The sequence below is a fragment of the Mangifera indica genome, chromosome 16 (assembly GCF_011075055.1).
Source record: "Mangifera indica cultivar Alphonso chromosome 16, CATAS_Mindica_2.1, whole genome shotgun sequence".
Taxonomy (NCBI): Eukaryota; Viridiplantae; Streptophyta; class Magnoliopsida; order Sapindales; family Anacardiaceae; genus Mangifera; species Mangifera indica.
In genome coordinates, this window is record NC_058152.1 from 6,149,618 (window position 1) to 6,221,706 (window position 72,089).

At 31.5% G+C, this 72,089-nt stretch overlaps 3 protein-coding genes, 2 long non-coding RNA genes and 1 other non-coding gene across 6 annotated transcripts; 3 read left to right on the forward strand and 3 right to left on the reverse strand.

The window, feature by feature from the left end:
• Positions 1-358: 358 nt before the first annotated feature.
• LOC123199288 (protein PSK SIMULATOR 1-like) lies at positions 359-15,161 on the forward strand. The gene is made up of 12 exons (XM_044614194.1): positions 359-834; positions 3,643-3,968; positions 4,094-4,186; positions 4,293-4,383; positions 10,787-10,865; positions 11,881-11,978; positions 12,587-12,656; positions 12,998-13,104; positions 13,620-13,736; positions 13,935-14,011; positions 14,143-14,187; positions 14,278-15,161. Exons 1-12 carry the CDS (start codon positions 607-609, stop codon positions 14,786-14,788), a joined length of 1,842 nt encoding a protein of 613 aa, XP_044470129.1. The 5' UTR covers positions 359-606; the 3' UTR covers positions 14,789-15,161.
• LOC123199289 lies at positions 7,883-10,333 on the reverse strand. Its single transcript, XR_006498316.1, has 2 exons — positions 9,816-10,333; positions 7,883-8,474 (listed from the first exon to the last, which is right to left on the reverse strand). It is a non-coding gene; the product is annotated as an uncharacterized LOC123199289 (long non-coding RNA).
• Positions 15,162-23,654: 8,493 nt separating the features above from the next.
• Positions 23,655-25,436, reverse strand: LOC123199614. The gene has a single exon (XM_044614642.1). The coding sequence runs from the start codon at positions 25,434-25,436 to the stop codon at positions 23,655-23,657; it is 1,782 nt and encodes a 593-aa protein (XP_044470577.1).
• A 703-nt stretch (positions 25,437-26,139) lies between these two features.
• On the forward strand, positions 26,140-26,246 carry LOC123199835. The gene has a single exon (XR_006498441.1). It is a non-coding gene; the product is annotated as a small nucleolar RNA R71 (small nucleolar RNA).
• Positions 26,247-44,488: 18,242 nt separating this feature from the next.
• On the reverse strand, positions 44,489-46,216 carry LOC123198763. Its single transcript, XR_006498127.1, has 2 exons — positions 45,860-46,216; positions 44,489-44,991 (listed from the first exon to the last, which is right to left on the reverse strand). It is a non-coding gene; the product is annotated as an uncharacterized LOC123198763 (long non-coding RNA).
• Positions 46,217-64,731: 18,515 nt separating this feature from the next.
• LOC123198638 (NAC domain-containing protein 2-like) lies at positions 64,732-66,239 on the forward strand. Its single transcript, XM_044613368.1, has 3 exons — positions 64,732-65,026; positions 65,154-65,428; positions 65,529-66,239. The coding sequence occupies exons 1-3, from the start codon at positions 64,861-64,863 to the stop codon at positions 65,970-65,972; spliced, it is 885 nt and encodes a 294-aa protein (XP_044469303.1). The 5' UTR covers positions 64,732-64,860; the 3' UTR covers positions 65,973-66,239.
• Positions 66,240-72,089: the final 5,850 nt, after the last annotated feature.

The window sequence follows — 72,089 nt, forward strand, 5'->3', positions numbered from 1 at the left end:
AAGAAGAACATTGAAAAAAAAATGATGGTAAAAATAAGATAAAAATTATAAAAGTAAATTAATTAAGCAAAGTGAGAAAAAGGGTATTATTAGAATAAAAATATTAGTTTGCTTATAAAGATAAAAAGTACGATGGTTAGCCTAAAAACGTATAAATGAAAATATTTTTACTTATTTTAATTAATTTTCCAAATTTATATATCTAAATATGCATAATATAATTCAGAGTCAAATACCACTTAAAAACAATAATGGAGTCAGAAAGAGCGGTTGAAAATTTGACTCGTTCCCTTCTAAAAGTCTAAGACGTTAGTCTTATGATAAAGCCTTTTCCTACCACTCTGCGCGTCGTCGTTGAGGAAAATATGCACTTGTTTTTTAAATTTATTATTTATTATCAAAATTAATGTTAATACTGTTTCAGTCGGGGGCTGCCAATGCCATTTCTGTAGACTTTTACTTCTCTTTCTTTCTTGCCTCTTCATTGAGAATCCTTTGCAAGTCTTCTTCTTACTATTAGTTTCTGATTTTCTTTAAATTTCTTTGTTTCCACTCTTTTTTCCATTTTTCTTAGCATGATTGCCTGAAAACCCAAATCGAATAACAATGGGAGGTCTTTGTTCTAAGAATAATAGACTTCCGGACCTAAAGGTTCATGGTCAGGTTCAGGTTAGTGTTAATCCTTACAAATCAAGTTCGCCACTGGAAGAACCTGTTTTGCAGAGGATGGAGAAGCCTGAATCGGAGCTCAATCCTGATGATTTTTATGACGGAATTCCGCGGTTTACTCTGAAATCTAGATCGGTCAGGTCCACTCAGGCAGCTGTCGCTAAGGTTTTCCCGTTCATTTCTATTTTACCGCTCAGTCTGAACACAATCATGAATTCTTTTTTAATAGTATTTGCACTTTATCTGCAAGTAAAGAAAGCTTTGGTTTTAAATTTCCTTTTTAGCCTTGGTTTATAGAGTCTTCTATAAGCTGGTCGTCTAGTTTAAGCTTAACTATTTTATAAACTACCAATCAGGTTGCTTGTTGGGATTGATGTAAAAAAAATGATGCATTAACACATTTATTGAGTTCAGGGGTGGATGACTTAATGTATCTATTTATGGTAGACTTATTACCTTTGTCTTTTTGGAAGTAATGGTTGGGTTCTCTATGTGTTTGTGATTCACAGCAGTTGTAATTAATACTATTTTTGTGTGTTCATGACAAAAATCTGTTGGTGTTACGAGAAAATAATTTGGAATTTGTTGTATAGAATGTGGGGTAGAGTCTAAAAGAAAATGTTCTAGCGAGTATATGATTGGTATGACATGGTAGGAAGTGTTTTTAGGTGTGGTTTATGGCAAGTGGTAGTTATAAATTAATAATTTTAGCTTTGGAATTTATAGAGCAATGCTATGTGTTCACACTTTGAGTATACAATTTAAATACACAAATAATACGTCATTATGTGATTGAGTGTTGCTTTATTTTTAATTAGAAAACATCCAATTATATAATAGCATATTATCTGTATGTCTAAATTATGTACCAAAAGTATGTACACATAGATTTCTTGGAATTGATATACTTGTATACAATTAGTTTGTAGTTTTGTGCATATGTTATCATAAAGATACAAGATCTACAACATTCTGGCTGGGTTGTTATAAGGTAAACTTTCCGTAGAACAAAAGTAATACAAGTTAAGCATTACAAAGAATGGATTTTAACATAAGGTTTTGATATGAAAAGATGTTTAATCAGTTTATTTTAAAATTCCATTTGGAGATAGCATGAGACCTTCAATGATGGTTCCACATGGGGAGGTTGATACTTGATAGGTACTTGGGTTTTTCCCCAACAATCTTCTCAACTCCTTTGTTAATAAACTTCTTAACGATAGCATATACTCCCTCAACACACAACCAAGACTATATTGCAAACAATAAACGTCAGGATTTGACAGCCAATGCAATGTCTATATCAATATTCAACATCCATTATAAGTAACAGTGTATTACAATATCAATCTATTAGTTTGCATTCGAGAGGGCAGACCTATCCTTGCACCCGCTTACTGTCTAAATTCTCCTTAATTCCTCTGATTCTTCTCCATCCTTTATTCTCTCCATAACCTTCAGACCTATTTCTGCTTGCCACATTCTTCCCCGCTGCTTGTGGTCCTACCCTTCTTCTTGTGTGATTTCCACTTGTATTCTCCAACATTCTTCCACTTGTGCTCTTCATTCCTTCACCTTGCATTTGTTTTTCCCTTTTTCTGGGAACATAAACATGAGACCTAACAGAGGTACATTGCATGTAAGACAAAATGGATTACATCTAGTTAGAGGCACTAAGATTATCCTTTTGGTTTGTCCAAAATTTTGAATTTAAAAGGGTTTTAAGATTTGAGAACTTGCATGGCATATGTTTTAAAGACTTAGAATATAGATTCCACTCGTTTTGTCTTGTTGATGATTGCAAAATATGATGTTGTATACTTACCAAAATATGACATTGTAATTTGTTAGAGAAATTGTTAAAATAGTTCTAGTAAAATTAGCATACGTCATAAGTAGTCTAATATGGCATAGGCAGAGTGGACACAACGGTGTTGAAGGTAAGCCAGTTGTGCAGACCTTCTTCCCTTATTAAAGGTGTTTCTATTGATTAAATGAGTGAACATAGATTATATTGGATCCTTGAGAATTTTATTCACTGCTTTACTAAATCTCCTTAACAGTTTAGTAGAAGATCCTAAGATTCCCCTTCTTGAAATACCTTATAGGAAGCTAGTACCAATGATTTGATTAGATAAAAAAGAAGACCAAACATGTGCCTATTTCCTAAACGATGCATCATCAAGGACTCAAAGAGTTTGAATCACCCTGTTTTATATTGTCCTGTCGCTTGGAATTTGTGAATGAATATATGTTTTACTTTTAACACTGCTAGATAGAAACCTTTTTCATGTTGTTCTTTCCTTTTGGAAGGACCTCAAGCCCTTAGGAAAGCTAATTTCCTCTTGGTATATTCATAGAATTACTACTTAGTTGATCGTACGAAATAAAAGAATTTTTGAAAACAACAAAGTGGAGGATGGTTAATCATTATGGGACAAAGTTAAGTTTTGGGATTCTATGTATTGCAAAATGTTACTCTATATTTTTTATTTTTTCCTGCTTTGCAACTTGAGGGTAGCCTTAAACTAATTAAGGTCGTTTAGTGCTTTTGTTGATATACGGACTTATATAATGTTAGATTTTCTCTCTTTTTTTTTTTTTGAGCTCAACATTTAGAGTTCTTGATTCATTGAGTTGTTCTGCCTGATCCTTGTACAGTTTCACTTTGGATAGCCTGTTCATTACTTTACAAATCCTTCTTCATTTATCAGATATAGCCACACACACACAGAGATTTGCTTGTACAATGTCATGCATGCTTGGGTTTCAGAAGAAAGTCAAAATGAGAAATACTATAATTTCAGTGAAAGCTCCAAGTAATGAGAAGAAACTAGAACTTAAGAAATTGCTCATTATTTATATATATTTGGATAGGAAATTTATTTTTTGAGCATAATCATAGTTAAAACTTTGTTTCTTCACCTGTTTATAACATATATAAAGAAGTGACAAACTTCTACAATGCTGCAGGTTTCAGAGGTGAGTTCACGTTTAGGAAGAGCTAGTACTGTTGGACTAGGAAAGGCAATGGATGTCCTAGATACGCTTGGGAGCAGCATGACCAATTTGAACCCTAGCAGTGGATTTCTTTCTGGAGTGGGAACCAAAAGCAATGAACTTAAGATAGTAGCTTTTGAGGTTGCAAATACAATTGTTAAAGGATCCAATCTTATGCAGTCCCTTTCAAAAAGCAGTATAAGGGAGTTGAAAGAAGTTGTGCTTCTTTCAAAAGGTGTACAGAATCTAGTATCAAAAGATATGGATGAACTCTTGAACATTGTTGCTGCTGACAAGAGGTAAAAATTGTATAACAGAGGCATGACAATACTTTATTCTAATGATTAACTTGTTTTGATTGCTTATTACCATCATTTTTCTTTCTGAGACATTATCTTAAGACTTTATTGACTTGTGTACATAGGGAAGAGTTGAAAATTTTTACTGGAGAAGTGGTTCGTTTTGGAAATCGTACTAAAGATCCCCAGTGGCACAACTTGAACCGTTATTTTCAGAAGTAATATTAGGAAAACTCTTGGGTTTGGACTTTTAGTTGAATGTATATATTAAGTCATGTGCTTGTATCATGCTTCTTTTTAAATGTCTTCTCTTTTGTTTTCCAGAATTAGCCAAGAGCCAATCCAGCAATCCCAAGTACAGAAAGAAGCAGAGTTGGTGATGGAGCAATTGATGACTTTGGTTCAAAATACAGCTGTGAGTATCACTAATTGTTTACTTAGATATTGAACATTTTTAATTGCTTGATGGAAGGAACCTTTTGTACTCCCTAGTGATTGGGGGATTGGTTGGGATGGGCAAATAAAATAAGTTTAAACTGTCACTTTTAATACATACATGGCCAACACCACTTACTCTGAGAAAAATATGAATCATAGGCTTGTGATTTGGAGTGCTATGAAGAAAATTGGAAGTTTGGAACCTTTTGTATCGAAAATCCCGATAAATTTTGTTTCTAAATATCTCTACATTTCATGTTCCACTAAAATTTTGTTGAATCAAACTAGTTCATTTTTATTCTAATTAGGAAGTAATGATTATAATTTGTTTTAAATTATTTTTGCTAAGGAAATGTCTTCTCCTTAATTGTGAATTTTGGCTTTATATTTGATTATTTTTCTATCTTTACAAGAATTCAAAATAGATGGTATAATGTTTGTTGTTGGTTTTGAATATGGAATCATGCGAAGGGTCAACTGTTAACTTGTTTAAGAACTTGGACCATTGCTTGAGAACTACTAGGTGTTGAGTGACAAATAGAGAAAGCTTCTTTTTTACTTACATTGTTTTTGAGTAAATGATACAAAATAGATCATAAAGGGTAAGCAAAAACCAAGAACTTTGATGAGTTCTAACTACCAGCGACACACATAAATGCTAGTCGTATATAGTATAAGTAAACTACTCTAGAAAAAAAAAAGGCATGCCTATACTTTCCTTTTACCATACATAACAGTCAATACTTCTCCTCAAGATGGAGCATATGTGTTTCTCAAGCCCATCTTGAAAATATAGTTACGGAAACACTTTAGTACCTTAGTAAGAACATTGGCTAATTGCCCCTTAGATTCTACGAGTGGAAGGCAAAGTTCCATTATAGAGCTTCTCATTGATAAAGTGTCTATCAATATAGATATGTTAACCCTATCATGCTAAATTAGATTATTAGCTATGTTAATTGTTGCTTTGTTGTCACAGTAAAGTGTAAAAAGCCTTCTTCTAGTCCCAATTCCTCCAATAGTTTTCCGAGACATGACAATTCACAAATGTCCAATGTCATGAGCCTTTACACAACGTCAGCACTAGATCCTACAACATATTGTTTTTTATTTTTCTGTGACAAGATTGCCTTAGATAATGGTGTAATACCTAGAATTTGACATTCTATCATCAATTGAGGTTGTCCAATCAACATTAGATTATACTTCTATCCTTATGTGTCCATTCTTAGAGAATAATTCTCTTTTTCTAGGTGCTACTTTGAGAAACCTCAACATGTTGGTAATTTCCCTTATCCACTTTTTAACCTTTAGATTTCTTAAGTTGATGGCTTGCTTCAATAAGAGTTTCAACTAGTTAGGACTTTTAATAAAACTAGTTTCTTTAAGAAAATTTATAACATACTTTGGGATATGAAAATCCCTCTTTCTGATCGTGCAACTTTAATTCCAAGAAATTATTTTAACTACTCCTCTCTAATCTCAAATTTCTCATCAAGATTCTTCTTTATTTGTGATATCTCACATAGGTTATTACCTATCACCATAATATCATCAACATACAATAAGACAACAACTTTCCTTCTTACATCCTTGATAAATAATGTGGTTGGTATTGCGTTGCTTTGAAACAAGTCGAATCAAGTATTTACTAAATTTATCAAACCATATCTTAGGTGATTGCTTCAATCCTTTTTTGTAGTCTGCACACTTTCACAATTGTTTTCTAACACTTAAAACCAGAAGTTATTTCCATATGTAGTTCCATGAGGTCTTAATGTAAGAAGGCGTTTTTTGCATCAGGTTGATACATTTCCTAGCCAAGGTTAGCAGCATATGAGAAGACTTTGATCGAGTTCATCTTTGCAACTCTAAGGGTTTGAGTGAATCCTTTGGCAAAAATGGGGGGTTGAATTATTGACATATGGGCTAGAGTGTTTAAGTGGGGTTAGGACTTGGGAAATTCAAATGGATAGTGTTTTGGGTTTAATGAAGATGGGTTTGGGCTTAGGTGGGTAATAGAGTGTGGGCTAGAGTTGGGGTTATCTGTAAAATTGGGTTGGATTGGGCTAAATCTTTTAATTAGGGTTTGAGAGAAGCACACCAGCTTGACATAATCTATTAAATATTGGGCCGAGTCCCTCTCTTTAATGCCCAATTGAGGCCCCTATGCATTGGGCCAATTTCATCATGCCTTCTATTTCTTTTGGCTCAAACTACCTCATATCAGCTTAGGTGTCTTCTCTCAATCCTCCTATGAACACTCCCATTAGCTAGTCTTTTGATATGCCTTAAATAATTGCTGCAAGGCATTCAAATTGTCCCGGATCGTTTGCCATTGAACCGATTTGTTTGAGTAAAATTAGTTCTTGTTGAGAATATCTCATTTGGCCCAATTTGAAACAAGGAAACAACTTATCTCGCAATTCCCCCAATTGCTAAAAGATTGGTGTGGTTCACAAAATTGCAACTAGCTGAGAACATTTCTTTCAAAGCTTAACAAAACTAAAACCAATCTCTACATTTCATTTATTGTATTAGTCTAAAAGTATCCTTCCATTTTGGCGAACCGTTTATAAGGGTCGTTGCCTAAAAACATAGGGAGCTCGAGTTGGAAAGATAACTGGTTCTTGATGTTGAAAACAACAAGAAAGATGATTGAACAATCAATAAGAATAGTTGCTATGAAAACCACACACTTGTGTCAACATTTGATGCTAGATGAATAGTTGATACAGAATAATCTCGTTTTGACTTGTGACATTGGGAATGATTGTTACTATCTTAAGAATGACCTCATTTTGATTTACAACATCTAGAATGTCTATTCCTATCTCGTGGAATACTTGTTTCACTATTCTTGCATCATCCTTTCTTGCTAGAAAAAGATTTGTCCTTGAATTTAAAATTTGCCTTGGAATCACTTGTCATGTTATACTCTCACCATCATCATACTATGGTGATAAATTAACCACATTGAAGGTGGTAAGAACATTTTACTCACTGGGTAATACAATTTTATATGCATTATCAATGATGCGCACTAAAACCTTGAATGAACCATAAACTCTCAACACGAATATCCCAAATCTGTTTAGCGGAAAATGCTCTTTCCGAAGGTGAATCCACTCTATGTCACCTGGCTTGAATATAAACCTTTTGCGATGTTTGTTAGTTTGCTCTTTGTAGCGTTCATTTTGCTTGTTGATGTGTTTGTGGACTTGAGTATGTAGGTCCTTAATCAACTCAACTTCCTCATTCTTTTCAGTATCATTAAAACTTTCAAGCTATTCTTTAGTATCTTCAATTATGATATAATCTTTAGCTAGCATGTTACTAATTTCTATCATCGGTTCGAGGACTGCATTGTCTATGCTTTCACTAGCATCAAATATTTCAATGACCATTTGAAGATCCTCTCTTATTCTATTTTGTTGCCCTTGGTGTCACTATTGTCATCAATTTCCTCCTTAATATCATAAAAAATGGGGACTTTTGCTTCAATTAAATTAAAATCATTCAATCTGTTTGCATAAGATATGGGAACTTCTACGTTAGTCAACTGAACATCAAGAAGTTCATCATTTGAACCAAATTCGTTGTCTATCCCATCATGATTGTCATCCTTTGCACCAACAACTGAAAAATTATCCGTATTGCCAGAATTTTGAATGCCCACATTACAATTTTCCTCTACATGCTCTTTTCTCTTCTCTATGTGAACTTTTTTCGATTCGCTTTCATTTCCAATGACTTGAGAAAACTTACACTTGAAGAAACTTTGGTCACAACAACATCTAACAATCTACAAACAAGTAGGATCTCACCTTGATCTCCATAAATGGTCTTGTCTTCTCTTAATTCTTCGTGTTCTTCCTCCATGTCATCATGTGTCAACTCTTTATCTTCCCAATTTGGCACCTGTTGATTGTCACCCACAAAAGGATTAGTGTTTATCCCCTCTTCAACAGTTGTTGTCAATCTTTATATCTTGTTGGTTGTGTTGGAGATTAGTACGGTCTCCCACAAGTGTACCGCCATGCCCTCTTTCGCCATGATCTCTTATACCTTGACACGATTCAGTTGCTCAACCATTAATAAAGAAGTCGACTCTAATACCAAATGATGTCGAAGACAACAAGAAAATGACTGAACAATCAATAAAAACAATTGATACGAAAACCATCACCAAATTGTATTAAGATTTGTATAGTGAATGAATGCAATAGCCCTTAGGTTAATTGAATTGCAATTAATCAATCTCAATAATCAATAATAATCAAAATGAGATGTTTTTGAAGCTAAGCAACCCTTTAAACCCTAGTTTGAAAATAAACAATAAAGGAAAAAACAATTAAGATAAAACCTTAAAACTGAAAAGTTCCAAAACAACTAAAACTTTGTAGACTTGATGGAACAGTCGTTAGTTTGACGAAATGCTTGTTCTACACTTGGCTCTTTGTTGGTTAGTAAGGAATGACTCTGTTTGCTTGCCGGTCAACTTTCTGTGCTACAAATGTTGGTGGAATGACCTGTGGAACAACCCCTTCTGGTGGGGAATGACTAAGGGGCTGCTAGAACGATTAAAAACATTTTTTTGGAACAACCTTGTTCAGATTCATGCCATCTAGAACACTCTTTCCTATCTCGGGAATGACCTCATGGTGATTTATGGCGTATAGAACGCTCATTCCTATCTTGTGGAATGCCTGTTTCATTATTCCTGCATTAGTCACACCATTGGATTCCTTGGGAACACAATTGATTGCAGTGGGTGCTCAATATGAGATGATTTGCCTGCAAGTGGCCTAGCTTTGTGGTGCAACTAAATCAACTCAATGGATTTTCCTTTCATCTCCTTAGCTGTGTATTTTTAGGTTTCATGCATGAACCCGTCTGAAATTGAGTTTCGCTCTTTTCCATCTTCACAGTTAACTCATCCAACAGTGAACCCATGGATATCATTTGTTCAACCAGTCCACGATACCCATGCCCTAGTTCATTGACACGACCTTCCATCCTTGTGGAAACCATACCCCAAATTTGAGGCTTCGATACCAATTTTGTAACATACCTGCTCAATATTCCTCAAATCACCACCTGAAACAGATGCAAGCCACTATCCAACAACATTCCAATGCACCCTTCAGCTGATAATCAACAAATGAACTGAGTTTCCACACCTCGGCATCGCAAACATAAGTAAATCTCAACAATTCAGAATAAAGCAGAAAGCTAGAAGGCAAAATTTAGAACAGAAGCAAATAAAATCAAAGAAAAAAACTGTAAAACTATGAACTGCTGAAAAAATGTAGAATCTGGAGAATATTTTTATTAATGGAATTCAATATTTAATACTACAATCTACCACAAAATAATCTAGATTTTCTTTATTCGCACCATTCTCACCTGCTCCTTTTTATTTCCTTGTACTAACAGTTTTTACTCAAGTCCCCAATTACATTCTGCCACGCAGCCACTCCAATTGATTGGGAAAGCTTTCAGACTCTCCTCTCCTGCAGTGGTCTCCTTCTGCTATGATTTTCTGTCCTTTTCCATAGGCTTCCCGTAGTGGACCTTCATGGTTGTGGTGCTAACTGTTAGGAACCCAGCTCTTATTCAATCAAAACACAAAAAACATAATAACTAAAATATTTCATTACTAACATAAACCGAACAATTCGAGGAGTTCGGGACCTCCCATTTTCCGGTCATTCGAGACGCCGGAGATCTCCCATTTTCCGGCCATTCGAGGCGCCGGAGACCTCCCTAAATCAGCCAAAGGTGGCTGCCCTCAAACCCAAACCCTAATATTTTTCTTCCCTTCTCTCTTTTAAAACTCAAACATATATTTATAAAAGAAATGAGCCATTGGATTGGGGACAAGTGTCCCAATCCTAACACTAACACAATATGCAAGGTATAGATTATGGATCCATAGATAGTGAGCCATCTAAGAATTTTTTGATCTTTCGAATGTAAAAGGAGACAGATAAGTTGAATTTGAGTTCAACTGTCATAATCTGGGGATAAAAGAGAAATCGCCTTTTTGTTACTTATTGGAGAAGAAAGTAAAAGATCTTAAAAATTTCTGGTATTATATATTTATTTGCATATTACATGGTTATGGACATATTACTTTATGTGGGATCCTACACTTTTGCTTTCATTTTCCTATAATATTCAAAGACCATATAATCAAGTTCCAATTCAAGGTATCTGCTTTACATCTTCTGGAGTCTATAGTTTTTGCTTGTAAAACAAGTGTTATAATCAACCATAAATTTAAGCTATCTTGTGTTTTGAATTTTCAATGCTATTGTTATTCATATCACTTTTGTCCAGTGGAATAAAGAGTGTACTTTTTTTTGGGCTTTCAGGAACTGTACCATGAATTACAAGTTCTGGATAGATTTGAACAAGACTATCAGCGTAAACGTCAGGAGGAGGATAATTCAGGTGGCACCCAAAAAGCTATTTTATTATTCATTTTTACATGCTTGTTTAAACAAGTCTTTCAGTACTGTTGATTAGAAACTTGGAACATCCAGAAGGATTACAAAAGTGATTTAGACAGTTATTGTACTGAAGAACCTTTAAACTTTGACTAAATAATTAAATCATATCAAACAGTTAACAAATTGAGATTATAGAATGTTATTCCAAGGCCCTTCCAATCAAGATGATTGGAAAGCATGAAGTATCTCTGTATCACAGGGTATTGATATCCTGTATGATCTTTTTGATATATTTGCTGCCAATCCACCCAAAAAGGGCTAGCACACCTTCTGCATAACTTCCACCTTTTCACCCCTACCAAATGTGTAAATTCCCACATTTTTTAAAAATAAAATAAAAAACTAAAGAAAAAAGTTGCATGAGGATGGAAACAGACTATATTTGTTTGCCATAATCTTATAGCACTGATTTGCACCTTCCTGATTCCTTTTTAATTTGACACATCTAGAAAGGGGCAAGTAGATATTAGAAATGTGTCTTTGTACACATTCCCAGCATTTATTCTATCTTGGGCAAAGGATCAAGGTAAAAAAAAAAAAAAGAGAAAACCAATAATTTGAATTAAGAATGTACTATGATGTACAATAATGGGTTTACATTGGAAGTGAACCCATGTAGAAGAGGAAAGTTTTATTTACATTAGTCTTAATTAGCCTAGAATTGATGGGTGATTGGTCATATCCTTAAAATTAATGGATTTTTACTGTATTTTATTTGGTGTTTACCGTGGGGGAGGAAGAACAAAAATATCCCTTTGTTTAACTCATTTTATCATATTTTACATGGGTTAAGATGTTAAAAGTAGTCTGTAATTAATAAAATAATATTATATAATTCATTTACCATTTCTTAGAAGATAGTTGAACATTTTTTTTCAATGGTTGCTTAATTTAAATTGAGACATAATTTTTTCTCTTGAATACATTTATCTTAGGGCTTGTTTGCATGCATGCAGGTGACAACTTTGCAATATGGGGGGCAGAATTAAAGAGCCAAAGAAAGCTGGTGAAAAGTTTAAAGAAAAAGTCTCTTTGGTCCAAAAGTCTGGAAGAGGTAGGTGTAAAAACTGCTCAACTCCAGAATTATTTATGTGATATATGTATTGTTCATAACCTCATCCTTGGCCTACATCCTTTTTATGGCTACATCAGTGTATCATCTCTTCAAACTTTTCATGTGCACGTGTGTGCTTCTATTTATAATCAGTTGATCTTTAATCTTTTTCCAGTCATGGTGGTGACCTTTGAAGGTCCAGAAATGTCACTATGAATTAAATAAAATGGGTTTGAGGAGTGATAAGGCTTTGAAAAAATTTAACACGATGATGTTTTGACAAATGAAAACTTTCACATTGAAGCATATAACAATTTCCTCCTTTAGGGAATTACAATAACTCCTAGAATACACATATCACTATTTACTTTATCTATAAAATCTTCTAGCTAAGAATAGGAAACACACCATCTCTGAAAATTAGGAAGTTGAGATTAGGAGAATCAGGAAACCCAATTCAGATTTTCCCCTTTTCCACATGATCAACAAGGTCGTACCATAATTTTGTGTACGATGTCCATGTGTTATTAATGAATACCAAACTTTCAATGCAAACATAAAAAGAATTAAATGATTTTAATTGTTCAACATGTCATTTTGGATTTCAGGTGATGGAGAAGCTTGTAGATATCGTCCATTTCTTACTTCTTGAGATGCACGATGCCTTTGGCAGTTCTGGTATGTAAGATATAACTAATGGATACTGGCAGTTATATTATTTAGACCGAGTATTCATTGTTTCTGCTCAAGGTTTTTGTGTCAATTTTTCTTTTTTTTTTTTTTTTTTGGGCCATTGGCTGGGGAAGGCATGGATTTAATTTCATTTTGTGGTCATATTCCCCTTGATACTTTCTTGTCTTACCTTTCGCAATCACAATAAACATTTTATGGTACTTCTTGGTCAGGTTTGTTTTTCTAAATACTAGACTTTTTATTATCTTCCCTCAGTTTATTCAAAACATAATGATCCTTGATTAACTGTAAGTTCAAAGATGTTGATTTCCAATGGCATCCTGCAGATGCTGATCATATTCCATTCAAAGGATCTATGAGCAATCATCAAAGACTGGGACCTGCGGGCCTTGCCTTGCATTATGCAAATCTCGTCATGCAAATTGATACTCTTGTAAGTTATTACTCCCGTTCATTAGCATTTTTTTATTGGCTATTTTACTGAATCTTCATTATGTATGACATTTTATAGTATCTGTTAGTATGTTGTAAGGTGTTTTTTACATTTAAACTGATGATATGCAATACGTTTTCCTAACAGAAAAATTTTGGCACAAGTGAAGCCACAAGATAATAAAATCTATTAGAAAAAGATAAACAATATTTATTTTTTGGTCGATCTCCAAAACAGCCAGAAGTAAAAGCTCTCCTATTTGTTGACAAACGAATTTTTTTCATCGTAAACACATACTATAACATCATTCGTGGAATGATTCCTTTCAGCTGTATATTTACAAAAAGTTAGTTGAAGTGACAGATTTATTCTGAAACAGACTTAAAGAAATTGTATAAAGATATTTGATTGCAATCATGAAATAGTTACTTTAATATGTAAATTATATTTTCTTTTTTTAAGAATAAAAAATTATGTCTTCAGGATGTCTTTATTCAATGAGTTTTCTCTGTCAGGTTGCCCGCTCAAGCTCTATGCCACCAAATACAAGAGATGCTTTATACCAGAGCTTGCCACCAACTATAAAATCAGGTCTACGCTTCAAAGTACAATCTTTATCATTCAAAGATGAGGTATGATATGTTTTGATAAAGTAACCTATTTCGTTTCAGAGGTGCACATTTTTTTTCACTGCATAAAATAAAGATAAAGAGGATTTTAGAAGAGCTCTTCTTTGAATGATTTCTTCAGCTGCCAAATAAATATTTGAGGAGAAGTTCTTGGTCATCCTTGTATTTAGTGATGATTCTGGCTTTCTTCTTTTCCTGCAGCTCACTGTTACAGAAATCAAAGATGAGATGGAGAAGACTCTGCAGTGGCTTGTTCCAACTGCCACTAACACAGCCAAGTAAGTTGGCCGACTTTTCTGTAACTAGCCAATCCATGCTCCCATATGTTGTATTCATATTCTTTGTTCAATTGATTGTTTCTTTATCATATCATCATTTTGACTTTTTTGATTGCAAATAATTAATCCAGAGCCCATCATGGATTTGGCTGGGTTGGTGAATGGGCTAATACCGGGTAAGTGACAGTTTTCATCTTGATTCTTTTCCAAATGGGGTTTGAGTAAAACATAACTGAAAAATGACTTCTGTTTTATTGATGTGCAAGATCTGATGGCAACCGGAAGTCTGCTGCAGGGACTACTGATGTTATTCGCATTGAGACACTCCACCATGCTGACAAGGAGAAAACAGAAGCCTATATTCTTGATTTAGTATTGTGGCTTCACCATTTAGTCAACCAGGTCAAGATGGGGGCAGCTGGTGGTGGCATAAAACCACCGATCACTTATTCAGTTTCGACATACCTGCAAAATACAAATAGGCAGACCAAAGATGAGCCTGCCAGTTCCCTGTTACTGACCCCCCAAGACCGGGAGATCTTAGAGAATGTATATAAAAGACGAAGAATGCAGAGAATAAGTAAAAGCCATGACTTTGACCGGATAAAGTTGACAAAATATGATAGGCTGAGCAAGAGCACAGGCCACTCCCTGCAAAGTGGAAATAAGGAAAAAATGACCATTAAGAGGCATCTTTCTCATCTGCCCATAATTTCATTTGGTAAAGAGAAGGAAAAAGTGCTGGACGTTATTGACAGAGTTGATGAGCTTAGATGATCTACAGAATTGAAATATACAGAGACAAGACAAAAAGTGCCAGAGTAATATAACAATATTCTGGGGGAAAAAAGTATTGGTTGCACTATTTGTGATGCTCTTATCTGACACATATAAAAGACATAATAAGTTGGGAATATATTATTCTTTTTTATTTGTATCATAGAGAAGGTGAGAAAATTGATTGTTTTTGGTGTTTCTTTGGAGCAGTTGATGATGCTGCAGCCTCCAGCCTCCAGGACTTGTTGACTTGGAAATGGGGTGAATGCTGTGTAAATTGTAAGATAATATTCTTTTCATTTTTTAAAAGTTGTTTTGAGATTGTTGTTTGGTTATAATAATCCATTCTATAATTATGAGAAAATTTTCTATATTTCTTCATTTCATTTAATTAAACATTAAGAAAAAGGGAGTAATTAGCATTTTTTTTCACCCATGGTTGGTTTAAAAGCATTTTTTTTTTTTAAATTTGATTAACCTCAATTAACCTCATTTAATTTTCATCATCAAAATTTAATTAATTCAATTTTCATTAACATACCATGCATGCATACATGAAAATTTAATAATTGTATTATTAGATGTATAAACATAATATAAGTGGAAGAGATTCAAGTGTATCTTGTTTAGATCTCTAAAATTCGAGAAAACACAAGTTTTAGAAAAATCGTCTTAAATTGTATACTCTTGTAAAATTAACAACTCTTCTCTTCATATAAAACAAAATTTCATATTCTAAAACTTATTGAATCTGTTTGACAATTATTACATTTTAATAATTTTACAAAATGGGTTATCACTTGATGCAAATTGACAATCACTTTACAATTTTTTCTAATTGACATTGGGGTTTATGTCTCCCATGTGTCTAACGTATTTGTTATACATTTTACAAAATTAAATATTAGTGGAAGTGGTTGGCAACATCTCATTCATCGATCTTGAGGTGTTGGCAGCATTTCGTCCTTCAATCTTAAGATGTTGACAACATCTTGTTCTTCCACTTATCTTTCGCATCTTGGGTGCTCGTTGCATTCCACGTATTAATAATTTATTTTGAGTTGGTCAAATCTCCTTCTTTCTTAGGCTACACTTGTGTTGGGTTTTCAATTAGGTCCATGAAGTTTTCAAAAAAGTCTTCTTCCTCAGTTTGGGCTTTTGCTTGAGCTTTTACCTCTTGAGCTAGAATTAAACGAAGAACATCTTTTGTGTTTTCCATCAAAGCCTGTTTTGAAATGTTTTAGATTTTGAATCCATAAACCATTTCTTGAATCCAGGCTTTGTTGTCCTTAAATAGAGAGTTTTAAACTTTTGCGTACTTGTTAGGCAAGGTAACTACTATTCCTTTGTCTATATTTTGTCTATATGAACATTAGTATTTTTCCTCAAAAGTTCATCTAATTTGGCTTGAACTTGTAGTAGTTTTCTTATATGGATTCTTCTCCAATACCAATCCTCTTTATTAAGCCTCTTTCATCTGCATATCGTCCTATAGAGATGTTTTCTCGAACCATTATGTCATATCATGGTTCTCCTATAATAAATTCTCATATCTATATACGTTTGATGTTATCATCTTCTTGGATTGAAAAAGTAATAATACAAGTGAATGTATAAATCCATCTATGTAAAACGCAAAGTGCTTATTTTATAGTGTCTAGTATTTTCAAGTCCACTATTACTTCTTGTATGTTAATTTCCATTACATAAATCCATCATCTTTTTAAGAGTTGTCTAAACTTTCCTCTTCTAAAGAGTTTCCATGGAACATGTAATTCCATAGCTCTATCTAAAAATTCAAATAATCCTACAAGAAGATCATTTGTATCTTCTTCATTTAGAGGTGTTATTAAAGTTTCTAAAGTTACTAGTTCAAGATAAGGCATAGTAGATCCTGCTATATCTCTTGTCATCCTAGTTTTTACAAACAATTGAGACCGAATAATGGATCTTCCACTAAGTTCCTCTTTGTCATAATACACCTTATCGGCTTTAAGCCACACTTGTCTAACTGTTGGCTTTTGCATTAGTCAACCAAGCTCTACTAGCCCTAAGCCTATTGCAATGGCTACTCAGCACTAAGTCTTCAAGTCCTCCTTATTGCCAATGGCTCGCAAGTATACGAATTAATCAAGTAATATAGAAAGATGTCGGTCTCATAGAGATTGGTTGTTGAATACTAGCTTGTTTTGTAGTTTAAATTAGCTAGAGAAATAAAAATGCTATGGATTAGGATTGAATTAAAGATAATAAAATAAAGCAACTAACTAAATCGAAATTAACAAAGGAAAATAATTACCTAGCAAATTTAAAAGTGAAATACCAATTATAGAGAAGCCTGGGGTTTATGATTTCACTATTAATTACTCAAAAATCAGTAACGAATCCAATTAAAATCGATGATAAGATGAATTGTTGATGGTTGATTATCCTATTTTACCCAATTTCTCTCTCAAGGTTAATTAGGAGTGTTAAGATTAAAAGCTTACTTACTTTCGTGGTATGTTGTTAATCAAAACCCATTAATTTTTATGACAATCAATTTGCCCACGAAAGATTTATATTTATCTCTAAATAAAACCCTAAGTTTAGCAAATACATGAACTAATTAGGTATGTATTTCTCAATATCACACTCCAATCTATAAACAAGCATGACATTGGGCCCTAACACCAAGCAAGAAGTTAAAATTACAATTATTAAATCAAACATTCATCATCATTAATTAAAAATCAAAACCCATTACATAATCCTTGAGAATTTATAGATTCATCATAAACCCTAGCAAAAGAAATTAGCTATTCATGGTTATAAAGTTCAAATTATAAGATAAAGTTGGAGAGATAGACATTTTGAATCATTAAAAGAAGATAATAAGAGAGATAAGAAAAACTCTAAGGTCTTCAAATCTTAATTCTCTTGGGTCTTTTATCTTTAATCTTAGATCTTTCCTCTTCTACTTGTTTCTTGAAGTTTTCTCTCTCTAAAAATCCTTTGAGCTGCTGTATATTTGGTCCCCTCTTTAGAGAAGACGTAATTTTCTTTTTATACCTGTCACTTAACCTTATTTTCTGTTTTTTTTTTTCATTTACGCCTAGTAATTATGGGCGTCAATTATGACCATAAGACTGCCCATAATTACTCTCTGCCTTCTGATGTAAGCCCTTCTCATTTGCTTCTTTAAGCTTCTATTTTCACTCTAAAAGGGGCTTGAATAACTTCATATCATCTAAAAATATAATTCAAAGAACAAAATAAGATCAAGCCATCAAGATTAAATAAAACTTAAAGAATTTGACAAAATGAACCAAAATTCACTTTAAAACTATACTATTATAACCCTATTTGTGTGTATTTCATACACACATCAAACTCCCCCAAACTTAAGAACTTGCTTGTCCTCAAGCAAAAAGGAACAGAAGTGAAATCAAAGGGAAAATTGAAAGGATCAACAGGTTTAGGTAATTGAATTCTTAAAGTGACCTTAATGCAATCGAAAGCCAAAACTTGCTCTTCAAAAGCCCTAAGTGCAAAAGACACTCTATCTCGGATCCAAAGAAAACAAGAGTCACAAAAATCAAACGGAAAATGTATGCAATGATCAACCTCACCAAAACTGTTGCACTTCAGATAGACATATACGTACTTAGCAATCTTCATAATCTCTAAATAAAGTCAACCAAGTCCCATAGGCAAAATCAAACAACCTATCTCCACTAATGAAGGTGCAATGCATTTCAAAAGGATCAATAGGTCTTTATTTAGGTTGTAACGTGGCCAGGGGTATGGGTTCAAGAATAAAGGGAAAAATAAGTTAACAAATAAACATGAGTATACTATTAATGAGGAAGTAAAGATTTATATGATTACAAAACAAAGAATAAGGAAGAAATATGAATATAAATTGCACTAATAATATGTGAAGAGATTTTTTTTCTTTTTTTTTTCATATGTTTTTTTTTTCAGATATCTTTTTTTTTTTTTTTTAAATCACATGTATGAATATATATAATTCTCTCAAAATCCCCCAAACTTGTTTCTTTGTACATGGGGTATATAGAATGATAATGCCATGACTTTCTCATTTTTCTTCATTCTTCCTTTTCAATTGATCTAAAAAAATCACATGCAAATCCATTCATCTCATCAATAATATAACTCATGTAAAGGGTATGTTTAATATATTTATTAGCTAGGTGGGTGATTAAGGGTTAAAACAAAGAAAATGCAAAAGGTTGTAAATAAAACACAAAAGAAAATGGCTCAAAGGGCTAACAAGAGATTAAACATTTATAAAGGTTGGCTAAGAGAATAAGGCAATTTGAGGTACACAAAGAATCAAAGAAATACCTATATCATATCCCTTTATCAATGCATGCAACTTTTATTTCGCCTCGAAAGATTGAGTAACAAGTTCTAGGACTCGTGAGACACTAAAAAAATATGTCTAAGCATGGATAAACCCTCTCTAAGTAAGCATAAACAATTTCAAAAAAAATGACCACATGCACAACAAACTCTGAACGACAAATGCAACAATCGTAACTCTATCACCAATCATGAATGTTTCAACACTCTTTGCCTTTTACGAACAAAAAGTGGGTTCGATTGCCAAAGGCGTTCTAATCATTCAAATCACTTAAAAATATTTTCACAAATGTGTCTTTTAAGGTACTAAAAGTGAATTTGTAAAATTTAGTCCAAAATCAAAGAAGGGATAAATAAATGTGGGCTTAATTTAAAACTGAAAATAAATTCTGCATAAAAAATAAACCTAATTTAAGAATTGAAAATAAAATTGCAAAATTAACATTAAAGACTCCCCCCACACTAAAGACAAACATTGTCCTCAATGTTTATTCAACATGTAATAAAGAAAACATAACTAAGCATGGATAAAAGAAGAAGAAAAAGATGAAAACTCCCTGGCTCAATATAAGCTCATGTGATGAAATTGGATGAAAATGCAAACATTGTCCCTGAAATTAGAATGAGTAAATTATGAACAAAATTGTACTATCTAGCAAAAGAGGTCTCAAAGAATCACATCCAACTAATGAAAAGAGAAAGATAACAACATTATCAACAATTATGGATCCATGTATAAAACAATCTCCATCAGCGAAAAAAAAATCAAATGATGAATAAATCAACAACACTTTTCCAATAAGCTTGACATTGCAATTATAACAACTTGTATATCAAAATTTTCAGCAAATCTCCACATTAATAAACCATATGCAACCCAACAAATTGAACACTAAATCATTATTAAACTAGGAAAGCATCACATTAAATCAACATAAATTGCTCACATGCATCCATTCTGGAATTTGATCCACATCAAGAAAAATCAATTGTGAAAAACTGGAATTTGATGTGTGGCCTTAGCATGACTGGGTTGTGGAGGTAAAATTGAAAATTTTAGGAAACAAGTGACGTGTTCTGTAGGGTAGGAAATGTAAGGTTGTTGTTGCAGCTGAGAAGAAATTGGAGGGCTGACGCGTGGTTGAAATATGTGAAATGGTGGGGCTGACAAGGAAGAAACGAATTGCGTTGTGAAGCTGGAACAACATAAAAACAGAGAAGAAATACAGTGTTGCACAAAGCAGGCTGACGCGTCAATTTGTGGTTGAAATAAGTGAAATGGTGGGGTTGTATAGAGAAGAGACAAGTTGCGTTTTTTGAAGCTGGAAGTGACAAACTGCAGTGTGGAAAAAGTGGGGCTGACGCGTCAACTTGAAATTAGTAAGAAAAGGAGGCTATATGGTGAAAATTGGAAGAGAAGATAAGAGCAGAAAAATGTTGTTGTCGGGAGAACGGAGAAGAAAAGTACGGCGTTGAAATGAGAGAAATAAAATAAAAATTAGGGTTTCAAATATATGTATATATACGAAAAGAAATAAAATAATATATATATATATATATATATATATATATATATATATATATATATAAATATGCATAGAAGGAAAAAAATAATGAAATAATAAAATAAAATAAAATAAAGTAAAAGGTAAAATAAAACTAAAATAAAATATAAATATAAATAAGTAAAAAAATAATGAAAGATGAATAACCTAACACACTTTTCCTCATTTTTTTCCAGAGGCCAATTATGGGCACTCTTATGCCCATATTTGCTGCCCATAAACACTCTCTCTTCAACTCAAAATAGAATTTATGAGGAAATTCAAATTTCACATTCTTCATCAACCAATTCAACACCATAAAGAAATTACAAAATCCAATTAATGCAATCAATGGTAAGAACACAATTAATCAAACAAATCACAACCAATGAAAACATCAAATTGAGCAAATTTAATTGTACCCCCTTTTAACTTGAAAATACTCTTCATGTCCATACTTATACTCCAATTGCTAGACATTCCAAAATCAACCTGAAATAAACAAAAAGAACAATTTTAAACTAAATGTAGGGAAAATTATTTATCAATAAAGTAAAAGAAAATTCTTTAAGAGAAGAAAAACTTGGGTTGCCTCCCAAGAGCGCTAATTTATGGTCCTTAGCTTGATCGATTATGAGACTTAAGTTAGGAGATTAGACAGTGGTTGAGACGCCTCCACTTTCACTTGGTCACTAACAAAATACGGCTTCAGCCTCTGCCCGTTGACCTTAAATGTTCCAGAATTTTCACTCCACATCTCAACAGCTCCATGAGGAAATACGTTTAAGATTTTAAAAGGACAGAACCACCTTGACTTAAGTTTTCCTGGAAAAAGCTTCAATCTTAAGTTGAAAAGCAACACTTGATCACCTTCTTTGAAGTCTTTCTTTAAAATATGCATATCATACCACCTTTTGGTTCTTTCCTTGTATATTTTGTCATTCTCATAAGCGTCCAATCTAAACTCTTTTAACTCATCTAGTTGGAGGAGACGTTTTTCACTGGTTTTCTTTAAATCAAAGTTCAGAAACTTAATAACCCAATAAGCTTGATGCTCTAGCTCCACTGGAAGATGACAAGACTTACCGTAGACAAGGCGAAAAGGGGATGTACCATTGAGAGTTTTAAAGGTTGTGCGGTATGCCTAAAGAGCATCATCCAATCTCAAACTCCAATCTTTCCTTGAAGCACTTACGATTTTCTCAAGTATGCTCTTGATTTCCTTATTAGAAATCTCAACTTGCCTGCTAGTTTGAGGGTGGTATGGTGTTGCAACCTTATGGGTAACTTCGTATTTCTTTAATAATTTCTCAAATAGGTGGTTACAAAAGTGAGAACCACCATCACTAACAATAGCTCTTGGAGTCCTAAATCTTGCGAAGATATATTTCTTTAAGAACTTCACCACAACCCTAGCATCATTGGATGGACTTGCTAGTGTCTCAACCCATTTAGAAACATAATCTACAACAACTAAGATATATTTTTTCCCATAAGACGTAGGAAATGGCCCCATGAAGTCAATGCCCCACACATCAAAAATTTCAATCTCAAGTATACTATTTAAAGGCATTTCATTCCTCCTTGAAATGTTTCCAGTTCTTTGGCACCTATCACATGTTAAAACAAATTTCCTCGCATCTTGAAAAAGAGTTGGCCAATAGAACCCACTTTGGAGCACCTTAGCTGTTGTCTTGGTGGCGCTAAAATGACCTTCACATTCAAGAGAATGACAATGGGTTAAAACACTTTCTATCTCATCTTGTGGTAAGTATCGTCGCACAATCCCATCAAAACATCTTTTGTAAAGCAGTGGCTCTTCCCAATAATAGTTTTTCACCTCCCACAAGAACTTTTTCTTTTGTTGGTGATTCATCTCTGGAGGTAATACACCACACACAAGATAATTCACATAATCTGCATACCATGGTACTACCCAATGAGATATCTCTAAAAGTTGCTCATGTGGAAAAGAATTATCAATAGGTAGACTTTTGTCAAAACCTCCACACTTATCTTGCTCCAAACGAGACAAATGATCAGCAACAACATTTTTTGTCCCTTTTTTATCCTTTATTTCTAAGTCAAACTCTTGAAGAAGCAATATCCACCTAATCAACCTCGGTTTTGCATCCTTCTTATTTAGGAGATATTTAATGGTTGAATGATCTGTGTAGACTATGACCTTGGACCCCACTAAATAAGACCTGAACTTATCAAAAGCAAACACAACTGCAAGAAGTTCTTTCTCAGTGGTGGCATAATTGACTTGTGCTTCATCCAAAGTGTGATTGGAATAGTAAATTGCATAAACCTTTTTGTCTTTCCTTTGCCCTAAAACTGCCCCTACAGTAAAGTCACTAGCATCACACATTACTTCAAAAGGTAAACTCCAATCTAGTGGTTACATAATGGGAGCTGAAATCAATGCATCCTTTAACCTACAAAAAGAATCAAGACAATATTGGTCAAAATTAAAAGGAACATCTTTAGCGAGTAAATTAGACAAAGGTTTAGCAATTTTTGAAAAAATTCTTAATAAAACGCCTATAGAACCCATCATGGCCAAGAAAACTTTGGACTTCTTTTACTGATGTTGGTGGAGGCATCTTTTCGATTACTTCTACTTTTGCTTTATCTACCTCAATCCCCCTTTGTGAGACTCTATGTCCAAGAACTATCCCTTTTTTCACCATAAAATGGCATTTCTCCCAATTAAGCACTAAATTGACTTCTTCGCATATCTACAAAACCTTAGATAAGTTAAGCAAACAATCATCAAAGGATGTTCCATACACAGAAAAATCATCCATAAACTCTTCCATAATTCGCTCAACAAAATCAGAAAATATAGACATCATACATCTTTGAAAGGTAGCAGGTGCATTGCAAAGACCAAAAGACATACGCCTATAGGCAAATGTGCCATAAGGGCATGTGAAGGTGGTTTTTTCCTAGTCTTCTGGGTGAATGGGGATTTGAAAGAATCTCGAATACCCATCTAGATAGCAAAAATAAGAATAGTTTGCTAGTCTCTCCAAAACTTGATTAATGAAAGGAAGGGGAAAGTGATCCTTACGGGTGGCTCTATTAAGCTTTCTATAATCAATACACATCCTCCACCCTGTGACTGTCCTAGTTGGTATTAAATCATTATTCTCATTCTTGACAATAGTCATACCCCCTTTCTTTGGTACCACATATACTGGACTTACCCATGAGCTATCAGAAATGGGATAGATAATCCTTGCATCCAATAATTTAATGACTTCATTTCTCACTACCTCTTTCATGATAGGATTTAATTTTCTTTGATGTTCAATGGTAGGTTTGAAATCATCAAGCATATGGATGCGATGCATGCAAATGGTAAGGCTTATTCCTTTGATATCATGAATGTTATAACCAATGGTTTTTCTATACGCTCTAAGTTCCCAAAGAAACTTATCTTCTTGTCCATCATTTAATTTAGCATTTATAATCACAGGATAAGTAGAATTAGGGCCAAGAAAAGCATACCTCAAATTAGCAGGAAGTGGTTTAAGATCTACCTTAGGTGCATCTTCCGCTTTAAGAGAAGAAAGAGAATGGTTACCTGTCTTGAGTTCTTCATACTTGAAATTCAAAATGGGAGCAACCTTAGGATTTGCTTCCATAAGCTGAGCATAGGCTGTAATTTCCATATTTTCATCTTTGACTGAAGCTCTGTGAATAATGCACGACTCGAATGGATCTTCAGGGTATTTCTTGATAAAGACTTCTTTCACGCAATCATCAATAATGTCAACCCTACAACAAGAATTCACAATATTAGGTTGCTTTGACATTCGAAAAACATTAAACTCTACTTTCTCATCTCCAATCTCAAAAGTGAGTTTTCCATTTTTAATGTCAATGATTGCTCTTGTTGTGGCTAAGAATGGTCTTCCCAGAATAAGAGGAACTTGAATATCCTCTTTCATTTCCAAAAACACAAAGTCTACAGGGATATAAAATTTTTCAACTTTAATTGGCATATTTTCCATTATCCCTATAGGATACTTTATAGATCTATCCACTAATTGTAGGGTCACTGTTGTAAGTTTTAATTCTCCACGCTCCAATCTCCTGCAAATAGATAAAGGCATTAGACTTACACTTGCACCAAGATCACATAAAGCTTTTTCAAAGGATTCTTTACCAACTACACAAGGAATAGAAAAACTCTCTGGATCCTTAAGCTTTGGTGGCAACTTATTTTGTAAAATGGCACTGCATTCCTTTGAGAGAGCCACCGTTTCAAATTCTTCAAGTTTCCTTTTATTTGAGAGGATATCTTTGAGAAACTTGGCATACGCCGACATTTGAGTTATAGCCTCCATAAAAGAAACATTGAGATGTATCTGCTTGAAAACATCTAAAAACTTTCCAAACTGTTGATCAAGTTTTGCCTTTTGGAACCTTTGAGGAAAAGGCAAAGGTGTTGAATATGTTTTGGATAGAACTTGCTTTTCAGGGGCTTCTTGGATATTTCCCTCAACCTTTTTCTCCAATGTATCTTCTTTACTAGACTTTTCAACGTCCTTTTGCTCATCAAGCTCATTTTCAACCTTGCTTATAGGTCCACCTAATTGTTTACCACTCATGGTGACAATTGCCTTACAATGCTCCCTTAGATTTTGAGGTTGGCTCGGTAGCTTTCCCATTTCCCTAGAATTGGAAGTACTTGCTTGTTGGTCAAATTGTACTTCAAGCATCTTATTATGCGTGGCCAATTAATCCACCTTAGTAGTAAGTTTTCTAATTGCTTCATCTTAAGTATCAGCCTTTTGTTTTTGGGCAAGAATGAAATTCTCCATCATCAATTCTAGATTTGATTTTTGCTCTTGATGAGGCTGAGGGTGATGTAAAAGTTGGGGGTTAGCGTTTCTAGCTTGGAACCCTGGAGGTGGCTGTTTAAAATTCTGGTTTGGGTTAGAAGTATTAGCTTAGTTTGACCATGCAAAGTTTGGGTGGTTCCTCCAACCTGGGTTATATGTATTTGAGTAAGGATTACCCTATCCCCTTTGGTTGTAATTGAGAAAATTCACTTGCTCATTTGTAGGCTCATGTGCATAGTGGGTACCCATTTGACATTCAAAGCTCACATGATCTCCTCCACAATTCTCACAACTAGAAGTTCTTACAACCTTCATATCTAATCTCTCCAATTTCTTTGTCAATGCATCCAACTTAGCATTCACCATAGTAATTCCATCCACTTCATACACTCCTAAATGTCTTCTTTGACTAGCTCTATCATTAAGCCATCGACAACTGTTGGAAGCCATTTCTTCAATCAAGTGCAAAGCCACATCGGATGTTTTACCTATTAATGACCCATTAGCAGCTGCATCCAAAATACTTTTCAACGAGTGGGAAATACCATTATAGAAAGTTTGAACAACTAGCTAGTCAGGCAAACTATGATGGGGACATTGTCTCTGTAGATCTTTGAACCTTTCCCAAGCTTCATATAAAGACTCATCATCCCTTTAGTAAAAAGTGGCAATCTCATTTCTCAATTTAACTGTTTTACCAAGTGGAAAATATTTTGCAAGGAAAGCTTCAAAAAGTGCTTACCAAGTAGTGAATGCACCAGGTGCCCTAAAATCTAACCAAGATGTTGCCCTATCCTTCAAAGCGTGACAGGTGGACAGGTGGATCTTCATTTTCTAACCCTCCAAATTGGTTTTGTTGCACCATCTGAACAATAGAAGGTTTAATCTCAAAATTGTTAGCAACCACAGTGGGCCTCACTACACTAGAATAACCGTCATGTGCAGTAGGTACAACATAATCACGAAGAGCTCGCTGATTGTTGATGTTATCTTCCATGACAACTTTTTGTCTCACTCGTCTCTCTCTTCTACATCTTCTAAAGGTTCTCTCAATTTCTGGGTCAAAATCCAATAATTCTGGATTTTGAGATTTGGTTATAAACTAATAGAGTACCTACAAGGAAAGAACAAAGACAACCAGAAATCAAATAAAACAAAAATAAAATAAAATAAAACTCTAGTCTAGCCAAATTACAAATTCTACTAATATCAACAAAGTACCAATCCCCGACAATGACGCCAAAAACTTATTGCCAATGGCTCGCAAGTATGCGAGTCAATCAAGTAATATAGAAAGATGTCGATCCCACAGAGATTGGTTGTCGAATACTAGTTTGTTTTGTAGTTTAAATTAGCTAGAGAAATAAAAATGCTATGGATTGGGATTGAATTAAAGATAATAAAATAAAACAACTAACTAAATCGAAATTAATAAAGGAAAATAGTTACCTAGCAAATTTAAAAGTGAAATACCAATTATCGAGAAACCTAGGGTTTATGATTTCACTATTAATTACTCAAAAATCAGTAAAGAATCCAATTAAAATCGATAATAAGATGAATTGTTGATGGTTGATTATCCTATTTTACCCAATTTCTCTCTTAAGGTTAATTAGAAGTGTTAAGATTAAAAGCTTACCTACTTTCGTGGTATGTTGTTAATCAAAACCTATTAATTTCTATGACAATCAATTTGCCCACAAAAGATTTATATTTATCTGTAAATAAAACCCTAGGTTTAGCAAATGCATGAACTAATTAGGTATGTATTTCTCAATATCACACTCCAATCTACAAACAAGCATGACATTAGGCCCTAACACCAAACAAGAAGTTAAAATTACAATTACTAAATCAAACATTCATCATCATTAATTAAAAATCAAAACCCATTACATAATCCTTGAGAATTTATAGATTCATCATAAACCCTAGCAAAGGAAATTAGCTATTCATGGCTATAAAGTTCAAACTACAAGATAAAGTTGGAGAGAGAGACATTTTGAATCAATAAAAGAAGATAATAAGAGAGATAAGAAAAACTCTAAGGTCTTCAAATCTTGATTCTTTTGGGTCTTTTATCTTTAATCTTGGATCTTCCCTCTTCTATTTGTTTCTTGAAGTTTTCTCTCTCTAAAAATCCCTTGAGCTGCTGTATATTTGGTTCCCTTTTTGGAGAAGACGTAATTTTTTTTTTATACCTGTCACTTAACCCTATTTTCTGTTTCTTTTTTTTTTATTTATGCCCAGTAATTATGGGCACCAATTATGACCATAAGACTGCCCATAATTACTCTTTGCCTCTTGATGTAAACCCTTCTCATTTGCTTTTTTAAGCTTCCATTTTTACTCTAAAAGGGGCTTGAATAACTCCATATCATCTAAAAGTATAATTCAAAGAACAAAATAAGATCAAGCCATCAAGATTAAATAAAACTTAAAGAATTTGACAAAATGAACCAAAATTCACTTTAAAACTATACTATTATAACCCTATTTGTGTGTATTTCATACACACATCACTCATATAATGCCTTACTAGCCTTTGTTAGCTGTAGGTGTTCAGGGATTTCAAATTGGTCTACAGTACTTATAATTTCTTGTAATCTTCTCTTTTCCCTTTCTTGCCTTTTGAAAGTTTTATCTTGTCTTTCAATAATTTCATTCAATTTTGGCTTTCCTCCATTTTTTTTAGAGTCTTCCTTTTCATCATTTTTTTTAATGGCAATTATCTGGTTTTTATCATATTTTGAGCTCCTACTACTAGTTTCTTCGATTTCAAAGTTTCTTTGGGCAGTTAGTCTTGTTTCAAAGTTATTCCATTGATTTCCAATGTCCTCATTAACAAGTTTTCTTGTTTTAGAGTTAATTTGTTGTTGCACTACTAGCTATTTATTATCCACCACACTGGTTGTGCTAGCCTTATGATATTTGGGATTTCGTTGATTAGAATTATTCGTATCCAGTGAATGTTACGACCTGGAACGTATTATTCCTTCAAGTGTTTCAAGTTTGACCTGTGTACCAATAGTAGAGTTATCTTGTTTAAAACAGAATTTCCTCATAAAGCAATATTACCTATTTTATCATAGTATTAATTTTTTTTTGTTTCTTAGAGATTATCCTACTTTGTGAGTTTCCTGGTTGAATAGTTTCTCCTCAAATGAGATGTAGATTTGCATTTAAAGTAAGAGAAGCATCTTTCAGTTTATTTTTGATTCATTTTCCTATATAAGTCTAGATAAAAAGTCAATGATGAAATTAGACTAATTAGATATATATTCAATCTTCATCTATATTCAGCAAACCAGATTTGTCATCTAATTAATCTAGTTTTATTATCCTTTAAAGGCAATTTCATAAAAGAAGTTAAATGCTTCGAATCTATCCTTAAAGTAAATTCTTGACTGATTACGAATAGTTGAAATCGATCAATACATTTTTTGGTTACTAAAACTTCCTTTTCATGAGTTGGATAGTTTGTTTCTGGTGTAGAGAATTTTCCTGAAGCATATTGAACTATTTGTTCAATACTATCAATTCCTTTGGCCTTTAGAACTCCTCCCCAATATTGATCAGAAGCATCACTCTCTATAATCATAAAGTCTGAATCTTTTGGTAGAGTTAAAAACTTTAGGTTCCTAGTCAAATTCGTAGTTTGAATCACATAATTGGTATCCTCATTAGTCTATTCCCATGGTACTTTTGAGCTAACTTTATATATATATATATATATATATATATATATATATATATATATATATATATATATGCATGTATAAGTGCCTAAATCTGAGAATGTTAGGATGTATCTCATGTAATGATTTTTATATTAGTTGTTTGGATGTTGTTGATTGTTATGGAGCAAGGAAAAAAGATTAAATTGATTTTATACGAGTTAAGCATGTTATGCTCAACTGGTTATGATAATCACATGCTTAAAAGGTAGTTTACATCATGATGTGTATTCGACTCAACGAAGTTCATTGGAAAGATTAGTTTTCTTGATATGTGTTATGTAATGGGTGATTATATAGGAGATCTTTGTTGCTTAAGGGGTGAACCGTGTTAGACCAGGTATGTGAATGCATGAAACCAGGCTTGGAACAACTAAATTAGGGTTCTAGGTTGGCATTCTAGGTATGTCACATAGTTGTGTGATATGTGACATATATCTATGTGCACGAGTCCCAAATTTCCAATTAGGTTTCCTTGACATTTCGATGACCACCAGACGTTGTCCATTAAGTAGTAGTCATCTATTACATTTGAGCATTATGTACATAGCCTTAGCACGATTAAATAAAATAGGAATTTATCGAATTACCCTAGTGAAGAGTCATAGTTGAGATGAAATTACACAAGAGCAGTAACCAAACAACTGAAGGATACACGATGATGTCCCTAAAGGATACATGACCATATGTTTATAAATAGTAAAGTCTGAATAAAAGTCATGTGTGAATAGTAACCAAACATACACTCATGTGTAAGCTATGCACATGCTCATGTGTATAGGGTATAAAGAGAATTTGACTAAGAAAATAGACAAAAGGGATAAAGGACATCCCAAGAGATAGATTAAGCTTTTAGAGTATGTAGTAGTACTTATTGTGCCAACCAGTTAAAGTATATAAACGCATAAGCTATTTGTTAGGTGGAAGCTGAAGAGATGTAAGCATGCTAATTATTTTAGGATCGTTACGGAGAGGCACTGTAAGTAATCCTTCAAAACATTAAACCCATAATAAGGTACTGCTCACAGTAGAGCTAGTTAAAGTATAGCTTAGTTGGGAACCTAAGAAATAACTTACATGGCTAAGGTGTCAAAACTCTGTATTTGATCTAGACTGATTGGCTGAATATATAGTCTTAGATTAGCTTCCAAATGTATATGCTTCCACTAAGTTTAGTAATGTCACACCAGATAGAAATCTGAGAGAGTAGTTTCTTAGTGACCAAACAACAATACAATTTAACCCAAAAGAAAGTTATATAGCCTAGTAAACTCTAAAGTAAAGTATGAACACTAATTTAGTAACCAGGACCTATCATCGTTCAATAAGGAGTTTGATGCCAACTCCAGAAGACAAAGTTTGGGGTCAAAGGCATTTTAGAGAATTCAAAAAATATACTAGTTAGAGTCTCTTACTTATTGAGTATTTTACCACTCATCCATTTACTTTCATGCGTACAAGTATAAATGATCGTGATAACTATGAAATTAGTGGCAGTTAAAGGGCATAAAGTTGAAGGGCAGTTACGTCATTTATAATATCTTTATTTAGTTTATTTTTAGTTTATGCTAGACTTCATGTTTTTAATTGTTTTGGTTTTATGAACATTTTTTGACGTTTTCCAACATTAGTTATTATTTTAAAAGGTGTTTTGGTTCTTTTTCAACCATATTAATAAAGAAGTTTATTCAAAAACTAATTGTATTTTATGTTTTTTTTAAAATAAAATGCTCAAGTAGTCAATTTAAGTAGCACTTTTCTTTAGAGGACAATACTTCTAAAGAGGCGTGTTACAAGTAAACCACAACAAAACTAGATAAAAATGGTCTTAATACCTAATTCATCAACCTCATACAAGTGTTTGATGCATTTAAGAGTCCAAATGGCATGACTAACCATTCATACAAACCATAATTCATTTTGAATGTAGTTTTTCATTAATCCCTTGGTCGAACTCTAATTTGATGTTACCCAATCTTCAAATCTACTTTTGAAAATACCTTGGCACCATGCATTTAGTCTAGCAAATCATTAAGTCTAAGGATAGGAAATCTATACCTTACAATTATTTTGTTGATGGCATGACTATCCATATATTCTCCAACTTTTATCCATCTTTGGTCTCAATAAGGCGAGTTCAATGCATGAACTAATGCTCTCTTGAATATGCCTTTTCTTTAATAATTCCTCCACTTGTTCTTTTAAGATCTTATTCTCCTTTGAACTCATATGATAACATGACAAATTTGGTGAACTAGCATAAAAAATAAGGTCAATTTGATGTTAAATATCTTTTAATGAAGGTAGCCCAATAGGTTTAGCTGTTATATCTTAAAACTTATCAAGTAACCCTTACACGTCCTTAAGGATCGATTTCTCCTCTTGTTCTTATTGTTTAACTACGAGGGCTATTAGAGTCTTTGTCTCTTTTATGGTGTCAAGGAATTCCTCTTTCTGTAAAGGTATTAAGAGTAAGGCCTTCTCATCTTTCTTTGGACCACTCATGTCTCCCTTTCTAGGAAACATAATAATTTTCTTTTGTTTCCACTTAAAAGAATGCATATTATTGTGACCCTTATGAGTTGCATCTGCATCATATTGCCACAATCTCTCTTGAAGCAGATAACAAGCATTCATCTCTATAACATCACACAAGATTTCAACTTTATAAGTTTTTCCCAAGGAGAAAGGTAGTCTACATTACTCTACTACTCTCACATTAGGTCTTTTTTTAATCCAACCAACATCACTAGTTTGCATACTTATGAATTAACAAAACACTACCTTTCTAATATGTTTTTATATTGTGAATCACTACCTTTCAAAGATTCTAGACGATTTAATATGGGAAACTACAAACCCATTGATACTTCCGTGTCAAATGGCAAATTATTAAGCCGAGAGACCATGTCTCGAAACTCAAGATAAAAGAAGAAAAATATCAAAAGTACCATATTCAAATGTCATTAGATGTTTTATGTATACTGTGATGTGTACATACCCAAACATTTACTTTTGTTGTCAGACTAGTTAGTTGATATTAGTCAAATCCTAGAAAAGAGCATTGAAAGGTTGACAATAGGATATTAAAATATCTAAAGGCACTATGAATTATTGTTCATGTTATTAAGGATCAAATTTGCATTTAATTGAATATTTAGATGTTAGCTAGAGAGGTAATTTAGACCAACATAAACCCATTTTTAGCTATGCTTTTTTACTATAAAAGGCCCATATCATAGAATAGTAAGAAATAGACAAACATAGTCTTATCAACAATAAAGGTCGAGTATATAGCATATTTAGTGATTGTGCCAGAGCCTGTTTGGTTAAGAAGATTCTTAGCATGTCGATATTGTTAGAGTAATAGTTATCCATTTTTATAATTAAGCTGAGATAGGTTTCATAACAGATCCCAAATTTTATAGTAAAGTCATCAATACTAGACATAATTTTGTAAGAGACATCACTTCCAAGAGGGAAGTGAGCATACAAAATGTTTCTATTCATTGAGTGGTCACTAATCCCTTGACTAATCTTATTTCAAGATATGTATATCTTACATATGTTAAATCTCTTAATTACGTAGATTGTGATTGATAAGTTATTAAGTTTATATATTGTAATCGTGACACAATGGCAAAAACAATGAATTCAAGTTTATTTTGTTTTTGAACTTGCATCCCAAAATTCTTGGTATTTCATTGTATATATATCATTTTTGTTTAAAAACTCAAAAAGATTATAATGTCACACAACTTAGAAATTGGCTTACTCACATGATTAAGTGTCTTTGTTGTTGAGAAAGAGAGCAACTATGAGACATAATTCTTGAGAAAGATGACATTGAGAGTGCGTGAAAATAGGAAACAAATTTCTTAAGAAAATAATTATTAAAGTCAAAATGTCGCCTTGATGATCAATCAAGATAAGTTCATAGATAGATAAATTTGAAAATGACTGGTTTAGAGTCCCTATGTCCAAATAGCCTGTGAATAAATATAAATACCTATAAGTTCGAAGAGATGATTAAGAATTCAAATTAGGCAATGAGTGCAATGACTAAATTAAGATATGTACAATGTTAATATAATAACATTTATGAAGAATACACACTGTAACACATGATTCATATAATATATACATAAGTAAGACGACCAATTAAAATAGTGAGAAGATGAATTTATGCTCCCTCACTGTGTAAAACTTTATGAGGTTTACCTTATTTCTGTACCCTTAGACTCTTTGTTGTTATTTGATATTTATTCTTAGTATTTGTTATCTTAGTTTGATATCTATGACCATGCATGATTCGATCTATGAAACATAACTAGAAAAGTAATTAAGTTTAAAATGAGAATTCTAGTAGAAAATGAAGACTTATATATTACGTGTATCCATTGGCTAGTTGATATTTTCACTAATATTAGAGAATGAACTTGATAATAGATACATAAGAAAATAACAAAATAATAATTGAAAGATTAAATGGAGTTGATGTTATCAAGTAAGTCTGGGATATAACGAGACTAACACTTTATTATATTTTACTCTAATTGAAGCAACTATATTATTCATGATAGATGCATAGTAATAAGCTCTTAAGTGTAGATTATTCACAAAGTCGTACGACACATTTGCAAGTATAAAATTACTATTGTATAGGATTTTTATGTCTAAATATTCAGTTCAAGTCTTTCATCATGTATAAGTAAGAGATATTAGATTTAGATCCACCTATAATAGGTCGACCTGACTCTATTTGATCCATTTTGCATTAACTATCTTATAGCAGTTAGAGGAGGTTATTGTCAATTGGCCATATATATACAAACCCTACAAAATGCAAAAAAAAAATACACAAAAGGTGTCTCCACTGCTAGAATCCAGAAACATAGAGCAAATTGTGTCGTGGAAATGATGCATTATCGAACCTTAGATCAAACTCAATTGCAAATTATCATCAACATGTACAGATTCAAATCGAGTAAGCAAATGATTTTATTGATTTTAGAATTTACAAAATTGGCATATTTAAATTCCAACAGTATTTAAATCATTCTTCTTCTTTAAGTCGATTAAACCTAAAGATTCTCTTATTTTTGCATTGATTTCAATGCAATGTTTGTTGGGTTCATTGTTTTATTAAGTGTAACTTTGTTTTGTCATTTCTTGATGTGTATGTTTCTTTCATTCATCTTGCAAGTTTGTTTGCTCAAATCGTAAGATATGCATTTATTAGTGAAGCTTGAAGGTATTTTTAGTCAGGGTTTGAATAGATTTCAATCACAAAGTTCAAAGAGAGCTTGAACAACCAAGTGGATGCTTGGAGTGTTTCATATATGAGAATAAACAGTTGTTTGTAAAAGAGTGTTGGAAATTAATTGAGTGAATAGAGAGTGTTTGCTTAAGAGTTAGTTTTAGTTTATATTTGACAATTGTTTTATTGTTTCATTAATTTTTGTTGGATTTGATCTTATAAATGTAAGCTATGTTGAGTTTAATCAAACTATGTAAAAATTGTTGTATCCACTTAATTATCTCGTACTTATTTTTGGTTATGCTATGATTGGTGGTTATGTGTAAAGTGTAATGATATTTCAACCAATTTCCAATGTTTCAAATGCTCAATCCCTAGTTGTTACTACCAAATCATGTTTTTTGCTTCCAAGATGGTGTTATACTGTAAGACACATTTTCGTTTTAAATATTCTAAAAACAAAGAGAGAAATATATGTTATGTCCTTTGAAAGTTGAAAGTGTTTATTTTTGTTTATCGATTTCATATGTGCTTAAACATCTAGATGAAGGTTTTTTTATTTTTAAGAAATATCATTTTCATAATTTGTATTTTGATATTGAATGCGCATCATGTAAATAAATAAGTAGTCTTGGGATAGTTGGTTATGTTGGTTAGATTCAATTGGAATTTGATGTAGAGATTAAAGATAACTATTGATAGACACTTTTATATCAATCATTGTTTGTCATATTAGGGTTTTTAACTAATAGTTAACCAATACGGGGATATTGATTCTTGTATATCAACATAGTTGCTACCCAAATAAGGACACCCTAAATAATCAATATATATCATTGTCAATTGTTTCATTGAATCTAGTGTACTTGCATTTCTTCATCTAGATTTGTGTTTTCGGTAAACGTGACATTTTTTCTTATGACCAACACAAAGTTGTCAGTTAGAGATGGCAAACAAGCTAGGTTGAAGCACGCCAAAATGGCCTGATTCGAAAGGGCATAACCTACCACTATAATAAGTTGTGCTAAGCCCATAGGCCTACAAGGTTGGGCCCTAGTCCTAGGCATCAGGTCCACAGGTTGACCCGACTAGGCCTATGTATTGTGCTTTAAAATAAAAAATAAATAAATTTTTTTGAAACTGGCAGAAGCCATTCTAGTTTCTACCAAAACCAGTAGTAACGACTATTAGCAGTAGTAATTTATTATATAATTTTTTTTTCATTTTTCATTTCTTATATAAACAACCCTCCTCTCTCTTTTCCAAATTTCATATACACTTACTCTCACTCGCATTCTCAATCTCTCTCAATCTTTCATTATTCTCAATCTCATATTCTCTTGTTACATGACTCAAGTCTCATTCTAAAACTCTCTGAATTCACAAATAATAATTTTTTATGTTTATAATTTTATTTTCATTTCAATTTTGTCAATCAATTATAATTTTTTCGCTATAATATAATTTATAAAAAAAATATTTTACGAATGGATTTAAGGTCTTATGATTTTGATCCATTTGAATATTATTATGTTGACACTGATGATATTATTAATGATCAACGTGGAATAGATGAAGCACTAACAGGTGAAAATGGGACAACGACATGTTCAACAATGACAAAAAGAAAACAAAAGTCTATGATATGAGATCACTTTAATCAAATAACAAAAACGATCAAAGGAAAACAAATTCGCCAAGCAGTATGCAAATATTGTGGTTCATGTTTAACATGTGCAAGTTCAGGTGGTACAAGGCATCTTCATCCACCTATTACTACTTATTGTAAAAAAAAAAAATTCCACATAAAGTTAGAGGACATAAACAAATTGCATTCGTCTAATCACAGTCCGTTGGTCATGGTGCTAGCGTAACAAGCGATTCAAGCAATTTCGAACACATAAGAGAAATGTCCACTTTCATGTACAATCAAATAAAAATGCGAGACTACATGACCAAGTATATTGTTGCTTCTAACCAACTTTTTTCTTACGTTGAATATGAAATATTATAACGGATGATGCAAAATAATATTCAACCCAAATTTAAAAGAATTCCTAGATCAACTCTTGAGGTAGACATGGTTAGAAATTATGAGTTAATGAAATTAAAAGTTATTGAAAAACTTAGTAATTTTAATGGTGTAATTTTAATTATTTTAGATTTATGGACAACTACAAATCAAAACGTAACTACCCATTACATTAATTCTGATCATTAATTATGCAAAAATGTTATTGCATTTAGAAATTTAAAATATCTACATAGTGGTCATACAATTTATCTAGTATTAGCAAATATTTTTTATGAATATAAATTAATAATTCTATTTTTATAATGACTTTTGATAATAAAAAAATAATAACATGGTTATTGAATTAATATTTAATCATATCAATATTCCATTTAACAGAAAATTATTTTATATTAGATGTACATATCATATTATTAATTTAATAGCTCAAAATGGTTTGAACATAATTAAAACTTATATATCAACAATTAAACATATCGTCGTACACATTTCATCATCCCCATCATGAATACAAGTGTATCGTGAATTATGTAAATCAATGGGGTTAAAATGAAAAATTTAAAGACAGATGTTACAACTAGATAAAATTCAACATACCTCATGTTGAAAGCATGCGAAAAGTATGAAACACCTATAACACAGTTCTTTAAAACCCAACCAAAAGATTCAGAACATCTTTTTTTTTTGACAAATCATGATTGAGAGATTGTTATGCTTCTAATGAACATGTTAGAGTCATTGATGACAACCGTAGACTAATGCTCAAATATATATTATCCAACTACTTGTTTAATTTGTATTATATGATAGAAATCAGTGATAATTTTAAAAAATATAGGTATCATAATACTTTCCAAAATATATCTAGGTATTATAAATATTATAGTATAATGAAAGATGATGAAGCTTTGAGAGAGATTTTTAATGGAGCAAGGAAGAAATAAAAGTAAAGAAACTAAGAGATTGATTTTCTGGATACAAAGAGAATATGCATTCAAAGTGAGAGATGAGGGGGGGTATTTATACAAAAAATTTTACCAACTCCCTTGACAATTTGGTTTACTCATATAAAAGGCATTTAATGTCTTCCTTCAATTTTCCAATTTCACCATCATATAGCCACCATTTCATAAATGCATTCCCATAGATTTCCTTAACTTCCTTAGGTGGAAAGCCACCTGCATATGTAACACTCCCCCTTGGATTTCCACCATTTACAGATAATTATATTAACCTTGCTAAAGAAAAACCTAGCGGGATAAAAACTAAAGCAAAAAAACATAATTAGTTACTATCTTGTAAATTGGTGTTAGACGTGCTTAAACTGCCTCATTAAAAACCTTACTAGAAAAAACCAGTGGGACAAAACTTAGTCAAAGAAAAAAGAATACAATGCACATTTTGTCCATAATATTATATACTTAAAAAATTGCTCTGATAAATTCTCCCCCTGATGAATACTCTCCCTCTTTATAGTGGGATTAATTTGATTGCTCATTGAGCCGTTGCATACCAATGTTATACACTAACTTCTCAAATGTTGATGTTGGTAGTGTCTTGGTGAACAAATCTATCAGATTCTCATTGGATCTGATTTGTTTGACATCAATCTTCCTGCTCTGCTTGAGCTCATGAGTGTAGAAGAACTTTGGTGGGATATATTTGGTTTTGTCTCATTTGATGTATCCTTCTTTAATTTGGGCAATATATGTTATATTGTCTTCATATAATATGGAAGGAGTATCTGTTGTAGAAGGAAGACTACATGCATTCCGGATATGATGGATGACAGACCGTAACCATATGCATTCTCGGCTGGCTTCATAGAGAGCTAGAATTTTTGAATGATTTGAGGACACTGCAACCAAGGTATGTTTGGTGGAACGTTATGATATTGCTATGTCATTATAAGCAAAAACATATTATGTCTGTGAACGAGCCTTATGGAGGTCAGAAAGATAACCAGCATCTGTATATCCAATCAAACTAGGATTTTTAAGGGATTTGATAGAATAAAATAATCTCAAATCTTTAGTTCCATCTAGATAATAGAGTATGTGTTTAATTTCGTTCTAGTGGCGACGGGTTAGTGCAGAGCTACATCAGGCCAACAAATTAATTGCGAATGATATGTCTAGTCTAGTGCATCAGGCCAAATATAATAAGGCTTTAATTGCATTCAAATACAGTACTTCAAGACTGAGTATTTTTTCATCGTCTTCCTTAGGACGAAGTGGATCCTTTTACGGATTAAGAAACTAAACAATCATTGAGGTGCTCAAAGGATGAGCCTTATCCATATTAAAACGTTTTAATAATTTTTCAATATACGCTGATTGATGGATAAGTATTCCATTTGAATTATGTTTGATCTACAGGCTGAGACAATAATTTGTTTTCCCCAAATCCTTCATTTCAAATTTTTTTTTAAGATATTCATTAGTTTTTTAGAGCTCTTTAGAAGTTTCAATTAAGTTCATGTCATCAACATAAACTGTTATAATGACAAATCCGATTTTGACATTTTGATAAAGACATAAAGACATATAAGATCATTTATATAGTTGTTGTTTTTCAAATATTCACTGAGACGATTGTACCACATTCGTCTAGATTGTTTTAATCATATAATGATCTTTGTAATTTGATAGAGTACATACCTCTTGGATTGTCCCCTTTCATTTCAGGCAATTTATATCCTTCAGGGAGTTTTATATAAATTTTAGTATCTAAATTTCCATACAAATAAGCAGTAACTACGTCCATTAAAAGCATATCCAGTCCTTCAGAGACTATTAAATTGATTAAATATCTTAATGTGATTATATCTATCACAGGTACATATGTTTCATCAAAGTCTATATCGGACCTTTGGGAAAAGCCTTGGGCTACAAGCTTGGCTTTATATCTAGCAATTTTATTTTTCTCATATCTTTTTCTCACAAATACTCATTTATATCCAACGGGTTGTATGTCTTAAGGTGTTGAAACTACAGGCCCAAACACTTAACATTTTGCTAGAGAAGCTAATTCTGTTTGAATTGTTTCTTCCCATTTAGGCCAATCATGTCTTTGTTTGCACTCAACCACAGTACGTGGTTCAAAATCATCATCATTCAGAATTTTAGTAGCTACTACAAATGAGAATATATCATCAATTATAAGTTTATACCTAACTTCATGAAGCATTTTCTTTTTCCCTAAAGATGGGAAAATTGTCTCGTCAAAGTGAATCTATAAATCATACAGTAAAAAGATCCCTGTTAATGGTTCTAGATACTTGATATGGATAGTGAATTATATCCAATATATATTTCCAAATGTTGTTGGGGTCCCATTTTTATGCGTTGAGGAGATGCAATAGGGACATATACAACATAACCAAGTATTCTTAAATGAGATATATCAGGTTGATGATCAAAAACCAATTGTAAAGGAGAATATTGATGATAAGAAAATGTCGCAAGCGAATTAACGCTACAACATGTAATATAACATGTCCCCATATAGAAGTTAGTAATTGAGTTCTTATTAACAAGGTACGTGCAATTACTTGGAGTCATTTGATAAGAGACTCAGTTAATCCATTTTGTGTGTGGACATGCGGGATTGGATGTTCAACCTCAATCCCCATAGACGTCCAATAATTATCAAATGTTTTGAATGTAAATTCACCAGTATTACCAAACCGTATTGACTTGATCAAATAATATATGAAATGTGTCTTTAATTTAATAATTTATGCTAACAGTTTAGCAAATACAACATTTCGAGTAGGCAATAAACAAACATGATATCATCAAGCAGATGCATCAATTAAGACCATAAAATAACGAAATGGCCCACTTGCTAGATAAATGGGTCCACATATATCCCCTTGAATTCTTTGTATGAATGATGGGGATTCAACTCCAATTTTGGAGAGAGATAGTCTTATTACTAATTTACTTTAAGAACAGATAGTACATAATTTTTTACTGAATAATAAAATTTTATGATTCTTTAATGCATGCCCATGTGAATTTTCAATAATCCTACGCATCATTATAGATCCTGGGTGGCCTAAGCGATCATGTCAAAGCATAAATATTTTTGGATCATAGAACATCTAGTTCAATATCGCGTAGGTTTCAATTACTTTTATGATTGTATAATACAATCTAGATGATAAAACGGGCAATTTTTCTATTACATGCCTTCTTTCGGAGGCATTATTAGTTATACATAGATATTCTGCACCATTTTCATTCATGGTTTCAATATGATAACCATTGTTTCTTATATCTTTAAAACTCGGTAGATTTCTTCTGGATCTATTTGAATATAATGCATCATTGATGCTTAATTTGGTCCCATTTTTTAACACAATTGTAGCTCTTTTGGAGCCTTCAATCAGATTTATTGATTTTGATATAGTATTTACTTTAGCCTCTATCGGTGATAAAGTTAAGAAAAATTTCTTTTTTTTTAACATTGTATGGGTGGTTGCACTATCGACCAAATACATGTTTTCATCACCAGCTTTTGGAGTTAATGCTTTCATTTTGGAGTCCATTTTCTTTCATTTTTAAATTTACATTAGTTATTACAAAATTTGAAAGGAAGAAATATATAGTACTAATTACACACTATAATATACATAATTTCTTAATCTTGAAGAAATTCTAAAAGATCAAAATTTCCCAAATCGATAGGGTCCGGATTATCAACACAATTTGATTCGATCTTCTTGTCTGCATTTTTAATAGATGTTTGGTATAAATCTACCAAATGTCTCGGCGTACGACAGGTACGCGACCAATGACCTTTAGAACCACATCTATAACATTTACTTTCATGGTTCTGTGGTTTATTCTGCATCATTTTCCCTTTATCCTGTTTTGCTTCATCTCTGGTCCTTTGAATGTGGAAAGATTTTCTATTATGACCACCTTTGAATTGAAACTTATTTCATCCAAGACCTCGTCTACGCCCACGATAACTATTACTAGTAGTTATGTTCACTTCAGGGAACGGTGCAGTACCAATGGGGCATGTCTGATGGTTCCTTAATAATAATTCATTGTTTTGCTCAGCCACCAATAAACAGAATATTAGTTCAAAATATTTTTTAAAATTTTTTTTCCTATATTGCTACTGCAGGAGCATATTTGAGGGATGAAATATGGAGAAAGTTTTTTCTAACATATTTTCTTCAGTTATTTTTTCTCCAAATAGTCTCATTCGGGAGACAATTCTGAACATGCCAGAGTTATATTCACTTACAGATTTAAAATCTTGTAAGCGTAAATGAATCTATTCATATTGGGCCATTGGTAATGTTATTGATTTATAATGATCGAATTTTTCTTTTAGATTTCTCCATAATTCTAGTGGGTCCATAATATCAACGTATTCTGCTCGTAGCCCTTCGTGGATATGATGACAAAGGAAAATAGTAGTTTCAGATTTATCCTACTAGGATGCATTATTTCCTTCTTTTATTATTTCTCCTAAGCTCATTGATTATAAATGGAGAACTATGTCTAAGGCCCATTCAGAGTAATTTTCTCCATCCAATCGAAGGGCAATATATTGAAGTTTTACAAGATTTGCCATTTTCACCAACTGCAAGTTGATGAAAGAAATAATAATTACTGATATAATGAGAAAAAATTATGTGCGAACTTCAGGTTTGTATTTGTCATATATTCACAAAACTTTTGGTTTTATGATTAATATTCATAATATTATAGTATGTAAAACTTACATAATATTTTAGACTTCTATTTCATTATTTTCATCACTTATGCAATCTTCAAGTTGCAAGTGGGATGTAGTTATAATAACTATATCAGTGAAATATAGGACTTCAGGGCTATATATATTTTCTCATGATTTTGTAATCTTCAGGTTACAAATTATATACAGTAATCATAATTGGGACTTTAGGTTTATATTCATAATTTTGTAACTTCAGGTTACAAATAATGTTCAGGACTTCGAGTCCAAATTTATGATATTTTGCAAACTTTGGATTGCAAATATGGTATAATTATAACTGAAAAATTAAATGGCAGCATAACAAAAAATAAGATATATATAATAATTGAGAAATTATAATAATATACCTGAACAAATCGTGTTGATAACGTATTATAAAAATTATAGTATAATGAAAGATGATGAAGCTTTGAGAAAGATTTATAATAGAGCAAGGAAGAAATAAAAGTAAAGAAATTGAGAGATTGATTTTCCGGATACAAAGAGAATATGCATTCAAAGTGAGAGATGAGGGGCTATTTATACAAAAGATTTTACCAACTCCCCTTGACAATTTGGCTTACTCATATAAAAGACATTTAATCCCTTTCTTCAATTTTCCAATTTCACCATCATATAGCCACCATTTCATAAATGCATTCCCATGGATTTCCTTGACTTCCTTAGGTGGAAAGCCACCTGCATATGTAACACTAGGCAAATAGAACAAAAATTTTTAAAAGATTGGAATAAATTTCCTTTTCTTTATGTCGTTGCCAGTATCTTAGATTCTAAGACAAAAATATTAAGAATGAAAATTTTATTTGACGTTATTAATGAAAATTTATTAATTACTAATGTTGCTAATTATATAGATAATGTTCAACAATTTTTATTGAAAATGTATAGTATTTATAAACAAAAATATGAAAAGGTTAGACAAAGTTTAGAGCTAGAGGTAAGTTCCGATAGTTCAAACAGAAAAAAGTTATGTATATGATTGCTCCTTTGCAAAGGTAAGCTAACCGCAAGTTAAGAGTACAAATTATAGTAAGTTTTATAATTATATCAATATTGACCATTATCCAAAAATTGTTCAACAATTTGGAGTTGAGAAACTAGGTATTTTGGCTTAGTGGAAAGAAAAGGCAAAAACTTTTCATATACGTGCCCCCATGGCCTGAGATCTACTAACCCCTTCCGATGTCGACTGTAGCATCAAAATCTGCTTTTAATATAAATGGATACATGTTGGATGATAGGCGATCCAATTTACACCTAAACATGACCGAAGCGATCATGTATATGATGGATTGGGCAAAGCTGATTTCAAATTACAAAATCAGATTGCATAAGATATTTTTGAAAAATTTTAAAATCTAGACATTAAGGACGAAAAAATAGATGATATATATATCATATTTATATTTGTAATTGTATAATATGAAATTAATTTAATTATATGTTATAATATTTTTCATTATGTAACCACAATATTCTTTCGCCATGAGAGATTATTAATAAAATGTTTGAGGTACTGTCTTCGGTTTTAATAATTAAAAAATGATTTTTATTTAAATTAATTATTAAAAAAATTGTGTAAACGAGCAGACTCAACCCTATATGCACAAGACCGTGGGCCTTATATATTTGGTGGGTTGGTCGGGCCAAAAGGCCAGCAACCTTGTGGGCCTTAGGCTTGGCCCAACCCCTAAGCATAATCGGCAGCGTCAAAACTAGCCTGGCACAGTCTACCAACGCTTCTATTTATCAATCACAATTAATTAATATTTATTTTCAACCTTTAGATGGAATATTGACTTAACCTAATTAACAAAATCTGCTCACCCAATCTATTTTAATGGAAGACACCGTAAAGTACTTATTTGCATCATACCCATTCAATACTGAATTCCTGTAATATAAATCAAGAATAATGTAACAAACAAATCTTTATTACATATATAGGACACATACATTTAAAATCCACAAGTAAAAGTCAATATTTATAAGTTGTATATGAAGTTTTATTTACACATTTATATAAATATTCCTTAAAGGGAAGAGGTTTAAATCCTATAATATGTCAAACTAAAAGCAATGCTTCTCTACAAGCCACATAAAATAATTGAGAAAGAATAAGGTAAGGGGAAAATTGGTGGAATAAGTCTGGACATTTATTTAAACTTGAAATATACAAAAACCAGGCAGTCCAGTATTCTCTTCAAAAACATTCTCCTAGTTATGTTTCAGTTAGTATCAGATACGAGCATATGCTCAGATGTTAGCAACTGATGATAGAAACAAAACATTCTCCTAGTTATTATGGCTTTAAAGTTAGTTACATGTGCATTTTGCACTCCATGGAAACCAATTTCAATAATTTTACCTTCAGACTAAGTAAACTTATGATGACAGGAAACATAACCTTCAAGATGAACAAAGCCCCCCACAAACAACAACTAAAAGATTGCATATCAGAGATATTATAACCCTCTCTTCTTTACTCCTTATTTCTGTTGGTTCCTTCTGTTGTCCCTCAATCGTTTCAGTGCCTCTTTCCCAGATATTTTTTTTGCATTTTCTTTTGGTATTTTCACATTTATATTCTGCCTCTTTGACATCTTCTTTGAAGCAACTTCCAAGGGCTTACTCTCACTGTAACAAAATTATACCAAGTTTTCAAGTCTAGCTTCATGTCAAATATATTTGTCTAATACAAAAAAGATTGGTGCTACTATCCCCCAGCAACTAACTCTCATAAAGATGCAACTTTTAAGCTCCTGCCCAAAATATCACATAACTTTCAAGTAAACTAGAAATGAATTACAAAATTAGCTCAAGATGTGAGGTTGGATTTAAAAAAAAAAAGACAAAGAAACGAAAAAAGATTTTTGGACCTGGTTTTATTTATTTATTTTTCTAATGGGAAAAATGGGGATGTATTACTGTTCAAAAGAAATAGAAGACCAGGTGTCCACAACAATAAAAAAAATTATTTATCTCCCAGTCTAAGGTCTTGCAAAGGCTATTAGACTATCGTGTGCATTTGAGCAATCCATGCATAAAGAACAAATAAACAGAAGATTTACTACGTCTGAACTACCCCAAGTAATTATCAGAGTCAACTAAAAGATATACAATGGATGTTGGGACATTACTTAATAGTTTAACTGAACATCTTTTACATATTCCTATTCCAAATGATATGATGAAAGCAAACTTATAACTCACTTCTAACAATTTACTTCATGTTGATCTATCTCCTTGACTTAAAAACTAGTCCACATGTTTTAAAAGAACATGAAATGTGTTACAAACTAAGTTTTAGAATAGAAACTTCAGGGGGAAATGTTAGGTAGGGGCGAGATATTTTAAATAGAATCGTGTGGGAGTATTTAGAACTGAATTTGTGTCTGTCATTTCATTTGAGAATAAAATTGTACTTAAAAAGAATGATATGATGCAGAAAATTGGTGAGGGGATGTAGCACCATTCTACATAAAGTTAGTCAAACCTTTCTTACAATGAATTCTTCAACTCAGAGGAAATGTTGTCCACCACTTTCTTCTCAGTTATTTCTCCATTTTGCCTAACATTATCATCATTTGAACACAAAAGAAGTGTGCATTTTGTGCTTGTCGAACTATGCCCATTTGGCACTTCATTGGCAGTAGACTGGGCTTTCAACTGTTCCTTAACTTCCCTCAATTTTCTAGCTGCTTCCAATGCTTCTTCCCTTCACGTGGATCCAAGTGCCCGCCATTGTTCAATATGTTCATCCAACTTCTCCCTAATAAGATCTGTTTCAAGCACTTGATTAACCAATTCTTGTAAGATTATCAACTTACTATTAACATCTATTAGGCCATAATAACCCCGCCATAATAACCCCGCTTAATGGTCGCCATATCAGAAGATAATTCCGGTTCAAAATATCATGTTTTTGTGCCAATTTATTATGAAGCAACCATGGGATACTTCCGTATGTAGATTCCCTAATAAAAGACTTCAAAATTTTTCTACTAAAAGGTGGCTTCTTCCATGCTATATTTTCTCCATCTAGTAAGTCACTTGCCATTGATTTCTTATTTTTGTCAAGCCATGCTACTTCATACTGACTTCTGTTTGCATTTGCGTTCACAACTTTCAGTATTTTGCATAGATGTGGATCATTATCCTTTCTTCCATATATTTCAGCACAAACAAACAAGCATTCCTGCAACTTTGTAGCAATTTTATCAGCAAGATCCCTCAAGGGAAGCATACCTGAAAAATAAAAATATAAATAAAAAAGGTTATTTCATAGCACAGTATAGCTACAAAAAAATTCAACTTCAATGTATTTAAAAGTCTTAAAGTAATTAAAAAAAATACATCAAACCAATTTTTAGTAACTTCTCTCTGTTTTGCATGCTCAAGAAATTCAAATTCTCAAATGATAAATATAGAATAGTTTTCCTTAACGTATTAACTATGCCAACATTGCCAAGAGAATGTTAAGTTGATTCCATACATTTTACACAGATCTATAATTGTTATTTCAAGAATATATAATAAATTGGCCAATACAAAACCTGTTTTTAGATTGACACAAAAACAAGATGATCGTTAGGGTCATTCAAGAACTACCTTCCATGTCACAATAAAGTTAATTTTGATGGATTGAACAGGTGGAAGGTTCATCATTTAAAACGTACCAGTCATTAACTGCTGATGTACTGACCAGGAAATAGATTTGCATATGAATAAAAAAAGAGCATGACAAAACATAAAGAAAAATGTTCTTATCCTATTGTGTTAGCTAAACACACATTAATTTGTTAGAGTTAAGGCACAATTTTTGATATACATATGACTAAGTACATTGTTTCTGGAGTAATTTCATAAGAGCTAGTTCTTAAAAATAGCAAAAAGCTCATGGCCTTGTATCAGCTGTTTGTTGTCGATGCTGGATAAGATGAATAAGCCGCTGGATTCAAGAAAGGAAAAACTTAACAATCAACTAATGTTAGACTCACTACTCTAATTCCGCTTAAGCCTTATTCAGTTTATGAAGTCAAGGGAAGATATTTTAAAAAATTAGCTTAACTACGCTATTGGAGTGCACATCACTCTTTATGTTTAGTCTTGTTAGCTTTTAAAGTAAAAATTCAAAAAAAAAACTACTAACTTATAATCTTTGTCTGGTCGTGATTGTCTTATTTTCTTTGATGTGTATGCTTAGAACCTTAGATGTGATTCTCATTATCAATTTCTTTTTGCTTGTCGATGTTGTGCTGAACTAAAGCATCAGAGTGAATTAAATCAGCTTAGGCAAGCTTGGGATATTAGGGAACTACTTCAGCATTTGACTACTTTTAAATTGAGTCCCTCACACGCGGTACTAAACTACCTATTCTCAGATCCATCACACTTAATACTAATGCTACCAAACTTGACTATAATTTCATCCAATTAACATTAATCACTTGCATTTTAGTCATTATTTCTTATCCAATTATATTAAAAAATTATTATAAATATTTTCACTCAATAATTTTATAATAAGCATATTTATCATAAATAAAAAAGAATTAAGATTATAATTAAATTAATTTTAAGTAATCATTTATTTTTTTCAAATTAGATATGTAGTAAAGTATGACCATATAATTATATAAATAATTTTGTCAAATACAATAGCTATACCAAACACATAGTATTATAATTAATCCAATCTAATCCAACCTAGTCCAATCCCAAAATATTAGTCACACCCAACACAACATACCAGATGCCCATAACAGCACTAAACATCAAAACATCCCAGCTCAAATCAATTCCTATGTGATTTAAACATATTAACATCAACCCATAACTGTGCTATGCTATGGCTTGTGAATTGACATTAACATAAGATGTAAACTACTGAAACAAGAAAATTTATAAAAAAAATATGACACATCCATGGGACATGGCACCACAATCAGGTGTTTGAAAGGCCTTCCGCCAGATGGGTAGTTAATTTTATGCACCACCATAGTAACCCCATTATATTAAACAGAGATAGCTCCTTCACACAAACCCATTTTCCAAGAATCCCTGAACTATAACCTTGGTCACTGAATTCTACAGCAGGGACATCTTTCAAAACCTACAACCTTGGTAGTCAAAAACTTGTAGTAAATTATCATATCACAAGCGACACCAAGGTATTGTAAGGACTTCCAAAACATCATGTTAATCATTTGAAAACATTATACAGATTTTTTGCGTTCGTAATTTAATTAGCAACATCAATATATTCAAAGGTAAATGGAAACTGCAAATTTGTTAATAGATGTTTAACAAAGACAGCAGCTTAGTTAATAAATGACTATAAAATACAACCAAGAAGGATATAAGAAAATAGTAGAGCAACTATATCACAGAGGGGAACAAGTTCTTACTAAATTGTGCGATACGAAGTGCAGGTGCCACTAGCTCTTTGGGAAGCTCTTGAACCTTATCAGCGTCTTCTCCCTTAATTTCTGACAAACAAACCGAAGAAGAGAACAATAAATTTCTTCTCTCAGATTGGAACTACTTCGGTAAATTTTTTTTTTAATTTCTGAGAGAAGAAATTCTCACGTTTTCTCCCTCTAGAGTCTTTTGCTGCTCTTTCGTCCAGCGTCTTGGGAAGAAAATTTTATTTAACCGAAGTTTGGTTTTGTATATTTTTAGTCCCTATAAAATTTGTTAATTGTGAGATGACCTTGTGCACATGGGTACTTTAACCCGTACTAATCGACTCATGTCTTATTTTGTAAATCTAAATCCAAATTTTTTGTACCATATATTATATATAATATTATATTTAAAATTTGTATTTTAAAAAATATAATAATAAAATAAAATTTTTTAATTAATATATTATTATTTTAAAAAATATCTATAAAATTTTAAATTTTATTATATATATCTTTACTATATCTTTATTTTTTTTTAAATATGTATTTATCTATATCGATAATATATATTATATCTATGATACATACACTGTATCATATTAATTCAATACACTTTATAATATATATAATTTTTTATCTATATTATATATATCATATAATATTAATAACCATACTTTAGCCCAAGGTAGATCACTATTAATTAAAATGAGTATGCAAAATTAGTCAGTAAAAATTAAACCAATATAAGTAATGGATTGAATATCAACAAAAATGCCTTTATATTTAAATCAATTTTTCAGTCCATTTTATGATATTTTCAAATTTCAGCTTTTTTTTTTTTTGTACCATATACAGATTTTATATAAAAAAATATATATTAATATATTCAATATATAATAATATAAAAAGGGAAAATAAATATTTAGAAGATTTACTAATCTTAAAAATCATATATTTAGGATATATTATAACATAAAAAAAATATATTTGAATTTGGAATATAAGTCAAGAGGTGAGAGTGTCAATAACAAGATGACGAAAACTCATCCTTTCATGGAAATGATAGCGTGAGTGTATCAAACTAATAAACTTATTTTTGCATTTTTCACATAGGTAGAAACGTGAGTGAGTCAAACTCATCATTCTACTTTTCATATAGGTGAAGACGTGAATGTGTCATTTTAATAAATACCAACAGGGGATTTCAGCTCTAATACTATAACAAAATATGAATAACTTATATTTTTGATATATTCAACTATCCGAATAATATATGAATTTATATTTATCATAGATCATATATAAGAAAATATAAATAAATATAATCAATATACAATACTATTAAAAGGAAAAACATATATTTAGAATATTTGCTAACCTAAGAAATCATATATTTTATATATATATATATATATATTCTAGGCTAGGAAAATATATATTTGAATATATTATAATATCTTTTAACAGTCACCATGTTACCCCTTTTGCGGTTGTTGAACTTGTTTTGGGAGTTTTAAATCACATTTCAATGAATGAATGTGGAAAAATATTAGCTTTCACATCCTATTGCAATCATTTTATATACTTATAATAAAATATATGTGTTAATGTTGATTATTTTATATTTATATTTAAGTTAGTATTTTGAGTTTCAAGATGAAAGTTATAGTTTTTTGTGGTTATTAGTGATTAAGTTGTGACTTTGTTTGGGGCTAATAAAGTTTGAAGTATGTTTTAAATAGATTAAGTGGATTTGAACAAATTTAAAGTATAAATTGTCAATTTTTGGCTTGGGAATCAAAGTTTACCATATGAAAAATGTTATATATACATATTTTTTGTACATAATTTAGATACACAGATAATGTATTATCATATGATTAGATGTTATTTTATCTTTAATTGAAAATTATAAATACACACTAAACTTAGATGAAAATTATATATATACACATTTTTTATCTTTAATTGTCAATTGAAAATTATATATATATATTTTTTATATATGATTTGATACACAGATAATGTGGTTAAATGATATTATATTGCGATTTCACACTAAACTTAGATGAAAGTTACACCAACTTAAAAAAAGGGGATAATTTACATTTTAAAGTATATTTTTTTATAATCAAGAAATTGCATGAAAAAGATTATTTTTATTACTTTTAAAAATTACCCATAATTATTTGGCTAAACCTTGAATTTGTTTATTTTTGAGAGCTACCAGCCAATTTTTTTGGAATTTGTTTGTAGAATATTGCATCTAACCATAAAAGAAAATCTTAGGGTTTGCAGACATAAGTGGAATAATGTAGGGTTTTCACACATAAATATAAAAAATGGCAATGAAATAATACAATATTTTGTACTAAAAATACGTGCCCTTGGATCATTAGTAATTATACGTGTAATAAAAATAGTTAGAAACCTCAATACCTAATAGTTAGAAACCTCAATACCTATATTTGATTGTTCTTTTTCTTTAAATTCGTCTTGAATATTTTTTAGAAAAAAACACCTCTTTTGTTATTCTAACGAGACCATACTCCTCCACACTAAAGTTCTACAACGACTAGGGGACAAAAAGGTGGTAGACAATGTTATAGGAATTAAATAGATGTTACTTACCAAAAAAAGAATGAAGTATATGTGTTCGGATAACTACTAGATTGAGAGCTCGACTGTGTTATAAGAATTAAAACCTTATGATTGAGTTGTCATGTTTGTGAATTAATGTGTATACGAATGAGATCATAGAAAGTGTTTGCGATCCTTTGTTTTAAAATTTAAATTTCCATTCTGTTGTGTAGTAGGTTGCAAACACTTACAGAACGAACATTCTAATCATAAAAATGATCGCTCCTTATCTCTAGTTGTCCTTGTCCTCATGCATTAATCATAGAATTAAGATTGATTGATATGACATTGCATGAATAACATATCATACAATTGTCCCAATTGTATCATTTTTCAGATTTGTTTATCAACGTTATTGCAAATTGTATTGACTTTTGACATATCTCTTTCACTCTCAAACACATATCACCACAAAAAGATAAAGCTTTAGCATACCCATTGTGTTATCCATCACTAGTTGGATCATTATTGCCTCATGTGTAGACATGTCAAATGGGTTGAATTGGGCCATAGAGAAGCATGAAAAATGTCCTGACCCACACTGTAACAAGTCATGGGCAAACCATGGGCCTTCAAGGCTAGCCTTGAGCTTGGGCATCAGGCCAATGGTTGACCAGATTAGGGAGCAACTGTTCACTTTGAATTTTAAAAAAAAAAAAAACTTTTATAAGTTTTTTTAAGGTTGCAACCAGGCCCCAAGCCCCAAACCTCAACGACCACTAGCCAGGCTAATAGACATTGAGATTTGATTTTTTTAATATAAACCCACATTTCTCTACTCTCTAAACCACACACATCCAACCTAATTTCTCATTCTCTCTATACGTTTTCTTCTTTCAATCTCTTTTACATTCAATATTTTCGTTATTCAATTTTAATATTTCACAATTTCTTTCTATATTCTATTCATTCAATTTTAGTATTAATTGTTTTGGTCTTTGGTTTAAAAAAATTAAATAAATATTTAAATTTACTAACATAAATTTCCTTCCAAATTAATGTAGTCGAAGATCGTAAATTGCAAGTCAATTCTCCAAATCACATTTTGTTTATATTTTCAAATGGTGAAAATCATTTTATAAGGAAATTAATTAAATTACCATATTTCATGGGTTATAAACAAATGTACCCATAATTTTATAGCTTAAACGAAAATACCCAGATTTTAAAGGAGTTAACGAAAATACCCTAAATATAAAAAAAATATCAAAATTATCCTTCATTTATTCTATATAAATCGTATTTCTTCTTTTATCCATTAACATATACAATTTTACTCATTATCTAAAAGAGATTTCAAGAGAGAGAAAAAAATTTGTGATCGTGATTTCGAGCGAGAAGAAAAAGTTCATGATATTAAGGTATTTATATATACAATAACTTCAATCGTTTTTACTTTTATTGATAATGCAATTATATATGGTATCTTATATAATAACTTAGAATTGTGTATAAAAATTAAAATGATAAAAAATTATAAGGGTATTTTGTGATTATAATGGTAAGGGGTAAAATGATATTTTACAATAGAAGGTGCTAGATATATTAGATGATATTTGAGGATAAAATAATATTTTACAATGAAGGGTGTTAGAGATATTAAATAATATTCGGGGGTAAAATAATATTTGATGATATAAGGGTAAAGTGATTTTTTCAAAAATTAGTATCAAATTATTCAAAGTATATTAATAGTCACAATCAAGGTTTTCAGAATCGGATTGGGACAAAAATCATTTTAAGTACTAGTTTCAATCGGAGCAATCAGACCATTTGGACTGGTCGATTCAACCAGAATTCTAGTTTTATGTAAAAATAAAAAATAAAAGTCTAATTACATATGTTTTACATACTAAATTTTTATACTATGCTTACTTTTCACAATTAACAAAGTATATGCATTATTGAATATAAATCTAATAAGTAATAACCACTAACTTTGCATTAAAATAGAATATATGTATTAAACAAATCCAATTCAACAAATATATGCATTATTGAACACCCAAACAAAACATAAATCTAATATATGCATTAAATAAAATATAACACCAACCATATTATGAATAAAATACATTCAGTCCAGACATCCAATACAGATACATAATAAAATAACAAATTTGTAACATAAAATTACAAATTAACAATAAGAAATTAACCTATTATTAAACACCAAAAGTCATAACACAAATTGACAAGCACCAAAAACCAAAACTTGTTAAGTTAAAATTTAAAATATCACAATCTTGACTTGTTGTGCATCATTTGATTGAATTATCAAAAGAAAAAAAAATAAAAAAAAACACTATGCTAGGATCAATATGCTTCAAAGTTTCAATAAAGTTTGAACTTTAAACAAACTTCACAATTTAAACAAAATGTTTACAAAGCCTTACAAATGACCAACCTATTGTCGTTGTCGCTGATGTATAATCGTTATCATAGCAACAACGAGAATTCGTTGTTGTTAGTCATAATGAATGGTTACAAATATAGTTGTGGATACTATTGTCTTGTGAGCCTATGATTGAAATTAATACCCCTCAGTGTCATCATATCTTACGGCAAAAGATGAATCAACAACACTTTGAATTTGTGAAGTTGGAGAAAGTTGTCACTTGCAGCAACTCTGCTTTTGCATGCAAAGCAAGGAAGCAGCAAAAAAATAAAATGTTTTATTTTATATGAAACCTTAAATCGAGAACTGCCTAAACTGGGTTGGATCATGGTTTAGGTGTGAACTAGTGGTTCGCTTGCGGTCTAACCTAATTTTAAGCCTAAAGCAATTATGTCTTTCACAATATTCGTCTACAGTGTTGGTTCACGGTTCATCCAATTCAATAGGTTGGTCTAGTCTGGTTTTTCAATCCTTGGTCATAATATGTAGTAGAATTATGGAATAGGTGTAATCATGCAATAGAAATAAAATCATGGAACTCAAATTTATTAATAAAATAATGTAACACAAATCTTTAAATAGTATTTTTGAACATGTTATTTATATTGATTATATTTGTACACTTTTATATGTCATTGTAGGATTAATCTAAATAGCAAGATATACTTCAATTAAATAAGGAGAATGGATAAAAAACAGTAACAATGTAATAAAATATGTTGGAGATAATAGGAAATTAATTAAAATTTTAAATCATACAACATTTGACGGATTAATTCAAATGGTGAGCAAAAAGTGTAACATAGATCGAAAGGTAAACAATATTCAGATAAACATGAGACCAAGAAATCTTGACGACAACATCCCTATTGAAATTTCAAATGATGAAGATGTAAAGATTCTTAATGGTCTCTTTAACCTCTTTAAAGAATGTGTTCCAGTTTTTGTAACAACTATACTTAATGTTCATAGTTATGAGGTTCAATAGGTAGATGAGGGTTTACAAGGTGACGAACCAAGTAGTTATCCACAAAATTATGAGATTAGTTTAGGAGGAGTTCAAGATATCAAGATTAATATGAAACAAAAATTTTCTAAAGAATACCTCGCATACTTAAATGATGTTCAAGTTATGTATTGTATAGAGCAGAAAAATTTGTTGGTAGTGTAACATAACATACCTAAGGGTATTACAGGTAGCAATAAAAAAAAATTTCACATTCAAGTGAATTTGATAGAAAAGTTATGCATGATATTCCTGTAGAGGAATTGGAGTTCGAGAAGAAGACACATGTTAATTATGATATTAAAGGTATAAGTAGTTTCCCACAAACAAATTCTGATAGTGGGAATGTTTGTATTGTTGTATTTCATAGGTTACCTAAATTTCCTAACCAATTATCCATATTTGCATCCATAAGTAGAGGAGTGCAAAGGGATAATGATTATCCAAAAATTGGTATGTTATTTATAAGTAAATAACATGCCATTGATATAGTAATTTGAGATGCTCTTGAGAAGAGATATTAGTTTAAAGTGCACAAATTAGACACAATCGGATGAGAGGTTAAATTTCATAATCAGTAATGTAATTGGTGTGCATCGGCAAATAAGGTGAGAGAAAGTGACGATTTCAACTACATCGTTTGGATTACCAACACACATGTTCTAGAGATAAGATATTACCTCACTATAAGCAAACGGGGTAGGGCAAATTTTAAAGACAAGATTTACATTAGTTGATCATGTTTATTGACCTAAGGAGACCATTATGAACATTGTTGACCAATATAAAATTGGTATATCATATGCACACACATAGCAAGCAAGAAATTAGACACTTCAATCATTAATAGGGCATACTGGAAGAGTCATTTATATTGTTATCAGAGTATAGTTACAATTTAGTATGTTGTAATTTGGAGACTGTGACACAAACACTAATGAACAAACAGGAACGATTTAAATACTTTAACATAGGATTGAGTTGTAGTATCCATGCATTCGAATAACATATTCGTCCAGTAATTTGTATTGATGTTATCTTCTTAAAAAGTAGATATATGAGCCAATTATCTATCGTTGTTGCATTTGATGGTAATAATCAAATATATCCATTGTTTTTTGGCATTGGTCATTGGGAAGATCACGACATATAATATTGGTTTTTAACAAAGTTGAAAGATTGTTTAGGTAAGGTACCTCATTTAGCAATAATTTCATATTAATATGTCATTATCTTCTCTAAAATGGCTGAAGTCTTCCCAAGTGTGCATCATGACTATTATTGTCATTACTTTCATTGTAACATACGATCCAAGTACAAAAAAAATGCAAAAGTCACATGGATGTATTGGAAAGTAGCTACGAAATATACAAAGTATGAATTTCAAGAGATAATGAAGTCATTGTCCCATATGCACCCTAATGTAGCAATGTACATCAAGGCATATTTCCCAGGCCATATGTATAATATAATGATTACCGATATCATCGAGTCATTTAATACACTTGTCAGACATGCTCAAGGTTTGTCTATTACTATGTTTGCCAAGTTCATTAAAGGTACATTACAATGATGGTTTTATGAAAGGAGAAATCATACAAGTAAGTACATGTTCAATAATATAACATGTTATAAATATGTTTATGTGTACTTATACTTAATTACTTACTATATTTGTTTATATTTAAATAATTTGTAGATGTTTGCACTAACTTAATAACATCTTGTGCAAAAGAGAAAATTGTCAAATGTGTGCGAAAGTCTTCAAACTTGGAGATGCGTCTTATTACATCTTTATGATATGAGGTTTTGGGTAGTGGCTAATACGATGGTGTGGTTGACCTTGCAGAGCAGACATATACATGCCAAAAATTTCAACTATCACAAATTCCTTGCAAGCATGCCATTGTCGTAGCAAGATATATGAAGCTCGCCACTTGTGACACTGTCTTTTACAATTTACACAGAGCCTGTCAATCCATTAAAGGATCAATCAAAGTGGTTGCATGTAGAGGAGTAGCGTGTTATATATTCACCATTTGTCCGTCATCATCATGCAGGACATCCAGCAAATAAAAACAAACGTCTTTCACAAAGTGAGGTTATTAAATAATAAATTTGTAATCGATGTTAGAAATCTGGGCTTACAAGATAGAATTGTAAGAGTCTTGTTTTGATACCTCAGTCCATACTATCAAGTTCAATAAATAAAAAGAAAGACTAGAAATAACTACATTTGTGATTGTTTTTGTTCATTTAGATATAAAATTTGTGATTGTACTTGTTACTTCATATATAAAGTTTGTGATTTGTGCTTTTAATTTTATCTATAAAACTTACGATTGCACTTGTTAATGTATCTATAAAATTTGTGATTATAATTGTTATATATGTGAATGTTGATTTCATATATCCATTTTTTGTCTTTTTTGTTGACTTGACTGATTGCTTATAGTAATTATATAAAGAACAAACGCATATAAGTATATACATAAACATATAGACATACTAACACATATATAAATGAATGAACATATATAAATATACAAATGCATATAACATAAATGTCAATCTGTATCCTAAAAAAATAATTGTGTGGTTAAGCACGTGCATAAGTGTAACAAGTCTTCAGCCTCAAAGGATGAAGGTCGACCAAGTGTCAAACACTCGATGTAGCGTAACATGAACACACCATACTCCCCTGATAGGCCACCTACTGTTAGGGGATTATATTGGTTAATCAAAGTGTTTAACAAATATTACAATATATACAATTAACAGTGTACGTACCTCTATTATCAAAATAGATGTCAATATGGTATCTCTCCTCATTGTGGCCTTATTAACCCTAGGGCACTATCATAATGTCAACATTAATGAGTTAATAAGGAATCAAAAATCCAATATTGAATTCAAATATAACATATACAGACGATGTTATATTTACTTGAACTATCAAAGAACGTGTTTATAGAGAATCCTCATTGGGGGATCCATCATCACTGACATCCTATAACAATATTAATATTTCATATTGGTTAATCAAAATATTTAACAAAGATTACAATATATATAGTCAACATTGTACGTATCTCTACTATTGAAACATATGTCAATATGGGATCCCCCTTTGATATGGTCTCATCAACCCCAAGGCACTGTCACAATGTCGACATTAATGAGTTAATAGGGAATCACAATAGAATGTTGAATTTAGATATAACATAGACAAACGACGTTATACTTATCTAAAGTATTAAAGAAGGTGTTAATAGGGAAACCTCATACGATGATCTCTCATCACCAATATCAAAAGTCAATATAGGATCGTCCCTCATAAAAAAATTGACACTATAACAATATCAACAATCACAAGTTAATAGATAATCAAAGTATTTCTAAAATAACATCTCCAAGATACTCTAATAGTTTAATACTTACCTCGACTGTAGGTGGAGATCTGAATGTGAGACCCCCCTTTGATGGTCCATTATTATCATCATGATGAGATTGTAACAACATATACAATTATTGTAGGGTTTACATGTTTGCATATTTAATTAACATGCATATCATTAACTTTTTTACCTGCATGACAATATTTATGCGTAGATGAGATCATGTGTCCTTCAGACGAGTCATTTATCCTCTATACAAGTCATCTGATCTAATATAAGATTGCCCATCGAGCCAATGCAACATCAAAGTAATGAATGGAGAAATCATGTCCAGTGGCATGGGGATCATCTTATGTGTACTTGGTGGCAAAGGGTGAAAAAAAGGCTTTGGTGATACACGCTCAATGGCAGGGGTCATAACAAGGGCGTCAATAGGAGTGGGCTCTATGACAATGGGCTAAACAAAAGTCTCGATATAAGTAACAATCGAAGAAACAATATGTATAGGAGTAGATAATGCTTCTCTTGATGAGAATGAGAAGGATGTTGATGAAGAAGACTATTTATCCAACATTCCTATCTATCGAACAATGTCATCAAACCAGTCTACGACTTTCTCAACCAAAGTTAAAACTAATAGGAAATTAACATTATCCTACAAATTTTGTTTAAGTAAACTTTATTATACCTTATTCATATTTTAATTAATAACAAATTATTACCTACTGTATCTTCGATAAAGATAGTTAAGATAACATCTCATCCCAGAATATCTTTCATGTGCCAACATACGTGCAAATCCTAAAACTAATGTGATATCCACCTATTGATTTAGTGTGTCCAATATCTTGTATATCTAAAACTGTAATTTCAACTTAAATTGTTACACTAAAAAATTATAATAGTATTAAATCGTTTCTATTTTAATTATAATTTTTTTAAATTAAAAATGATACAATTACCTAGAAAGCTAACGAGAACCCCATGATACTATATTGTTTCATAAGATTCTCCTTCTTTTTTACAAGGTTGAAATTCATACAAATTCGGGAGATATTGTCATAAATAGATCAATATGTCATCTGTCACACCCGTACTCTCCATGGGCATGCTTTGAAACTATTAAAATGATCAATTAGTTGTAATATCTTTTGGGGAATTGTTTTTCTCAAATCACTCCCTAATAATCTCATGTGAAGATAATAAAATAGGGCCAACTTTACTGCATCAGTGTCGTCCTCCCCCTAAGGCCTCTATTAGAAAACATGATTTAGATCGACATATGTAACTAACTTATGCATGTGGAAATATGTATGTTAGATTCGATCTGTGGCTTTCAACAAAGTATACATGTCAATATCCAATATTCGATTGAATCAAAGGCCTGTCATAATGGCAAACTCTTACAGGCTAAACTTGATGTCAACCTCATTAATTCTAAACCATAACTCATCACTCGAGTTCGCCTTGTTTACCCCTTTTAAGATCAAGGAGTGTACTAACACTCCACTGAATCAGCTTACCTTAAGGTCAAGGAAGTGCCCAAAACAAATACATCAAAACATTTATAATTGCCTTTCTATCAATATTTTTTTAATCATGACTCCCACATCTCTATACCCATATATAGTAACTTGAGCCTTAAAATGTTTTTTGATAGAAAATCTCATTTCACCCTTTCTATTATCCCATTTTCTTTTTTGTAAGGCTCTCTGTAAAAAAATTAAATTGCAATTATATCAATTTTATATTAAAAATGAGTCAATCCTTAACACAAATATTTTATTTAGAAAAACGGACATTAAATTCGAATTCTACACTTCAAAAAACCTTTAAATGAAAAAATTTCAATTTACCCTCTCATATAAAAAATATCAAAACACATATAATTAAAAATTTTCATTCTGCTTCCAACCCTCACCACATGAATTTGTGTGGTTAGGGTTGGATTCAAGCCGAACCGAGCTCGAGCTCGGCTCGATTTATTTATGGGCGGCTCAAGTTTGACTCGAGCTCGACTCGAGTTGAACTCGGCTCGACTCGAGTTTGGCTCATTTTTGGCTCGGCTCGGCTCGGCTCATTTTTCATATCAAAACGATATCATTTTGTATATATATGGATCAAAACGACGTCGTTTTGTATAAAAAATTTTTAAAAAAATCTACCGAGCCAATCTGAGCCAGCTCGAGCTCGGTTCAAGCTTGATCGAGCCGAGTAGAGTCTGGCTCGTTTCGGGCTCGAACCGAGCCGAGCCGAGCTCGAGCTCGAGTTGGCTCGACTCGAGTCTAGCCCTATGTGTGGTGGGAAAACTTTAAAAAATTGTAATTTACATGTTAACCACATGAATTCATATGTCAACTTATTTTAAAAATTTACACTTTTGCCTTACACACAATTCAGTATTTAAAAACTTACACTTTGGCCCTAACCACATGAATTCATGTGGTCCAAAAAGTTTGAAAAATGCGTAAAATCTCCTCGCCTCCAAGAAATGTTATCATACGAATTCATGTGGTGAACAAAAACGTCGCATGGTGATTGTCGATTTTGTGTGGTAAGATTTCACCTTCCAAACTTCATTTTTCAAATACCATTTCGTAAATAATCAACTTTACACCTGATCTAACACAAATATCCTAAGAAAATTAAGTCAAAACACCAACAAATCAAGCAATTTCATCAAATATTTCTATTCGAAACCCTAAGTCTAAACACCCAAATATTGCATCCAATCAACTAAATCTTATAGTAAAATGCATAAAAACATGATAAGAATTGTTTTACTAATCTTTTCATCAATTTTGGTTGCCAAAAACGTCACCAAATTTGCCTGAGAAAATTGGTTAAAGCATCTATGATTTCATGCACCCAAATACGCAATTTTGTGTGGCTGGGAAAGAAGTTTCATCGTTTTCTTCTTTTATTATGAAGGGCATTTTCGTCTTTACAATGAAATAAGGTAGTTTTGTTTACATTTAAAAAGTTTGGGCAAATGCGTTTTGACCCCTCAAGTTTGGGTAATTTAATTAATTTTCCCATTTTATATTACTAATTGTCGTATCTAATTAAAGAAAATTCTTTAATTTATCGATGCTACCACAATAGACTTACTTTTTGTAACTACATCTTTGTGGCTTACCTTACACTTGAGTAAGAATAACTATATTCCATACGCTTCGCTAGTAAGAAGAATCAACTAACTCGCATGTTTGGCCTTCAAATAGTGTCACTTGTAATTTTTGCTATACATGTTACTATCACCGTTCTCTTAACGATTATTAATAACATAATTTCTTTTTTGTTTTTTATAATTATTAGTAATCTTTAAAATATTATCATAATGAAAAAACTTAATCTGCTCTAAACGAAAAAAGATGTGCAATTGATTAGGATAACTTAACTTTTGTAGACTCAATTGATTGGTAATGGGTGCAATGTAAACATTGTAAGAGAGATCGTGTAAAGTTTATGTTAGACAGTTTCTATTGTAGTGTTTACATTGTACCATTTCCTAATCAATTAGTTCTACAAAAGTGAAGTCATTTTAATCGTTTTCACACATTTTTCTTTTAGAATATATTACGTATTTTCATTATCAACATATTTAAAAAAAAAAAATAATTAACAAAATTTTAAAAACAAAATAGAAATTAAGTTATTAATAGACATTAATGGAATAATGACAATAGTAGGTATAGAAAAATGTGAGAGACATTATTAGACTATTACTTACACAAGTTATTTGGGTCTTTTTGGTGGTTAAACGTATGAAAAATAGTTATTCTGACAAGTGTCTGGTAAATCAAAGAGACGTAGTTAAAAAAAACAAATATATTGCAGTGTTACTAAAAAATAAAGAGTTTTATTTAACTAGATAAGATAATTAATAATACAAAATGATTTAATATTATCTGAAAATATAAACAAAATCTGATTTGAGGGATCGATTTGCAATTTACAATTTTCATTTATATTGATTTAAAAGAAAATTTATATTAGTAAATTTAAATATTTATTTAAAAAGTTTTTTAGATTAATATATATAGGTCGACCTATTGAAGGTTTGACTTTATAAACATAGAGTCAAATCGTGACCCTTATATATTTGTAGGGTTAGTCCAATCGAAATGCCCTCAACTATGTGAGCTTAGAGCTCGATATGACCATTAGATTCAATAAGTCATGCCACAGTTTATCCTGTCTAGCCCAATGTTGTCTTTATTAGCATGAATTGTCTTTGTCATGTTTATATAAGTAGGAGAGTGATATCTTCATATAATCCATTGTCAAAATTGAAGAAAACTTCAAACATAAGTTAGATTTTATAAATATCCTCAAGATAAATACGAATATTATGTTAATAAACTAATCGTGTTTGTTGATGTATGAATGTTACCATGAACTTTAAAAATATTATACTTTCGTTGCTATTCGTAACATTTTGAATCTATGAATATTTTAACAACAAAAAAAGAGTATTCCAACAATGCGTTGACTAATTATCTTTTATGGGTCCTTCTATGAACTGTAGTCAAGGAAAAGTGGTTAATGGGAAAAGAAAATATTCAAAATATGTTGAGAATTTTTAATTTAAAAAAATGCATAAAGAAATAAGGAGTGGTCATGGATGACGTCAAAGAGGGAACAATCATGGCCCACCTAAAATATCTTAAAGATATCAAACTGAGTTGATACGATGCATTTAGTCGCACCTCAATTGATGACGTATTTGAAATACGCTCATCGTTTTTGAACATGACGTATTTTCAACACTCCCATTCTCCAATACGTTCTTGTTGCCCAAGAAATCATCAGTTCCCCTTTACAATTTTATATCACTTTCTAACCTCTACCTTTTAATTAGACAGAAGAGTCGGCTCTGTTAGGTCAAATTTGTCATGACCGTGATGCCATGCTAATGTCTATCCATCCACCAATTTTGCTTAACATATAAAAATGATCAGATTCATGACACAATTTAAAACTTTTTGAGCCTTTAATAGGTTGTTTACATATTTTTATGAATTGACTCGCTATTTTATTTTTGCAATATTTTTTAATAAATTTAAATATTATTTAATTATTATATTATTTTTATTTGATGAATTTACAGATATATCCCAAAGCCCTTGGTATGACTTGTGGTTTGATATGATTCACAATTTTATGGACTTTGCACTTGCAAGCCGTGGGAAAAAGTTAGGAGTCTTAAACGTATTGTGAGTTGACTGACTTTCTTGACATGTTTAGTATTTATCTATAATCTAAAGTTTTTCATCATTTTTTTTTTTTTCAAATTCTTTGTCTTTTCAATTTTTGAAGAGTCAAAACAATTGAATGATTATATAAAGGTAAATTATCATTAAAATTAATTATTATAAATTAATAATGTATTTAGTTAAATGAAATTATAAATAATTATTATTTTTAATTAAAAATAATAAAAATTATTAAGATATTATTTTATTTTAATATATTATTAAAAGTAAATTTATTGAATTAGGGTAAAATAGTAATACAGTTAAAAATACTTTCCAAATTTTTAGCACTCTAAAAAATATAATAATTATATTATCTTCTATATTATTTGTTATATCAGTTTGATAATAAACTATTACAATTTTATTTTAAAATCAAAATAATTAAACAAAATAATATCATTAATAAAATACTAAAATAATTTCTTATGTTGAAATTAAACACACCTTAAATGCTCATTAGTTACTCAAATTTTATATATAAATAATAATATATTATTATATTATTAAATAGTTAAAAATTAAAAATAAAATAATATTTAATCATATAATTATATATTTTTATTTGTATACAAAATTATTCATATAATATCATTGAAATTTTAATATTTTCAATGTGATATAAAATTTCAACCATTCCATAAAAAATGCGATGTAGTCAGAAAAAAAAAATTATTTGTGCATTATGGAATAAGAATAAATGAAAAGTTTACAGATTTAGTGATATTTCCAATAAGAGAATTTAAAAAAAAAAAAAAAAAAGAGGCACGCCAAAGGATAAAGATGTAGGTTGAATAATTTGACCTGAAGTATATATAAATATAATAAGAGAGAAAGTCACTTCTTATCCTATCAGTGATGTCGCTATTAGATAATTAAAAGCGAGGTGGCAGAATGCAAGTGGAGCAACAGAAAGCACAGAGGGGAGCTAAAAGCAGAGGATCAACTGTTGACCGAGGACCAAACGATGACAGCCAGCGGCAACAAAAGACGTTAAGCCGACTTTAAAGTTAAATAACAGAAACAGACAAAGTTTGTGACGGAAGCAGTGACAGAAGAAGGCAAAGCGGGACGGCCACGCGTGTGAGTAACTAATCAGAATGAAGAAACGTGGCCACTGTCCAAAGGCTGCGGTCAGCTTTGCTGTGAAAAAGAAAAGGGAAGGTTCTTGTTCCTATTCTTTTTACCTTCGCCTGCTCCGCCATTTCTTTCTAAGGGCCCACCACCCACACGTGACTAAATGAAACACCTCCTATAAAACCACGCATTTCAAACTGAAATTTGGTTCATCGGCCAGAGTTTCAGAGGGCAAGAAAGAGAGAAAGAAATAAAGAACGAAAGAAAGAAAGAGAGAGAGAGAGAAAAAGCAAAAGGAAAACAAATAAAGATTTGGAAGATGAACGGATCTTCAGAGCTTGTTTTACCACCAGGGTTTAGATTCCACCCAACAGATGAGGAGTTAGTTTATCACTATTTGTGTAGAAAATGTAGCGGCTTGCCTATTGCTGTGCCAATTATCGCTGAAATTGATCTCTACAAGTTCAGTCCATGGGAGCTTCCTGGTATTTGTTTCTCTTCTATTTTATTTTTAAGAAAATTTCAATTGTTGAGCGGACCATTTAATTTAGAAATCATGGGTGGTTGATTTTTTATTTGATTAATTTGTTGGATTTTGTTTTGTGTGTGTAGCAAAGGCGCTTTATGGTGAGAAAGAATGGTACTTTTTTTCTCCAAGAGACAGAAAATATCCGAACGGGTCAAGGCCTAACCGGGCGGCCGGAAATGGGTATTGGAAGGCGACAGGGGCGGATAAGCCCATTGGAAAGCCCAAAGCAGTTGGTATAAAAAAAGCACTTGTCTTTTATGCTGGAAAAGCTCCTAGAGGAATCAAAACCAATTGGATCATGCATGAATATCGCCCAGCTAATGTTGATAGATCTCCTTCCAATAAGAACAACTTAAGGGTACTTAATCTAATTATATCTTTAAAAAAAACAAATTTGAATTTAATTATATTGATTACTAGTTGATTAACATTGTTTTTTTGCTACTAATTAATTGCAGCTTGATGACTGGGTCTTATGTCGATTATATAACAAAAAGGGAAGGATAGAGAAGCATTACCCTATTGATAGAAAAGCAATGGAACTACCAGAAATGGAGGAGCAAAAGCCTGACATTAAACTTTCGGCTCAAAATTTGACAATGTATCCACAGCAATCACCAATGAATAATGACTTATTACACATGGACACTTCAGATTCGTTACCGCGATTACATACGGAGTCGAGTTGCTCGGAGCACGTATTGTCGTCGCCGGAGATCACCTATGACAAGGAGGTGCAAAGTGAAGCTAAATGGAATGAGTTGGAAAATGTATTTGATGATTTTGAATTCAATTACTTGGACAGCTTCCAGGATAACCCATTTGGTTCACAAGTGCAGTATCAAATGGAGCAATTATCCCCATTACAAGACATGTTTATGCTTCTACAGAAGCCATTTTGATCAAATTATCAGTAAAAAAATACATTCTTTGTATTACATTGGGATTTATACGGTGGGCCAAGCTATAGTTAAGTCCTTGTTGGTGAAGTTGCACGTGTGGGGCGGTGGGGCGACTTTTCAAAGTCGTAAAAATCAGCTGAGGTGACTTCTAGCAAATGTGTGCAAATGGGTTGTTAGTCTTCGTAGGACAATCAATTCTTATTGGTGAAACATTGTAAAAGAAATTTTTTATATGGAAATATAAATATGATTATTTTTATTTTTAAATTCGTTTACATGTCAATTCTCAATATATATATATATAAGATGGTCAACAAGCATTTATAAAGGGAGATTGACTCCTAGTTTTTTTAATTGGAAAAAACAAAGAAATTATTATTTTTTCATTTCTGTAGTCTCAATTCTATTATCTGCATTCATTCTCTCCAATAAGACAAGCATGGCATTATGGGTATTTCGTATCTCAAACATCATCGGATGGCATACCTACCCAAGGGTAAATTTTATTCCACCAAAAGTTTGGGAAAATCACAATTCCCACCCTCTGAATTTGTAAACTACAAACTCTCATCCAAAATTTAACTTTGTTTTTATTTAAAAAAAAAATTAACAGACAAAAAGGTATAAAGTGAATTTCAACTATTTCCTAAAATTTTGATAAAAAATGGTCAGAATTGATTGCACAAGATTATACTTTATCATAATTGTGATTTTAACTATTTAATTGTACCTTTAAAAATATAATTTTGGTTGAATCACATTTATAAAAAGTGTGATTTAACTAGATCATACCTTAATTAGAGTGACTTAAACCAATTATAGTATTATATTTTCTTCACAATGAAAGTAGTTGGGAAGAAGATGTTAATTAAAGATTTTGATTGAAATATGTGAAAGAAATTTCCAACCAAGATTTAAGAGTTGGTCTATTATATTTTTTTTATTTTTTTTTGGTAAGTAGAGTTGGTAAGTAGGTTTGATAAAATGACATATTCACATCCTTTATGTTTGAAAAAACCAATTTTCTATCTATTTGTTGAAGTCAATTATTAGTTTTAACAATCAACTGATATTTATGACTTTTTTTTTCAAAATATTATAATATAAAGTGCACATGGTGTGTAAGTATTATTTTTCAAAACTTACAAGAGGCAAATAGAAATTTCTCCTATCATGTTTAAGAAATTATTAGGGGTATGTACTGTTTCGTTTGGTATAGTTTGAAAGTTTTTTTTTTTTTTAAATTTTCAAACTAAACTGAAAAATACAATTTAGATTACAGTTTAAACCATAGTTATCAGTATCCTATGATACACAATACATGTTCTATGACACGATATGATACAGATGAAAAATTATATATATTATAAAGTGTGTTGAATTAATATAATATAATAAATATATTATATGATACGATATATAGTATTTGTAACACCCTTCTCTAGATATATACTCCTGTACAGAGTATGACCCGAAGAGATATGCACAACTGGATTACTTGGTTTGAAAACCATAAAATAGCATAATAATAAATACTTAATCTTTAAAGCATGCAAAAATGTGACATTTGGGATATAATTTGAAATACCTCACTTATTAAATTCCATTAATGTAGTTGTCTGAAAACTTAATATAAGTAATTATTGTGCATAACAACTTAGGAAATTATATCTAGAATGACATAAATCCATAAACAGAAAAAAATCTATAAAAAGATAATTTTGACCTTTGACCTCATTTAGCTGCTCAGCTGGACCACTAGTTCTTATGCATGTCCTACTACTCACTTTTACTTACAAAACAACATAAGAGGAATGCATGAGTGAAAACATTCAATAAGTCAGTGACGTCTCAACACCTTGAATAATATATAAAGCCGATAAACTTGACGTTTCATTTGTGAATCTGGATGTGGTCACTGTTGGACCTTTAGGTGTTTTAATTATATCAAAACTAAGTTTAAAATTGTTAATATTTAATGCAATAATTAGGTTTATGACATAAAATATTTATGACCGAAAGATGGGCAAAATTTTATGCTTTCAAACTTTTAGACACGAGACACCCATTGCCAAATATTGAACATCCTTTGTCTGTCTCATGCACATCCCTATGCTTAATGGATAGGGACGCTCGTCTAAACTTGGAAGATGACCTTGTGATGTTTATCCCCTCTCCAATGTGTTCAAAAGCTAATTTGGGATGGTCAACAAAGCCAACATGGTGAGACCCCCGTTCCATTGTCTATCCCCTACTCATCCTTTTATGTTTGAAGCATTCTAGAATTTTGAAGATGCAAGACAAGATGCCCATCTCAGTAAAAGGAATGTTGATCCCTCAAGTGGCTTTTTTAAACAATTCAACCATCGGATATATGATTCAAAGCTTCCAAAGTCAAAATATGTAAGAAGACTTCCATCCCTCAATATAGGACGCCCATTTAGTTGTGTTTTCAAGGTCAAAACATCATTTTCGTAAGTCAACGACTACTAAAATAATCTAATAGATCTTTCAAATCTTCAAGCTATATAAACAAGATGGATTGAAGTCAAAAGAGTTAAGAACATATCCAAAGCATCCAAGCATTATCATTTCAATCTTTAAGCTCTTAATCTCTCTCGAGAAACCTCGAACTCAAATCTTTAAGAGAAACTCTTGTAAATATTAGTAAAATCAGCCTATTTGAGGCATATACTACTTGAAATTCTTCTTTCAATTACATTTGGGTGAAATCCTGTATCACTATTGTAAAAGGGTGCAATCCTAATTCAATTAGTGTAATCCAAAAGTGATTTGAGTGGAAACTTCAAATTGGTTACTTGAAGAAGTAGATATAAGAAGCTTGGGATGAAAAGCTCTGAACCACTCTAAAACTCCTAAGCATTCTCTCAACCCTTTTCTTTTTACTTTATGCTTTGTTTGATTATTTGATTGTTGTTTGTGGAAAGTTGATTAAAAATTTTATTTGATAAGTTTGTGATTTTTTAATTAATCCTATTCAGTCCCCTTTAGGATTAATTTTCCATAAAGAGTTTTTCAATTGGAATCAGAACTTGGACTCTAGGTTTATAAATTTTAATAAATTTTAGATTTTAAGATCATTTGATAATAACAAACACTTTTACACAGACTTTTAGTAAAGGACAATGCACCACTAAACCACCTTATTTTTAGAGTAAACTACAATTAGTGGAAGATTAGAATAAGATTGCACATTAGATCAATAGACTATAAGTTGTGAAAAATTATTGAACATAGTGACTTTGTACCTAAAAATCCCATACCGAATGAGCCTAAATGTGAAATTGAATATAATGATAAAAATGAGAAAATGTTGAGTTTAAATGCTTAAGCCATAAAAATACTATTTTGTGCATTAGACTCAACCAATTTTAATAGAGTTTCTGCTTATGAAACAACAAAAAAGTTTAGACCGTCATTTAAACAACACTGAAGTCACACTAGAGCTTCTTTTTCATGTGTGAAAATTGTTTGAAATGAGGATGGGGGAAAGCATAACAGATATACATAAGAGATTTTTGAACTTGCAAAATGACTTGCAGGGTTTTGGAAAGAGATTCAAAACCATAGAATTGGTAAAAAAAGTGTTAAGATCACTACCGAAATTATGGACCATGAAGGCAATGACAATTGATGAATCCAAAGACCTAACTAAGATGGGAATGAATGAACTCATAGTAAGTCTCTTGACTTATGAGATGAAGAGACAACCAAAGGAAGAGGAAGCACAACCAAAAAGGGACATTGCCTTAAAGGCGATTGAGAAAGATGAGGAAGATGAAGAATCTTCAATGGATGAGGAAGATGTAAGACTCCTAGCTCGTAAATTTAGCAAATTTCTTTCAAAGTCCAAGAGGAATAAAGGAAAGAGTTTCAATCAAACAAAGGGAAAAGAAATAAAAGAGAAGGAGATCATGTGTTATGAATGCAAGAAATTGGGCCATATTAGACAAGAATGCCCTCTCTTCAAAAAGAAGAGAAAAAAGAAAAAGGAAAAAAAATTCAAAAGAAAAGTACTCGGACCACTTAGAGTGGAAATGATGACTCAAGTGATGAAAGCAAACAAAAGGAAGAAAGGGCCAATTTTTGTTTCATGGCCAAGAACAACTCGAAGGAAGAGGTAGATAATCCAAACTCTTACTCATTTAATGAATCATATGATGCATTTGAATCATTATTAGTGGAATATAAATGCATTAGTTCAGAGAATAAATCATTAAAGAAAAACTTTGCATATATAAGAGATGAGTTAGAAAATATTAAAAAGGAACTTAGAACTAGTTTTGCATGAAAAGGAATATTTGATTAGGGAATTAGATATCATAGAAAGTGAAAATATTAATTAAAAAAGAAAGTCGATAGTTCTAATGAAATATTAGATAAATTAAAAGTTGACACAAAAAGGCTAGATGAAATGTTAGCATCATAAAGGTTTAGGTTAAATAAAAAAGGTCTATGTTATAATGAGGCTAACCATTTCATTAAAAATCATAGGCAATTAAGGAAACATCATGCATATTGTGCTTTTGAGTTCCTAAAGGGACTCTCAAGGCTAACCCTATTAGGCAAACCAAAGAAATCTTAAATGATTTTGTTCTGTAAGTATGCCTTGAAGCCAAGAGCAAAAAGTCAAACAAATGGTACTTGGATAGTGGGTGTTCAAGGCACATGATAAGAAACAAAAGCATTTTCATCTCTTTGAAAGCCAAGGATGGTGGAAACATCAACTTTGGTGATAATTCCAAAGGGAAGGTAATCGACATCGATACCATAAGTAACTATTCTATCTCAATTAATGATGTTTTGCTTGTTAAAGGTCTCAAATATAATTTACTTAGTATTAGCCAATTATATGATAATGTTTTCAAAATTTGTTTTTATTCTTTGTGTTGTGAAATTTTTGACACTTGCACTGATGTCATTGCATTTATAGGTCGTAGGCATTCAAATGTATACATTATAGTTTTGTATGACATTTCATCTAGAGATTTATACCTCATGTCAACTAAGGAAGAAGACATGTGGTTTTGGCATAGGAGATTATAACATACAAGCATTGATGTCATAGAAAAACTTTAAAAAAGAAATTTTGTCAAAGGTTTATCAAAATTAGTTTTCAAAAAGGACCAAATTTGTGATGCATGTGCTTTATGAAAACAAATAATAATTTGTTTTAAAAACAAAAATTGTATTTTAACTTTTAGACCTGTACAATTATTGCATATGAATTTGTGTGGACCATCTAGAACTACAAGTATAGGTAGAAAATATTATTGTTTTGTGATAATTGATGATTTTTCAAGATTTATATAGGTCTTACTTCTTGCACATAAAAATAATGCTTTCAAAACATTTGTTCTATTCATTAAGAAATTGTAAAACAAATTAGGTCATGCAATTACATACATTGGAAGTGATCATGGAAAAGAATTCGAAAATTCAGATTTTGAAACAGATTGTGATGAGCATGGCACTGAGCATAACTTTTTGGCACATAAGATTTCTTAACAAAATGGAGTTGTTAAGAGGAGAAATGTACTCTTGGTAGAAATGGCTAGGATCATATTGTGTAAGCATAATTTACAAAAATCTTTTTCAAGTAAAGTTATCAATACCGCGTGTTACATCATTAATAGGGCCAAGATTAGGTCAATCCTTAAAACACTTCATATAAGTTATTCAAAGGGAAAAAATATAATATTGCATATTTTAATCCATTTGGTTGTAAGTGCTTTGTGTTAAATAATGAAAATGATAACTTAGAAAAATTTGATGCTAAATTGGATGAAGCAATTTTTCTTGGCTATTCATCAACCTTCAAAGCGTATAAAGTCTTCAACAAAAGGGAACTTATTGTTAAAGAATTTATACATGTTATTTTTTATGAATCTTTTTCCAAATGTGTTAATAGGGATAATAAAGATGAGGTAGAAGAGCTCACAGAGGATTTGCAAATAAAAAAAGCTCTTAAGCCTAAAAAAGAAGAAAACCAACTTGAGGTAGTGTCATATGAAGTTAATCTTATGCAATCTTAAGAACCATAAAGGGAATTCGCATTCTCAATGGTGAAAGATGAGGTTAAGGAAGGAAAAATCA

Coding starts and splice junctions, on each gene's coding strand:
- LOC123199288 (XM_044614194.1), top strand. CDS start 607: ATGGGAGGTCTTTGTTCTAAGAATAATAGACTTCCGGACCTAAAGGTT. Junction 3,969..4,093: donor ATTGTTGCTGCTGACAAGAG/GTAAAAATTGTA, acceptor TTGTGTACATAG/GGAAGAGTTGAAAATTTTTA. Junction 13,105..13,619: donor TCATGCAAATTGATACTCTT/GTAAGTTATTAC, acceptor TTTCTCTGTCAG/GTTGCCCGCTCAAGCTCTAT.
- LOC123198638 (XM_044613368.1), top strand. CDS start 64,861: ATGAACGGATCTTCAGAGCTTGTTTTACCACCAGGGTTTAGATTCCAC. Junction 65,027..65,153: donor CAGTCCATGGGAGCTTCCTG/GTATTTGTTTCT, acceptor TTGTGTGTGTAG/CAAAGGCGCTTTATGGTGAG. Junction 65,429..65,528: donor CCAATAAGAACAACTTAAGG/GTACTTAATCTA, acceptor AATTAATTGCAG/CTTGATGACTGGGTCTTATG.
- LOC123199614 (XM_044614642.1), bottom strand. CDS start 25,436: ATGCTTGAAGTACAATTTGACCAACAAGCAAGTACTTCCAATTCTAGG.